This window comes from Dipteris shenzhenensis, chromosome 1 (assembly GCF_047967505.1).
Source record: "Dipteris shenzhenensis isolate YYH24624 ecotype China chromosome 1, Dip_SZ_1.0, whole genome shotgun sequence".
Taxonomy (NCBI): domain Eukaryota; kingdom Viridiplantae; phylum Streptophyta; class Polypodiopsida; order Gleicheniales; family Dipteridaceae; genus Dipteris; species Dipteris shenzhenensis.
Genome location: NC_141596.1, coordinates 20489743 through 20543908, shown reverse-complemented (window position 1 = coordinate 20543908; position 54166 = coordinate 20489743). Strand labels below are relative to the sequence as shown.

Sequence of the window (54166 nt, the reverse complement as noted above, 5' to 3'; positions counted from 1 at the left end):
ATTGATTCTTTATGTGGATGGCATGCTTATCACTGGGCCAAATACTCAACAAATTGCAGCCTTCAAGGCTGATTTGCAAAAATCTTTTGCAATGTCAGATATTGGCCAGTTGCATTACTATCTTGACAACCAATTTGCTCACTTTGAGGGAAGCATAATGATGAGCCAGTCTAAGTACATTGGACAGCTCTTACATCACTTTCAGTTCGAGGATTGTAAGCCGTTTTCCATACCATTGGAGCCTGGCTTCTGTTTCTCCTCAGAGGATGGTATGCCATACTATGCAAGGATGTTTGCTGCCACTTTAGCCCTGGTATGGCCTTGTAGGCTAGTTAGGACACTTGGTCCACCTAGGGCATCTAGGATTGGTACCGTTTGGACATTTAGTCCTAAGTTGGTTGGGCCATATATTGGCCACTATTCTACTTTCTCATCATCCATTTGCAAGTATACTCCTTTTCTTTCTTGCTCTCTTGCATTCTAGCTTCCTCCAACAAGTCATAGATTTAAGAGCTGCTCTATTTTAACAGCTCCTTGCCTTATTCATCTGCCTACTTCATTGCCATAATTCAGACTCCAGAGTAACTGCTAGCTAGCATCATCATGGATACATCTTATATCTTGAGTGTATCCTCATGCTCATGATAGTCATCGTAAAGTTTTAGTAATAATGAGCTTTGTTTTCTTATTATTTTGCACTGCCCACACATACCATTGTACCGAGGCTTATGACCCCAGTCCCATGGGTAGATTCCTCAATGTTTTGAGTATTCTGGGTCCTCACAACGGATGTAAACCCTGCTTTACCTCTTCTCACGACCTCCTGTACAGAGCTTCCAAAACTCATTCTTACATTCCTAAACCATGCATGTTTGATTCAAGGCATGGAATCCTGCAGATACCATTTCAGGATTATTGGGACACAAAATTCAATACCTTGATCTCCTTAGAATCTGCCTGAGTGTCCTGCCTGTCTGGGCAATCTTACACTTTTGTCCACCAAGTTTGGGCATAACTCTGTCATTGCATGCCTGCATACAACAGATTGCCATCTTTTGAGATCAAATTTATATATAATTCTCAAGCTTGGTGAGCTCATTCGGAATCTTGGGGTCCTGGTCTCCCATAAGCTTATCTGTGAAATCATTCTTGGGGTTTATTTTGAATGTCTTTTCGAACATCCATGTGCATCCACCAAACTAAGAACCATACACTACCCTGTCCCCCAAGAGGAAGTGAATCTGGTTAAAAGAAGAGGGAGCAGGTTGACAGAAGGTGTAGGCCTGAGAAAGGGCATTTATATCAATGTAAGAGGGGTGCGGGTTACATTTGGATAAGAAGGCGCAAAAAAAGGGGGGGGGGGGGGGGGGGGGGGAGGGAGAGAGAGCACCGTTGTGGGAGGAGAGTGCATGTAGATCAAGAATTGAATCAAAACATACTAAGAAAGGAAATTAGCCCTCAAAACCCAACACTTCTCGGCATAGTAATCCTAACTACTGTTACCTTAGGTAACTTTCTCCTTGGTCACACAGGTCAAGAGAAAATTAGTTGCATTTAAGGTAGCACTTGGAAAGCTTTCATCATCTGCACATGGTGTACAGGTGCAGGAAGTCATCCACTTTTGGTGAAAAAGTGCTAAGAAGAAAGCATGGATAGAGGAGTGAAGAAGGGAAAGAGGGGAAGCGTGAAAGTGAGGCAGTATCAATGTTCAAATGAGAGGGTTAGCTTATTTGCTGGCTTCAACTATGACAAATTTAGCTACTTTTTGTCATTAATAGTTAACAACTTGTTTAAGTAGTCCTTTGGAGGCATTTCCCACAATTAACTCATTACCTCCTCGTATTCCTCTCTTCAAAAATCAATCATACAAAGATCAAACTCAATGCACCAGGGTTATAGCACTAGGTGAAAGTTCGGGGAGGACCTCAATGGTACCTTCTAGCATCTTCACTACAGTGCTCATCTTAGGCCTTAATGCAGCAACCTCTTGAGTGCAACACAAAGATACTTGAACAAGCCTGTATACCTCCTGCCCAGGGGTGACTGCAGCGAGTCTACCATCCAAGAAATCTACAATACAGTTATTTATAACTGCACTGGATGCCTGGCTTGGCAGATCAACAAAGCTTTCATCGCCCGCATTGAGGTCCAAAATTTTCCTGCCACTTACTAGCTCCAGCAGCACCATCCCATAACTGTATACATCACTTTTCTCGGTTATGGGCAAGTTCAAAAGCCATTCGGGAGCAAGGTAGCCCCTTGTACCTCTCATGTTAGTCATTGTGTAACTTTGCATGTCCCTGTGCATTATTTTACAGAGGCCTAAGTCTGAAATTTTGGCAACCAAGCTCGAGTCTAGAAGAATGTTTGCAGGCTTGATGTCACAGTGAATGATTTTCCTGGAAGTTCCCTCATGGAGGTATGCCAAGCCCCTTGCTACTTCCAGTGCAATTTTATAGCGCGCTTGCCAATCTAGTATGGGTAAAGATGGAGTCACCCTGTCTCTACAAATATACATATCCAGAGAGCCTCCTTCCATGAATTCATATACCAATAACCGATGTTCACCCTCCATGCAAAATCCTCGGAGGCGCACCAAGTTCATATGGTCAATGCTTCCAATAGAAGCAACTTCTGCCTCAAATTGTTTCTCTCCCTGTGTTCCACCTTCTAAACGCTTCACAGCTATTCTAGACTTACTACCAAGGACACCTTCATAGACGCAACCAAATCCTCCTCTACCAACCTGCTGACTGAAACCATTTGTCGCAATCTGCAAATCCTTGTATGAAAATCTGGGAGGTAGACCTGGCAACTTGTTCAGAAAGGTTTCTCCTTTCTTATGTTGAGCCTTTTTTCTTCCCCATATCATTATTAAAACCACCATGATACTGAGGAACAAAACTGCACCTGCAGAGCCTAGCCCTACCGCTATTGTCAACACTCCTTTCTTATGGCTTGTGGGTGCACTTGCTGTAGTGCTTTGGCCGATAGAGTTGGCATCAACTTTCAGAAACATGAGCTGGTTCGCGTCAGAAGTTGCCATGATTGTCAGTATATCATTCTGAATGGAAAAGCATGCACTTGGAGTCTCCAGATTGATGAACACAGCAAGGCATGAACAGTTTTGTAGACAACTTTGTTTACATTGATCCAAGGGCATATTAACAGAGGATGAGACATAACTGGAGAAGTAAGAGTATCCATTTCCATCGAGTTGCAAAAGCTCCACATCACCTCCACAATGAGGAACTTGTAGGGGTGTGCAGCCTTGAGTGAGGTCAGATGAGTTTAAAGGATTAAAACGAGCTGGGCAAGTGCAATTTACGGTGTTCTGTGAGCTGTTGATGGCACAAAGGCCATAATTGCCACATGCCTTGGGATTTTGGCAATTTGTGTCAAGAGCTGCATAATTTGTGGACCACGCTTCACCTTCGACTAACAGATAAACAACGAAACTGGCATCCGCATTCAAGCGACCGAATAAGGTGGAATAAGAGCTTTGAGATGATTGACTTGACGTGAAGGCCACAACAGAAGAATCTGCTGCAAACAGGCCAATGCCTCCTTGGAAAAGTGCTGCATATTCAACTTGGCTGAGGTCTGAGTGAACCTGGCTCCCAATACTTTTGTTAAGGCTCCAGTAGAGGGCTCTGTTTCCATCATTACCTATAACTGCATACAGACATAGGTCTCCATCTTCCAGTTCCATTAAATAAGCACCTCCTGAATGATATCCTGTGGCATCTGGAGCCACGAGCTTCATTCCTTTTGTCAAGTTCTGGCCCTCTAGCAGCACATTGGTTGGATAGTCAAAGCTCTGCCACACAGTACCATTTCTGGAATCAACTAAAACCAAATTTCCTGAATCCTGGATCTCCAAGCTTTGTACGCCTTTCCCTTTTGTGCCAGTACTCCATACAAGAACTTGACTGTTCTGCTCTGTTGTATTGAGTAAAAGTTGCAGATCTCCATCTCGTCGAAGTTCCAAAGAACAAGTAACATTCTCTGAACCCATAACAGTGTAATTACTGTCAAAATAATTGGCCACCCACACTAGCACTGGGCTATCTAATTCAGCCATTATATTCTTTACTACTATAGTTGCATTCCCACAGTCCAATAACATAGCATATCCACCTGATCCTGATTCAAGCACCACCACAGCTTGGGATCCCATAAAATAATTGGCACTGGTGCTTGTTCCCAGTCCCATAATTGATTTACAATCACTATATTGAATGACGATGCTCAGAAGCAACACGTATAGGATGTGACGATGCCATTGGTCCACAGTCCATTTGCAGACAAAACAGGGGAGGATGACTAATGAAGCAGGAGCTTTGATGACCATATCCACCAGCTCCAAGAAGGTTTAAAACATTTGCAGAGCCCAAGTCCACAAGATCTGAAATAAAGAAAAATTTCGTCAAAAAGTTACTAATGATATTCTCTAGATTATCTTCTTTTAAGACTGCTTCAAACTGTTTTGGGTGTAACCCCTTGCATGGCTCAATTTCAGGAACTATTCTTTTAAGATTCCAGCAGGAACATGAACTTATGCCATTTTATTATCTCCATACTCTTGCTATCATATTCAATTCAAGCAGCCTTGTGTATCTCAAATTCAAGGTGCATGCCCTCCAAATGATCGTCCATATGAATCATTCCATACACATACATGATTCATCAAATAACATTTGTCATCGTAGACAGTGTTACATCGCAATCTCACCAAAAAAAAAATCTGGGAAATATGCTGGCGTCCATTTTTAAAGTTTCTCCTGATGACCAAGGTGCTCAAAGATTTGTCTCTAAATCCAGTTGGATTTTGGAAAAGGCTTTCTAGCAAGTACATTACTGGCAATAAGGAAGCTCATTACAGGCATCTGTCCATGAGCACCAACTCATGTGCTATTATAGTATAAACACTGGTTCTCATATTGATTAATTGGCATGTTATAACAGTTTAGAACAGCCTATTGTATATGAAAGGCATTCTTCAGATATCCTATTTTGTGTATGGTAATATATGGAAAAAACAGCGGTGAAGGGGGAGGAGTGGACCCACGTTCCAATATAAAAGAGATTGACAATGAGGGTGATGTCCTGCTAGGTGGGAACTGAAGCATCACTAGGAAATGCGGCACATGGTGCATCAAATCCATATCATCAATTGTGAAACCATGGTACCACAATATGAAGAACACTAGATGCGGGCCGAGGAAAATTGGACTTTACTCCACAAGGAGCTAGGTGGCATCAGACACTCAACTGAATAAGAAAAATGCCTTTCCCATAGATGGTGACCTCCTGGATGTAGTCACCCTCGAAAGCCAAACTCGCATGTATCCAATCATGAACCTAGCTTCGCGTGGGCATGAGGCCAACAATGCAGCCCACCAGTGCTATGCCTTGAAGGGAAGTGAAGTGCAGTGGTCCATGTAAGCATAGATGCAAGGTGGTTCATGTAAGCATAGATGCAAGGACGAAGAGCAGGATGGCCTGACAAAGGAGTGCGGGGATGCAGGTTTCTGTAGCTATGGCCACCATTAAATGCTCATGGCTTCAAAAGCTGGTCGGCCTCTTATAGCCTGTTCTCAGTCCGCGCCCACACAGCACCTAAAGATAGACCTGCAAATGTTGAAACCGCAGAAACAACAAACTTTGTTGTCAGGAAGCCCCAAAATGACCGGCGAGCAAGAGCTTTTTTGTGTCTCCAACAGGGCATGGCAACGCGTGGTTTTGGCTCCGAAAATGTCGGGAAGTTGAGTGGGAACTATACCAGCGGTTGTATTTTGAGGCATTTCTACTTGGATGGGCGAGGAGTGGGAACGCCTTCTTAGGCTTGCCACCTTGCCCTCATCAGTGGACTGATGCCACCTACAATGGATTGGCAACAACAATCAAGTCGGAGCTGCTGGTAGAAGCCTTGTAAATGCAAACAGCCAGCCAGGGGGGGGGGGGGGTATTAACAGAGGAATAATCAGGCGGCTGAGTATACGGCATGTATGGTATCGGTAAGTGATTACTAACGACTCATCCTGAATGAAGCCATCTACGGCTTGCTGATCGATGCAATGTTGAATAGAAAAAGTAGTAACGCATGCAATTAGGCAAGCTAGAGAGATTCTATGTTCTTGCAGCCAATCTATACAATCCCGCGAGAAAACAAAGTGAACCAAAAAAGCGAGAAAGCATATGATGCGGGGGGTACCTGAGGGGGAGTGGAGGAGATTGCAATGTTTGTTAATGCAGAGGTTCAAAGCAGGTATGTGAGAAATGGGAAAGTTGCGGGGGCATGAAAGACGTGTTGTGCTGAGCTTGAAGACGCGTTTTTGGATCGATGGGTGGCGTTGACATTGTCAAATCATAGACACTACAGTGATGATTGAGCGTGGTTCGCGCCATTCTGCGTTGAAAAGCAATAGCAAGATTGAGCTTTCGTTCATGCAGAGATCACTACTTTTGGATCCTCTTGAGGATTTGAGCTCTCCTGTATCCGCACCATCAAGCTTCTCGCCATGGATCGGTATCCATTTCTTGCTTTTGCCTTCGTTTTTCTGCTTCTCTCCTTGCATCGATCCATCCCTGCTCGCGCACTCGTCAACTCCACCGCAGCCTTAGGCACACACTGGCAAAATGAAGCGCTGCAAGACAACCTCACCGTCCTTACTAATGGCAATTTCTCGCTTATCTTAGGCCGAGCTTCTCCCAATGCGCCTTGTATTCTTGCAGTGCATCACGTCCCCTCCTCCCTGCAAGTCTGGGTGGCCAATTTCTACAACGCTACCAGCAGCAACAGCTCTCCAAACTGCAGCCTCGCCCTGCAGAAGGATGGAGATCTGCAGCTGAGGGACAATGGAAGCTTGGCATGGAACAGTGGCACAGCGGCAAGCGGTGTGAAATCCATGCAGCTGCTGCGGAACGGCAATCTGATGCTCGTCAAGGGAAGAAACTCGAATGTGAGCAAGGAGACGGTATGGCAGAGCTTCGATCAACCATCAGACACTCTGATCATTGGCCAGCGATTGAATCTGCATGTGACGATGTTCGCTGCAGCTGCCGATGCTCCCTACAAATCGGGAGGCATCTACTCCATGGCAGTTTCCAATTACTCCAACGATTTGCTTCTGTACGCTTCCTTCGATCAACCATCCGGTCCAGAAATCTACTGGAGCATGGAAGCAACGTTCAGCCTCCCCCAAAACGCCTGGGTGTGCTGCTTGGGTTCTTACGTCGCCGTGAGCAACGGCCTCACCGTCTACGACAGCTCCTCGGAGAGCATCGTGAGCACGTCCAGCAATAACCTCAATCCGAATTCCGAATTCTTCGAGTATGTAAGATTGGAATCGGACGGGAACTTGCGCGATTTCGTGTTCAAGGAAGGGATCTGGCAGCTCAACTATCGAGCTCTCACGACGGCGTGCCAGCATCCGGATGCCTGCGGCCAATACGGAGTTTGCAGCTCCTCCTCATCTTCTTGCAGCAGCGTATGCCTTCGTGGTTTCCGCCTCGCAAATGCTTCGGATCCAACACAGGGTTGCACATCCCCTGCTCTACCCTTGCAGAATCAATGCACTCGGGGCGCGAATTCCACTGCCGTGACGATGTTGAATGTCACCGGATACACTTACTTCTCCGCGCAAGACTTCTACAATGGAGAAAGCCAGTCCAATTATTCCAGCTTGGATGATTGCAAGCTATCGTGCTTGCAGAACTGCTCCTGTCAATCCGTCTTCTTCAAGAACGATTCGGGATCATCATTCGGAAGCTGCTATCTCATGGAGTATCCCATCAGGACTCTTCAATTCTCCAATGATCCGAATGAGTTGGTTTTCATCAAGCTGCGTAATGATTCGAGCTCGTTAGCTCCTGTACCTGCTCCTGCTCCTGCACCCTCTCCTCAACAATACAATTCTACTTCTGCTGGCGGGGCGTCTACTTCTCCCATAGCTTCCTCCTCTCACCGTAAAACACTTGCGATTGCAGTAACTATAGGTGCCGTCGCCGCCTTCATTGGTCTCATAGGCCTCGTAACATGCTTCGTCAGGAGGCGAAAACGGAGAGGCCAAGCCATTGCAGAGGATGAGATGTATCTTGACACCTTGCCCGGGCTACCCCCCCGATTCTCCTATAAGGATTTGCATGAAGCCACCGATGGTTTTGCAAACAAATTGGGAGCTGGTGGCTTTGGCGCCGTGTATGAAGGAGTGCTTACGCAGCCGCATCGTATCAGAGTTGCCGTGAAGGAGCTCAAAGACATCCACCGCGCAGCTGGCACAAAGCAGTTCCGCGCAGAGGTGGCCACTCTAGGCAGCGTCTCCCACAGGAATCTAGTGCGTCTCTGCGGGTACTGTATGGAGGGATCGCACCGGCTTTTGGTCTATGAATTCATGGGGAACGGATCCTTGGATCGGGTCCTCTTCAACAAAGAAGCAGATGTCATATTGGATTGGCCAAAGCGTTGTGCGATCGCGTTAGGCACAGCACAGGGCCTGGCTTACCTTCACGAAGAGTGCACCAGCCGCATCATCCACTGCGATATAAAGCCCGAGAACATATTGCTGGACAAGCAATGGAATGCCAAAGTATCCGACTTTGGTCTGGCAAAGCCCATGAAGCGAGATGAGAGCTATGCGGTGACGACAATGCGAGGGACTCGAGGGTACCTTGCTCCAGAATGGCTCAAGAATGCAGCCATAACAGAGAGGAGCGATGTGTTCAGCTATGGGGTAATGCTGCTGGAACTGGTGGGAGGGAGGAGGAGCTTCGATGGGAGTCAGAAGGAATGCTATCTTCCTGCCTGGGCATTTGAATTGTTGGAGAAAGGGGAAGATCTGATAGAGCTTGCAGATCCGAGGCTACAGAGAGAGATCCTGGAGGAGAAGCAGCAGGAAAGAGTTCAGAGGATGGTGAAGGTGGCTCTGTGGTGCCTCCAGGAAGACCCTGCTTCCAGGCCTGCAATGAGCTGGGTTGTCAAGGTGCTGGAAGCAGCTCATGGAACAGAAGCATTGGCATCCCCCCCTCCCTGTAGCTTCTTTGCCAGAGCAAAACCATATTTTCCAGAAGACGACCATGATGATGATGCTTCAAAGACACAGAGTGAAGGAGATGTAGCTCTCTCCCATACAGCACAGTCTCAGCTTTCCTGGCAAATGTCTACACTCGTCTCTGGAAGATAGCTGCTCTCCTGCTGCCAGCTTCATGTGATGAAGATGAACATGCGTGGGAGATCTCTAATTCCGTCTCTCGGAGATAAGACACTGCTCAGTATGTGTGGATGTGTGGATTTGTATGTGTGAGAGCATATGTTTATACTATGATCTACACCCACCGTTGGAAGCTGATGATGTCGGTGGGGATGCCATAGCAGCTAGTCCCTTTTGTGCATGATGAAGTTTATGGCTTTCAACCTTATGAGTGACTATCATGAGATTGAAACTGAACTATGTGTCATGCTTTTAGAGGATGAGTTTGCGCACGTTCCTGCATTTATATATGCTACTACAAAATCAAAAGATGATACGATGAAGAAGACGGCATCTGTGGCAAATTGCCAATGCTCGTCTCTTCCTGCTAAATGCCATAAGATGAAGAATATGATAAAGGAGGTGCTACTGTGGCAGATTTCTGCACTAGTCTTTTGGAGATAGATAATGATGCTACAAAGTGAACAGATGGAGATGCTGAAGAAGACGCAATGGTGGCAGAGATGGTCTCATCCAGAAACAAATGAATATGTGCTTTGTTATTGGAAATATAATCTAAGTTTTGTTGCAAAATAGTGGTTGTCTATCAAGTATGAAGAAGACAGCATATGTGGAAAATTGCCAATGCTCCTCTCTTCCTGCTACAACCCAAAAGATGAAGAAATGATGGAGATGGAGTAACTTTGTCAGATAGTCTTTTGGAGATAAATAATGGTGCTACAAATACAATTGATTATCTTCTAATTTTTGCTTCAAAAAAGTGAACATCTATGAAGTATGAAGTATATGATAGCATCTGTGGCAAACTGCCAATGCTCATCTCTTCCTGCTACAAAACCAAAGATGAAGAATATGATGGAGGTGCAGCTTTGGCAGATTTTTGCACTAGTCTTTTGGAGATAGATAATGATGCTCCAACTGAACAGATGAAGATGCTGACCAAGATGCAATTGTGGCAAATTTCTTTGGGAGATGGTCTCATTTTTAAAAAAAAGAATGTATGATTGCTTGGCTTTTGGAAGGACAATCTATGACAATCTTCTACTTATTTTTGCAAAACGGTGAATGTCTATTAATTAGAACGATTATGGTATGGGACTAATGTAATTGGTCTATTAATTAGTGTAGGTTTAGAGAAGAGTTATGATGTGACCACTTAGGCTATCCCCCAAACCTAGCTAACTAATGTAATTTATTTTTTTCGATAGCATCTGTGGCAAATTGCCAATGCTCATCTTTTACTGCTACAAAACCAAAAATGAAGAATATTATGGAGGAGGTGCAGCTTTGGCAGATTTTTGCACTAGTCTTTTGGTGAGAGCTAATGATGCTCCAATTGAATAGATGACGATGTTGAACAAGATACAATTGTGGCAAATTTCTTTGGGGGATGGTCTCATCAAAAAACAAAAGAATGTATGATTGCTTGGTTTTTGGAAGGACAATCTATGACAATCTTATACTTATTTTTGCAAAAGAGAGAATGTCTATTAATTAGAACGATTATGGTACGTGACTAATGTAATTGGTCTATTAATTAGTGTGGGTATAGGGAAGAGTTATGATGTAACCACTAAGGCTATCCCCAAACCTAGCTAACTAGTGTGATTGTTTTTTTATTTGGTCGATCGTGTTTCATTGACAATTCACAATGCGCATGTTGTATGTATGCTTGATTGCACTCTCCGCAATTGCAGATCATCCATACTTGCCCAAATCACATTCTCCCTACTTGCAAATCCTTGTTCTTAGTATTCTACTTGGCCACTATCTTGTTCAAGTTTGTCTCATTGTTGTCAACCCAAGGTACGTGTATCTCCTTGCCAAGCAAATAAATCAAATACACATTGATCACTCCATATTCTCATGACATTCATTAATACATGGATTTTTTAATTTAAAATTTGATTCATCCACTCTTATTCATACACTGTTGAATAAGTCTTTTTATTGCGAGTGAATTTTCTCCATAATTCTCTCTTCATTGGAATAAATCCTTCTTAAATCTATGTTCTACAGGTTGACTCATAAACTTTCAAAGACCTAAGACCCATTTAGGTAACGCCAATTGAAAAGAATTCAAAAATATATGAATTAGTGGAAAAGGGAGTGGAAGGATCAAAAGGCAATGGGGAGGGGTAAAGAGAAAGTGATTATTAAGAAAATACCTCTTTTTATGAGGAGAAATAGGGGCCCTCCCCTGTGCTCCCCCTGTGCTCCCCTCTTATTTATAATGATACAATTCAAAGCTCTTGTATTCTTTGCTTCTTTCACAACATCTTCATGTAGCTTTGTGATGTAAGTAATGGATGTCTTGAGTTTAAGTCTCCCCTTTGTATGAAATTAGTTATCCCTTTGGCCTTAGCTAGATTGCATACTCCAATGTTATACCTTGAAAATTTAAGGCCTTCTCAATTATCTTTCTCCTTGGGTTAATCTATATGTACATAATAATTTGTTGAGATTAAGGGCCTTTAGAATACATAAATGGAAAGTATAGATGACCAAACTAATGGAGGAATTAAGTGAGAGTCCTCCTTTGTTAAGCTATATGTAGGGAATAATTTGTTGAGATTAAAGACTTTTAGAATAAGTAGACACAAAGAATGGATGAGTAAACTAATGGAGAATTTAGGTGGGACAATCATTAATGAGGAAGTCCCTGTATTTATGAAGGGAGGGGCCCCCACTTATCATATCTATACTATGCTTTTTTCACAAGGTGTGTGTGTGTGTGTGTGTGTGTGTGTGTGTGTGTGTGAACACCACTTGCTATATATGTATGTATATATGTGTGCATATATGTTTGTGAATCATACATATGCACACGTGCTCAAGTGGATGTGTATTATGAGAGAGAAAGAAAGAATGCAGTCCTCATTGCAATGATGCCAAGAAGAACACAATGATAAGAAATAAAATGTTGAAGCCTCCAACCCAACTTGCAAATGAGAATGTTACAAATAAGTCCAAATTCATAGAGCTCCTCTAATGAAAGGACTACATAGATCTCCCATCTGCAATGTGTACATGAAGCTTCACTAATCAAAAAGATGTCATGTAGGTACTATCCTAAGAGTACGTAGATGCGCATTTAGCCAAGTTGCAAGTTCTTGAGAGTGCATAGTGGATGTCTTGAGTTCAAGTCCCCCTTTGCATGAAGTTTTGAAGCTAGCCCTTTGACCTGAGCTTAATTGGGGTACTCTACCTAAGAAATCAATAGAATTCATCTATTGAAAAATAAATCCCTTTTCAATTACCTTTCTCCTTATGTGACATTACATGTATCAAACAATTTGTTGAGATTAAGATTTAGAATAGGTAGATGGAAAATAGAGATGAGGAAACTAGTGGAAGAATTAGGTCAGAGCCATTAGGGGGGTATGAAGACAATGAATGTAATTATTTGACATTATATGAAACCATAATGGAGGAAACACGTTCAATGAAAATAATTACTTGACATTGTATGAAAAAATAAGGGGGTATGAATACAATGCAAACAATTATTTGACATTGTATGGAACATACAATGTCAAACAGTTGTTTGAATGGAACATATGACGTCAAATAATTGTTTTATTGTCTCATAGAATGTCCAGTAGTTGTTTTCATTGACTTCATATCCCCCTATGTTTTCACACAATTTCAAAACATGTTTTCTCCAATAGGTCACTCCAAGAATTCAAAGATATACTAAATAAAATGAGGAGGGGAGGGAGGGAAAGGAAAGGGAATTGGTAAAGAGAAGAGTGATTAATGATCAAGTCCCTCTATTTATGAGGGGAGGGGGAACACGTGAGAAAGATGTGGATCGTGCTAAGCCTAGTGCAACAATGATCAATGTACTAGCTATGGTGGATGCAAAAAGGCACCAAGTATATCCCATAACAAGAGGAGGGTGGGATTTATGTACCATTTTCCATTGCTCAAGCTAACAAGCCTAATCATTTGGACAATAGGCTTCCTAGTCAAGTTCGGCTTTTTCAATCTATTAAGTCTAACCCTCCTTAGCTCATAAAGAATTGTTTTGCTTTTTCAATCTACTGATTCTAACCCTCCTCAGCTCATAAATAATTTCTTTTCTTCTCTAGTCCCAAAGAAGACAAATAATCACTAAACGAACACTTGTGTGGGAGAAAATGATGAACTTGTAAATTTGGAACTTGTATAGGAGAGTACGCCCAGACTGATAATCATGCCTACCCTCCATTTGATCACTCCCCCTACAAGCAGCCAAGGAGGACAACTGGATCAGTCTATAAAGTGCATCTATGAGTGCCCTACACATATTGACTGATGATGTTCCACTCAATGCTAGCTATCTATTGTCGACATTGTCCCCTATCCCATCCCCAATACTATATGTAGTCTGAATAGCCTAGTGGCCATTCTAAATCCTCAAAACATACTTGTTCCACATAATTGATTGTCTATCCCTCTTAACTTGAGCATGAGGGGAAATCCATGAAAGTAATCCTCAAATTTGATGCCAAGCTTTGATAACCACTGCCAAGAGGGGAGAACATGGAAACTAGTATCTACATGTGTGAAAACACATATTGTACTTGAAAGCCAATCACCACTTGTGTGGGGAGTGTAGAATTGCATCTATTAAGTAAATAAATCCATTCAAGGCTTATTTCCGAGGAGTCCTCTAATCACCAACTTACCTAGAAACAAGTCCCTATACTATAATGTTAGGATCAATAATGTTGAGGCCTCTATTCTGTGTAGATAGGTTGGTGATGCTTTCGGCCACCCTCGCCCTAGTGTCAATTGGTGCTGTTAAATTTGGACCATAGATAGTTCTATATCTATCTCTTGAGTTGACCATTGGCATGAGCATAAGAAGAACCAATACGAAGCAATGTACCATGTAGATGCTAATTATAGCTAGTTCACCATGAGGGGCCATAAAGGCCAATTTTAGGATAATGGAACTCTAATATAGCAGCTTCTTCTTGATGTTCTATAAAACTAAAGCAAACTATTGGATGGAGTTCACATTGAATCCTGAATATCTAGCAATGGTACCCCTCTTCATTCCATCTAAATCCAAGCTCAATAACCCCTCCTAGTACATCCACATCATTGACACAAAATCATATCGATTTGTGCCATTTTGATAAGTGCACCTACCACAAGGCAAAAATCCTACAAAGCATCTGTGAGGCTTTGTATATTCTTGAGAGATGCCTCTAAGAATATGGCTATGTTTCTAACAAGCTAACATTGGAAAATATCCTTATCATTTTTTATGGGAATATGAAGTCCACTGACCTATTCAATGGGAATATAAAGTCCCATGGTCTATTTTTGTCAAATGAAGGAAATGACTCATCACCTTAGCTACAAGGTGGGAAATGGGGCAACTATAGTGGATAGATCTGGATATTTGAAATCTACCTCCTATGCCATATATTGGCAAAGAGATAGACCATTTACCAGGCACAACTTTATGAGCAAAACTATTCTTTGAGGAAAACTTGGCAGTCTTCTAAGATATGACCAAGGAAAGAAAGGGCCCCCAAAAGGTGATGTATGGCATTGTGTCCTAGGACAAATCACCAAAATAATTTGTCAAATATGCTTCCCATTCAAGTTTCTTTCTCTATGAATGCTATGACTCTTTTTTTGCACTATATTCCTCAAGCTAAGCCTTGTTTCTTATGGAATTGCTTCAAACCCTAGCTTTAAACCCAACAATATTGAGTACTTTATAAGATATGGATGGTTCATAGACTTGTTTCGGTATCTTATGAGTTTGTCAAATAGACTTCCCCATTCAAGTGTCTTTCTTGATGAATGCTATGACTCTTTTTTTGCACTATACTCCTCAAGCTAAGCCTCGTTTTCTTCTGGAATTTCTCCAAACCCTAGCCTTAAACCCAAGAACAAATTAATATGGAGTACTTTATGAGATATGAGATATGGATGGTTTATAGACTTGTTTTGGTACGCTACCTCTCAAGGGTCTCCTTGACCTTTAATTGCCACCACTAATGGCTCAAAGTGGGCCCTTTGATATTAATCTCCGTGCATATCTCCCTATATTGTGATACCACACAAGGAAAAAAAACCATCATACTAGGTCCATTATTAGTGGAGTTCAATTCTAACATTTTATGTATCGCTTATGTTGGGGAGACATTAGAAATGGCTCAAGCACTTCTAAATGACCTCTGGGTCATTATCATTTCGTCCCTTTTGTATCATTCGTGTTGGGGGGGACATTCCAAATGGCTCCACCTTTCTCAATGATCTTTGAGTCATTATATGTTTGTGAGCATAGCCCTAGTAAGCATGATACACAAGAGGATGCAAATTGAATGCTCAATAAATCGCTTGAACAAAAAATAGAATGTGCCACAATCCACTCTGTTCTCTTAGACTTCAACTCATATAAGAAAGCTCTTCTTAGAATTAAAACTCCTCATAGAATGATTTAATGACTCAACATGAAAATGGAACAAAACCTCCAACTTCCTCTTCAACTACAATATAAAAATGATTTAGACAGGGCAATCATGGCAACTCCTCCCACTCATTATTCAGTGCAATACTTTTGCTTATGCATATATGCAACCTGAGAACTCTTCAAGCTGCTAGCTTGTGATGATGTATGGAAGCTAAATGTATTAGGGATGTGCGAGTTTATCCCATATTTGTGTACTATTGTGATGGTGTTGATTGTAATGCACAATTTTTGCATGAAGGTGATGGCACTAATAAATATACTGTTGCAACACATAGGAGACTTTTAATAGAGTTTGCCATGCTCTGTGGGAAATCCCAAATTCTTTAAAATAGTCATAGAACAAAGATGAAGAAGAAATCTCCCACTAGTCAAGCTTTTGGATGAGCTAATTCAGCATAGACACTAGAGATGGTAGTTGATTCACCTTCAACCAAGATGGCTAAGAAGAATTTTCTTTCACCATGCATTCACATGTTTTCAAGAGGTGATCAAATTTCCCATCTTGGTAGGATGAGAGAGCTGATATGTGGAAGATGAGAGCCCGATAAGAGAGATCTCCCAAGCTGAATAAATTTCCTACCAAGTATTCGGTCTTGGATAGCCTCTCATTGTATGTGTCTAGCACCCTTTCTAGCTTCCCTATATTGGCCTTTAAAGTTGCCCCATCCACTTTCTTAAGGATGGCAGATATAGGGGCATTAAATTTCTAGGTCTCAACCTCCATCCGTTGCTCTATCTTTTTCTTATATTCTAATATCGTCCCATACTACAAGGGCATGTCTTGTTTACCATATTTCAGAGCAATGTATTTGGCTATGTCCTAGGATTTGGCCCATGTAACTAATTAATAGGATTTTCCTATTTTTCAACATGAGGGGGCACATACTGAGACGATGCAAGAAATCATAAGACCAATTGATATAAAAAATGGTAACTAGTTGGATATCAAAGTACACTCTGCCATCGTGTGCTATCCATTTCACCTTCCTCCTTCTCTTCTCTTTTTGCACTATCTGCTCTCTCATGGATGATAACTTTACCATCTCTAAATGTAGCCCATTTCCCTTCCTGTCCTACCACCATCACTTTCAGCATTCCCTCCCTTCGATGTTCCTATTGTAGGAGGGTGAGATGATCATCGAAGAAGGTCCTGGTGCCCTTCAATGTTGCCTTCATACTCATAAGAGTAGATCTATCCTCTTTTTTTCCATAGTCTCACCACTAATGGTCTTACCGGTGTGTCTACCTTACCCACCCTCCAAGATGCCTCACAAGTGAAGTTGATTCCCATCTTGGTGAGCAGAACTTTGCCATCTGCCATGGGGATATCCCTTACCAGTAATCCTCTGACAAGTACATTTAAATATTTGTTGTCCTGCCTTTTGTCCTCTTCAAGGTCATCCGATACAATAGGGGTTAATGTGCCTTTTTTAACCACGTCCTTCCATTACAATATTTTGGCTTCTCCCTTGCTGATTTGTTGTAAGTTTAGTGTGCTTTCCTTGCATCATGTCCTGCATAGCTATAATATCTTTCCTAAGGTTGGCATGCTCTGCTTTGAGCTCTTCCATTGCCTTGTATCTCCCTTTTTGGGTCACCTTCATGTCTTTGATTTGTTGTAATTCGATTTCAAGTGCATGCTTTTTTGTCCTGGAGGTTGGTCTTGATAGTTTCCCATTCTAGTTTTTCTTTCTCCCACTCCTCCCTCTTGGCTTTCTCTTTCCTTCATCTTTCCTGTAGTGCGTCTTTCTCCCTTACTTCTAATGCCTTATCCAGAAGTGTTTTCTTAGCTAGCAAGGCCACATTTGTGGCTTCCAAATGAACTACCTTCTCAATGAGGGCTATGAAAATTTTAATGAGGTTGGTGAGGACATTTTTGGCAACCCTATTAGATGTCCCTGCTTAGTGGCTGCCATGGAATTATCCAAAGCTTGTTTTCCCCATTTGCTTCTAATGCCTTATCCAGAAGTGTTTTCTTAGCTAGCAAGGCCACATTTGTGGCTTCCAAATTAACTACCTTCTCAATGAGGGCTATGAAAATTTTAATGAGGTTGGTGAGGACATTTTTTGTAACCCTATTAGGTGTCCCTGCTTAGTGGCTGCCATGGCATTATCCAAAGCTTGTTTTCCCCATTTGAATTCTTGCATAGGTATTTCAAATATTCTCACCAGACACTCCTGTCTATTTTTCAAAAGTCCAGAGTTTCAGAAAAGGATAATTTCCTTGCATGTGTGTTCATGTTTGGCAGCTAGGGGTGGTCTTCAAATGATATTCAATTGAACTGGTACTCCTCTTCCCCTTTTCAGTAGTACATTGTGCATTTTGCTTGATTTGAATCCTAATTTTAATGGCCCTTGCTGGTATCTTGCAGGTGCAAAAGCTGGAGTATGTGTAGGGGTAGGCAGGGGGTTGTAGAGGTTGGATGGCAAACTATGGCAAGGCCAAAGGGCTAATGGGCTATTGTGGGGTTTGAGAATGGGCCCCCGACCTATCTTTACAGGTGCCGAGCTCCTCTTAAGAGCTAGGATCCTATGTAGGGGCTGAGAGCTGCCCCACAATGTCAACAAGATAGAGGGCAATCCCACAAAGACCCACGATGGTGCAGGAGATGTGCAAGGGTAGTGGTGGAGAGCCATCCTACAGGGCTTGGCAGTGGTGGAGAGGCATCCTACAAGTGTTTCCTTGAATCGTAACAGGCCAAGAAGGTCTTGAGACTAGGCGAGGGAGTTGAAAGGCTTGTGAGGGTTGACAAGGGGTTGGTGAGAGGGCTGAGGGGCTAGCAGGGCAGCTGAGAGGGGGGTAGGGGGGAGAGAGAGAGAGAGAGAGAAGGGGGGGGGGAATGGTGACATTGGGAAAAATTTTGAGGGGGCACTGCATTAAAACCCCTTATAGCACGTGCAATCAAGGGGTATTTAAAAAACCCCCTACCTATGGATTTCTATAACCTATATACACCCCTTTGTAAATTTTGATATGATTAAAGTATCCCTTATGTATGAAAATTTTCACTTTTTGAATTAAAGAACCCCTTGTGTATGTAAATTTTATGTAACTTCATACGAATATAAAACCCCTTCCATTGATCACACGTGATATCTTACATATTTCTTAGTGACCCCCCCTGTTCGGGGGAGAATTTCATCACAACTCCCCTCTCAAAAATGGTCATAGAGGGAATTTAAGATGAAAAGCCTCCCACTGTCACCATTCCATTGTCACTTGGGCATATAATAATTGAATGTTTTCTAATGTGGTTGAAGGTTGTCTAGTACATCTTTGCCTCATATTCATGGCATTTCTCTTTAGATTGGCACTTGTTCATTAAATGTTTCAAAACATGTATCAGCAACAAAACTCAAAACCCTCCTATCACGATTCTATTGATTAAATGGAGGCAGGAGAGGTATGAAAAAAAAATGGGAATCATGGAACAACTAGTAATTGAAGGGCTCTCCACGCCCTCCCTCTTATGTTGTTATATGTCGTGTCCTTTTCCTCTTAAGGTGGATTGAATTGATATGGCCAAGTCATTGTTATAGTTGATTAAACTTGGATGCCATATAGAGTTCAAATCCCAATTCAAAGATTGAGTACTCCCTTTGTCTAAGGGCACATATCCATTGCTTAACACATCATTGATGGAGATAAGTCATAGTAATGGGGAGGTAAATGAATTACCAAGGCCTTAGGCTAAATGGTGTTAAAAGATGTTGAATAGTGTTAAGTGGATAAAAGTTAGCTAAGTTAATTGAGCCATTTGCATTTACAAGATGAACGATTACCTAGACTATGAGTGAGGATTATGTGAGTCAAAATTAATTAATTAAAATGTGAGCAACATTTTCTAAGTGAAAAGTCCACTACATACGCAACTCTCTAGGTCATTTTGCAAGCTAAGACAATATCATCATTAAGGTTCAATACCACATCAAACTAAGATCATCATGCAAAGTCAATACTATCACAAGCTATGATGGTCCAGTATCATCTACACATCATTTATGCATATGGTGTGAACTTTATGTGTGATGGTCCATTGTATGGATTGTGTACATTATGGTGCATATTCTATCATCCTTGTCATACCCTCTTGAGTTTGCCAAGTCTACAAGTTGCTCTTGTTTGCAACAAGTCATACTCCTTACATTTCCATGTATTCATTTTATAATGTGTTTGGTCAAAAGGTCAACAGGTTTCTATGACCATAACTTTTGCAATGTCAAGCACACTAAAATTGGCAAAATTTTCTTAAAGAATTATTTTGCTCACAAAATTTTTCTCAAAGCGTTAACATCCCCATTGGTAGACAATTCCTTTCAAGAAGTCCTAGTCCCCCACCTTGCCATCATAAGCCTTATGAAATGCAAGATAAAGAAGTTCCAAGGGCTAATACCTCCCTCTAAAATGAGAAGATGTTACTAAATATGCTACAAAGTTGTTGGAGGTTTTGGGGGAGAGAGAGAACAGTGCACAAGACATGACTAATTGTACACTATGTTGCATTAAACATGATAATTCATATATAGTTCTCTACCCCTTTGGATTAGGGTTAGGGATAGTCCTTATGCCCTTATAGTCATCTCTACAATATTGTAATTTACATTATCCTTAATACCTCCTCTTAAATTCACTACACAAGAAGAGGGTGCATGTACAAGATCTCTTTTTGGATTTTCTAGTGCATATGATGCAACCAAGACTAAAAAAGAAAAACTAAAAATATCATAGTAACATGTGCATGTGTGAGCGTAATGATTATACAATGGAAGTCTTTGCATTGTATATATCTTGTACAACTTAACCTTCAATTCCCCCTCTTAAGTTGTATGTCATCCTTCCTATTTGGGAATAATACCCATAAAATGTCCAAAGAAAGGGGAAAGAATACCAAAAAGAAAGAAGTTCTCTTGGATCAAAGACTATTTGATCAATCAATGATTGTGTGAAGGATTGCATGTTGCAGATGGTTGAGCTAAGGCTAAACATGTCCTAAGTCACTATGGAGTGTGAAGATGATCTACATAAAATGGAGAGGATGTTATCTAGAATGTTGTGAGAAACAAGGATGTCACCATCCCAAAAGAACTAATAGCACTACCTAAGGTATGCTATAGTAGAGTAATATTTGTCATAGGATGAAGGATCATAAAAGATCACATAGTCACTGTGGACAAAGTGATCAAAGAGTTGCATAAAAGAAGGGGCCATAGGTTACTATGCTTTAATGAAGGGGCCAAAAAAATTAACGAGGCATCGTAGCCTACCAAACTTGTATGTTAACTATCATGGAAGCTTATTAAACCTATATATATATGTAATTTTCTATTGCGTACATGGTTGAACATCATCGGCATCAACTGTAACATTTCCCATAGGATTATCAAAAGGAGCTAACAGCAAGAAGGCTTAGAAACTTGATATACAATTAAAAAGGTATAAGGTATCCCCGAGGAATGTGAGCTGAATGGTGCTATTGAGATAGATCTAAAGTCTTGCATCCAGCACTAATCTACATCAAGCATGGACTATGTACAGCAACCATAAGTGCATAGTGATACTAAGGCTCGCTAAGTTGCTCTATGGCCAAACCTGATAATATATGTTGCACTAGGACATGACTCTATTGACGCATAAACATTTTCATGCTGAGGAATGATTTGGACATCTAAAGAAGTGGTGCTAAACTGAATCCAAGTGTGATACAGTGTGGCATAACTAATTCAATGCTAAGATGTCCTAATGAGTGTTCTGTTGATCTGGGTTATTAGAACCTAAGCCCAAGACACGATCTGCTCCATGGTGAAAGTCATGGATGCTAGAATAAAATTTCTTGAGGATTTGCATGCACTAAGGCATGTATTCTTTCATGCTCCTAGAGATGTATCCTCATATTGAGGGCTTCTCTGCAAATCTACATCATCATTGTTGAACTCCTATAATGTATTTGCATCATCTATTGTGATAGTAAATGGAATCAAAATCCATGCATACATGTAATGGTTGTACATCACTAAAGTCAGACTAGGCTAGCATAGATGGAAAAGTTTCATGCAAAGGGCTTAACTGGAAATCTTTGTGATCACAAAGTTGAGGCTAATATTCTAGTATTTTTTCCCTTCTTCTCAAAGCTAATAACGTCTACATTGGCAATGATGTGCCTATTTTTGGAGACCAAGAAATCATTGTAAATATCACACACTTTGTATATTTCACACGTAAAAGCACTAGTATGTAGGTGTTATTAGCACTATTAGGTACATGTAGGCTAGGTTGGGTTAGCTACATGTGATCCTGCAGTTTAGTTGGAGACATCTTCAGCCAAAATCAAAAAAGCAAAGGTTGCATGGGTGTAGGTCAACTAAAAATACATCTAAGGTCGTTTTTTTGCATGGAGGGCTGATTTTGAAGCCATTGGGAGCACCCAAAAGGAAGGATAGTTGTGTTATTTTGGAAGGAGGCTATTTGTGAGGTCTCAAGGCTATTTTGAATCACTTCTTGGCAAAAGAGAGTTGTGGGATGTTGTTTTTTAGACAGGCGAGTGTTGTAAAGACTATATATGAAGCTAGATGTCAAATTTTTTTATTCTTTCTTTTAAAAATTTGTATATCATATTGAGAGCTACAATTTGTGTTTTTACAAAGCATCAATCCGACTTTTATATCAAAAGTTATCTCCTTTGCAAAGACTGGAAAGGGGTTGATAGTTATTGCATCTGTTATTGGCACAGGGTTCTAGGTGTTGTTATATGACTTGATGAATATATTATCTTCTTGCTTCAGAGTTCTTGAATTTTTGTAGCTTATAAGGAGTCGATGATGCATATGCTTGCATTACTCATGTGCACCTATACTCCAAGGGGCCATCCATGGAAGCAACTCCTTGGATATTGTTGTTAATACTACTCTCCTTGCTTCTTGGCAAATGGTGTCTTGGTTTTTGATGGATTTACTCATACCTTCACTCGCTACCCTTTATGCCTATTGTTCTTTAAGTTCAAGGTCAACTTCTATTAGAACTTTCATGCACACTTTCATATACACAAGATGAGAACAATCACTAAAGTAGTTCTATTTTAATAGCTTATGTCAAAATTTTAATAGGTCATGTACACTTTCATATATACAAGATGAGATCAATCACTAAGTATAACTTGGTCATAAGGCTTGTGGTTAATTGATAGTGGTCTTGGAACATCTCTTAGCACCTAGAGATAGGCTACTTTCTTATCTTACTAGTTTTACACATGCAATTGATTGTCATGGAGTAGAGATTGACCAAGTAATGTCTAGTATAATTGTGAGTTACATAACATTGCTATACATTGAGTAGAGATTGACCAAGTAATGTCTACTATAATTTTGAGTTACATACCATTGCTATACATTTGGTTGGTGTGGTAAGTTGTCGCTTCTTGATGTATGTTCCTTTCTAGTTTTCTTTTCTCATGAAACCCAATCTTGATGACATAGTAGACTTTTCATGGATTTCCAAGATACTCCATTTCCTTTTATTTTTCCTTCAAGAAAAAGTTTGGTAACCTTCATTGACAACTAATCACTTATCAAGACTTAAGATGATGTTGGACACCTTTCTTGTGACCCAAGACTTCAACAAGGTCATTAATCTTGAAAGAGCCTAGTGAGTTGATGTTGCGTAATTGCACTTCCTCTCCTCTCCTTGTTCATGATAACCAAGATACATCGACCAAAAAGACACTTAAAATGGCATCCTATAGATTAGATCTTGTCCATCGAGTTCGGGACATTTGAATGCTATTGGTCATTAGTTTGGCATCATTTTCCTCAAAATCGTCCCAACAAAGATGCATCCCTATTTGAAGTTGCATATTCATGGAGTCATGTGGGTACTTGAAAAGCATTAAATGCTTCTCCTAACTCACCATGATGCCAATTGCAATCACAAATCTCAAAAGTCCTATGTTTGGCTTATTCAAGATGACCCTTCACGTCATCATGATTTGCTTCCATGCATGCTTGGTACATTCATTCTAATGCTTTAATTATGCTCTCGAAGGGTTTCCTTTTCTCACCTTACCGTTTGCTCCCACCCTACGACAATGTTTGGGACCTTATCAAGAGTTAAGCAACCTAGACAATGTTTGGGATTTTATCAAGAGTTTAGCAACCTAGAACATTGCAAGGAACATTGTTCTCACAATCACCCACCATTATCACGTGCCTCTTCAAAATTTTGGTTGTCGGTTGGTTAAATTTGATATGTGCTTCAAGGCATATGATACCTTTACAAGATAATACTTGATCTATATACTCAAGATCATATATATACTTGATACCTTTACAAGATTATACTTGATCTATATATACTCAAGATCATTGTAGGATTTTCCTCTAGACTTCATGGCAAATTTTTATTTTTCGTTAGATGTTCTGTTCATATTTTCAGCATTGAAATCCATGTTTCGGATTATTGGAGGCGTGTTTGATATCCCATAGGTTGCATAAGCTCCCCTTGGCAAATGGTCTTGTGGATGGTGTTCCCCTTATTGTACTTACCTTAGTTGGCTTCTTGAACAAACATGATCATTGCTCATTTTCTGGAGCAAAACATGATCATTGCTCGAGAAAGACCATACAAGTGACAGTGCCAGTGACAATAAGACATTTTGTGGTACCAAGTAATTTCTTACTTCTCTTCAAAACGAGGACATAATCTACAAGTTGTTTAAGCATATATTTCATAGAGCCTCCAATGATATGAAAATCTTTGGGAGTTCAACTACACCAACACATTGAAAATTCTAGAGTAGGTCAAACACAATTAGTCCTTTTGCTTTGCTCCTAGATTTCAGCGATGGCAAAACATTCAATACCATCAGATGCTAGAGGATTGGGCATTTCCCCTCCTCACAAATTTTCGTGCAACCTCTTCATTGACTTGGGCTAGTCACATTAATTTTCTCAGCTTTGGTCTTCTCATTCATTTTCTTAAACTGCACTCAAGTTTTCCTACTTCCACCCTCAAAAAGAGATCAAGTATAAAGTGCAGATGTTTCCTTACAGAGGTATCTTACACACACTGCTACAGTTGCCAATTCGTCCTGGTCACTCTCTCTCACACACACACACACATAATTGAGACGTAAGTAGTCACTCTTTCTAGCATTTGAATAAGGGACCCACAGAACATTGCCAACTAGGTTTAAGAAGAATAGAATTGTTTCCAAAATGGCAGAAAGAATCTACGAGCACTGCTTCAGGACAGAAACATAAATATATATATCTGCATGCCTGCTGCGAAAACACCATGTCTAACCCCACAGTTCATTAAAGCAACAGATCTGTATAATTTTAAGGCTTGACAAAACCCTTTATGTTTCTTAATTCTTGATAAATATCTAAAAAATTAAAGAGATCTATTTGCATGCAAACATAACAAATGCAATGACGAGAGTTGAAGAGATGGTGGTATTTATTGTTAGGAATAGCATAAGACGTCATTGCAGAGATGAAGCTAAAGCAGGGCAGGAAACAATTGTTGCTGCTTCATTTGACTCGCTCTTCTGCTACAGCTATTATTTACAACAGATGATTTGAATATAACTGGACGCACAATTGTTCTTAACCAATTTCTCTAGTACAACCACGTCCAGTGTTTGATAAGGCTGGACCAAACACCATTCTGTATCCATGTGGAGCACATTATAAGGGCAATGTTTAAGACAGCCTATTGAATTTCTAAACTTACATACCTCGGATAAATCAAGCAGCTAGATGAGCCTAGCTTTTGCAATCATCGAAGCCTCTCAACATCATGTAGTCTATGAACAAATGTTGGGGAAGAAACCTGACCATTAATATGCCACAAAGAACCGGTCAGACACCTCTAGCAGCCATGAGAGAGAGGAATTTCTCAGACATGGCTTCCACTGGCAAAACTCCTCGCATGGAATCTTACTTAAATGACCTTTAGAATAATAATCACTTCCTATGTCATTTTTATGCCAAGACTGCCTCCTCACTATTCTTCACAGAGAGCTTAGATCCACTATCTATTTGGTCTCTTTTTGAATTGGCAACGGTAGAAGTAGAACTTTTGGTGCGCTCCCTTCTCTGTGTGACTTCCACTTTTCTTTTTCCCCCTGGTTCTCCATTTTGCTGATGCAGATCCTTCTTTGGTCTAGCTGTTGCGACATGATTGCCAGACTGCATTGCAGCTGCATCTTCATTCCCTTTCCTTTTGCTAGGTATGTTGCTTGATGAATCTTGCAGTTTATCCTGGAGTCCTTTCAAAGAAGTTTCTTTGTTTGGAGATTGGGCAGCCCTTTTTGAATCAATGGATTTGATATCAGCTGCAGAGCTTTCAGCCAAGTGATCCCCGTTTGCTTGCACTGTACCATTTGCAGCAGACTCAATAGCAGCTCTATTTGAACTGTCATCAGGGACATCAAGAGAGGCAGATTCTGACAAGCTGCATGTCTTTTCCCTGTGGTTATCACAAGGGCAAGAAACAGGGCTGCTTGAATGGTTCTCTGCATCTAGTCTAGCACCAACAGGCTTTGGGTTCTCGGCCTGCAACGTTGTTTTACATGACTTTTTAGTGGTCTTCTTTGCTGTAACCGATGCAATTCTGGACGGAAGAGCATCATTAGGTCTCTCTGCCAACTTTGCAGAATTCTGTTGGGAGGGAGTGCTACCCTTGACCTGCTTTAGTATAGACACTGGACTTGGTACAGCTGAAATTGAATCATTTTCGCCTGCAATACCACTGCTTTTTCTTCCCAGCTTTGGGGACTTTGCACGAGTTGTGGGTATCTGCATATAATATGCACAGTTAATATCATAGTGAAGTCAAACCAGCAACACATTCACTAACAATAAACCAGATGGTAGCCATACAATCAAAGCGGAATAAGCAATACCCCGATTTTCTTGGCATCCGACTTTGGCTGTGTGGATTCCTGATAGAAGTTAGGCATTGGCGTGGCTTTAAATTTTAGGCTCTTCCGAAGCTGTTTGATCTCTTCCTCTGCCTCCTCCTGGGTAAATTTCCACAATGAAATTTGCATTTATTACATAAGAACTGTTGGAATTTAAATGTCTGGCCATCTCAAGGCAATTTCCTGGAGCAGCTTAAACAGGGAACGGCATGCCGTTGGTCTACAAGTGTCTACAAGTTATCCAGCGACCAGCCACAGTGATAAGGATTGGTCATTTGGACACTTCTTGAGAAGGCCTTAAAAAACCCCAAAGCCATCCTTCAATTGGTCATCCGTTGCAATGAATTCAGCAATCAATATGGTCCATCCACAATTTTGTTTATTTATCTTATTACTCATTTTCATGAAGAGGTGGCATACCTCCTTGTTCCACATCCTTTGTATCTTTTTGGAACAAATAATATTATTGACTTAGTAAGATATGAGACATGCCTTTGTTCAAGTGACAGGTCTGTGTAAGGAGTACCTGTGTTTTTGCTTCAGCTTGACTTTTTTCAGCTTCCTTGGCACTCAACCTTGCCTCAATCTTTGAGTTGAACTGAAATAAATAAGATAACAAAATTAGTGAAGTAGCAGACATTTGAGGCCTTACTAGTACCAACCCAACATAATCGAACATGTTTACTCTCACAAGCAGTTACAGACTGTGAGCTTTAGAATTGCTTTCGTAAGAATCATATGGGATTTTATGAATTGATGTTTCCCATACAACCGATGTGATCTGCAGTATAAATTTATAATAGCAAAAGAGCCAGCTTCTGGCTAGTAAGTCCACATATCACACACTTCCTGTCTATCTACTATTTACCTGTTTCTACGGGAGCCTACTCTGGTTTGGAATATCTGTCTCATAAGTTTTGAGATACAGTAGTGCCAAATCTATTGTTCCTTGTGATAAATCCACATACAAGGGTCCATTTTCTTGGAAAATCACATACCAAGCAAGTAGGGACATGTCCCTACCCTGTAAAGAACGGAGCTACAACACACACACTCTGGAAGGGCCAAAATGGAAAATCTGGAAGGGCCAAAATAGGAAAACAGAGGGTCCCTATGATCTACATCTGTAAAAAGAAATGAGAAGGTGTGTAATGCCACTTCATATTATTCTCTGAAAGAAACTGAAAGAAAAAGAAATGCTAACAATCACCATCTAAAGAGCCTCACTGCTTTATCTCTGGGGAAAAGAGCTGCATAAGCAGCTCCTTTGGCTAACAAGGTGTGCATCTCTGAACAAATTTGTCACATGACTTAGGGTGTCCTCAATTTGATTCCCTGCAATCATCTCTGACCTATTTGCAACATGCACATTATATCAATCTTGAAGCCGACACATTGCTACAGAGGTTGACAAATCTACTTCAAACAATTTGAATGCTTTAGCATATCTAGAGACTATTTTGATGACTTCAACCCCCCCCCCCCCCCCCAATCTCTGTGTGTGTGTGTGTGTGGGGGGGTAGGTGGGGAGGGGGGGGGCACAATGGAAAAACATAGGAGGGTCCCTCTCATTATCTCTACTGCATCAGGGAGGATGGCCCTTGCATTGCAAGATGACACAAGCTACCATGGTTCGCCCTATCCTCATCCATGGCACTAGTAGCCGAGGGTGACCAAAGGTACTGAGATGCACATACATGCAAGTGGATTAGATTACCCCCTCCCCCCCTTGTAGTACAGTATAGGCCCCCTCCGTCCCGCTCACATATCAAGAGGTGAACCATCTAGTACACACAGTTAGGACCTGGTTGGCACCCCGTGAGCTCCTTGTGAAGCCCAGTTTTCATAGAGACCATTGCTTGCTGATTTCACCAGAGGGCTTCATTGATCCACCAGGATACACAGAGATCCACTTCCCCTACTCCCTGAGGATATCGATCTGGCAGTTCCACGTCTCATTTAAACCAACATCATATTGAGAGTGGACGGGCAGAGGGCATTCCTAGAGAGGGTCGCATCTGCACACTATGTGATCATCAGGAGATCAAGTCGGAGAAGCATTTCGCTTTCAAATGCCCCTATGAGATCAAACGTTGCAATCAATACCTCTTCAAGGATGGTTTCAGATGCCTATTTGGTTTCCTATCCTACCCACATTAGAAATGCCTAGCAGCTTTCATCCATGAGGCCGTCCAACACAAGCAGCATTTGCTCAAGACCCGTAGGTGAGATCAAGATGCACAGCCAGATCCCACTCAAAGCATGATCCCTGAGTTTTTCTAGTCAGCCATCACCAACCAACAGGGCTCAGATCAGAGTGATCCAAGGACCAGAGTGAGAGACACGTCAAACTCACAAGCAAATCGAGGCACATATCCGATTGGGAGAGCTTCCCTCCATGCTCACCAGATCGTAGGCAGAACCAACCAGAGTAACAGTGGCACTGGTCACAGGGCCATAGCTAGGAGACCACAACGGACCACACAGGCTGACAGCCGTTAGCGCTACATCACAGGTGTTATGCCGCAACAGCAGCCTCGCACATCGTCCATCCCATCCTAGGCTTGACATCTCCGTCAACTTCCCAGATGACCACCACGGTGCCACCAATCCTCCATCCTCACAATGAGCTCAGTGATCCCTCTCTATGTATTAGTATCTTTATGATTGTGGGTTTTGTTTGTATTCATCATGGGTGTTGATACTTGCTTAGAGGCTCCACCCTTGAGCTCATTGTATCAAATTTCCTTTAGTCTCGACTCTCATAGACCCTTTCATCTTTAGCCTCATAGACCCTTTCGTCTCATAGCTCATTGTATCAAATTTCCTTTCGTTTTCATAGACCCTTTAGTCTCATAAACCCTTCAGTCTCATAGACTCTCTCTCTCTCCCTCTCTCTCTCTCTCTCTCTCAAACCCTTTAGTCTCATAGACTCTCTCTCTCTCTCTCTCTCTCTCTCTCTCTCATGTAGAGTGGGCTTGGGTGGAGCGTCTCCAAGTTCTCATGTTCTCATGTTGTCACAGATGATTCAAAGTAAGCCGTCTGTGTGAGCAACGCAACGGAAATAAACGGAAGATAGAGTGAGCGAGCTAAGGGAGTACCTAGGGAGAGGCACATATGCACTTTGTGTGAGCTACAAAAGATTGAGTTAGAGGAGCAATTCATCTTCAGATGTCCAGTATACTACAAGATCCGAGGCCGCTTTTGCAGTCTCTTTAGAGACAGCTGCAAGCTACTTTTCCGCTTCCTCGACTTCCCAAACCAAAGATGTTTGGCTGCGTTCATCCATGAGGCAATTAGACATCGAGAGTGGTTACTCACATCACAGAGACAAGGACAAGACAAACTGGCAGACTCTTCTCAGAGCATGATCACATAGTTTTTCCAACTGGACCGCACAAGTTATCACCCCACAAGCCTCTAACACAAACAAGACCCGAAAACAGCGACAATATATATTTGGCACAGGACGGACACTCATATTACACTTGGAGGCATCCCCTCTATGTTCAAGGTCGAGGCCCGACTGACAGGGGACACTCGAGGCCCGACTGACAGGGGACACTGTAGCCTTGGTCCGACGCAGAGCCTCTGCCACAAGATCATGCCAAGCAACGCCCACAGTTAGTCGACAGTACCCTATCTCTTATTTTATTCTACCATTGTCCCACCAATCGTTGGGTCCTCCATGATATTAGACCAGATTTTGTTTTGTACTTTGATGATATATGATGACAAAGGTGATGGGGAGGGCCATATTCACATCATATTATGACTCTATATTGATGTTCTTATGACTATGTAGCATATAGCATGTAGCATGGGTGGTGATGCTTGCTTAGTAGCTCCACCCCCTTTTAGCTTGTTTGTATTACGTTTCTCACAGTCTCATAGACCCATCGGTCTTTCGAAGACTTTAATAAAAACTCTCTCTCTCTCTCTCTCTCTCTCTCTCTCTCTCTCTAGCCTGTCACTCAGCCTAGCCCTCCATTGCTCACCCTAGCCTATCCCATCGCCTTGCCCTCCGTTCAGCCCGTCAATCAACCTTCCTAGATTCCCATTTCAAGTCGGTACAAGCGTTGTAGGAGAGAATTACCAGAGCGGGAGTTCGCTCCAAGACACACCTAGCTCCAGGGTTTGGGTTGAGCAACCCTAGGGTTGAGACACAACGAGGGTGGTCCTTTTTTTAGCGAAAACCTCTGAGCATCCAAGCGAGGACAAAAAAGTCACATTTCTATTTCAAAAAAAGGCATATTAGGGTATGTCACTAATACCCTGTTTCTCAAATAAACTATATCCATAAATCTTGGCACAAAGATAGAGAACCTGATAGAACAATGACAATGATGTTAGGCAAGGTGGATATTGGGATAGAAAGAATTTTTAAAAAACACACGTGTAGAGTGGGTTTTCTCATAGGAAAGCCGCTATAACTCCTATTTGATAGGGGAGTATACTTGAAGAAAACATCTCATAGCCCCTCTTTATGGGGGGTTTCTCCAAAGAAACTCATTTGAAGGAAGCAGTTTCATAGTGAAACTACTTTGGACTTTGAAGAAACACTCTCATCACCCCTCTTCATGGGGGTTTCTTGAAAGAAAGCCATTTATAGGAAGCCTTTGAAGGCAGTTTCGTCGATGAAACTATCTTGGACAACATTTTTTTAAATGTCATAACTTTCGTATTCAAAGTCATTTAGCCACTCAAAACGAATGAAAAAGATCATTTGAGCACATCTATAAGGTTATAAGTTATAAACTATATCATTTAGAGTCTTAAATTCTAAATTTAAATTTTAAGATTATAAAAATAGTCATAATGTATATTTAGTCTTAGTAGCTTTTTCACTTTTTAGTGAAATAATCATTGATCTCATTGATGAAGCCTCTGATGAGAGCACAAAAAGTGATAAGAAACCCCTATGGAGAGGAGATATAATATGCTATGGTTTGATGGAAGTGTGGTATTTAATTATTAGGTCATTGATTTTGCCTTGGTTTTTCATGCTTTCTAATTACACTTACTGGATAGTATAGACAATATATAAAGTTTGTTCTACTAAACACTCCTAAATGATCTAGAAATAGCTGACAAATTGCAATTTTCTAAACACTCCAAAATGAAATGAAGAGATAGAATGGATTTCCAAGGTAGTTTCTCTACTAAACACTCCTTGTGTGTATTGCTAATCTTGAATCGCTCATAAAACCTCGCTCATACAATTTTGCTCAAAGGAAGTGCAACTCCAATCACATCTGAGGGGGTGCCAAAATACACGCAGGCCACCATGGATGGGGATGCCAAAACACCGATGGCTTTCCACAAGGTCAAGCGTTTACCTCGACACCAACCAAAGCTTCATACTCCTCCATCTCGCAGCCCTCCCTTTGCACCCCTCCCCCCACCTACATGTTTGCAAAGGCACCCTCCCCATATGCAAAGAATTATCTACAGCATAAGAGAATGTTGAGCATGATAGATCCACATGAGCATATTCTTTATTTACAGCAGGAAATCCGTGAGCACAAGCTTAGACTTGCAGCTCTAGAGAGGAAAACAAATGCTTGGGAAGGACAAGGAAAGCAAAAAAATATTTATGAAGTATTGCAGATACACAATACAGCAGCACCCACACGACAGATGGTGGCTACAGTCTAGGACTTGGTTACAACTCAGCTCCAGTCAGTGAAGCAAGAAATTACAGCAGCAACATTGGACACTAAAATCAACAAATCGGATGTGTATGAAGAAGTACAAGAACAGGAAAAAAAGGTGGCAAGTGCAAGAATCATACGTATTAGGGGGCTACCGGAGGGCTGATTTGAAGGAAGTCACAAGGATATTATCATGGAAAGAATCCCACAGATTGAGTGGGATATACAAAGGTCAAAGCAAAAAAATATTTATGAAGTATTGCAGATACACAATACAGCAGCACCCACACGACAGATGGTGGCTACAGTCTAGGACTTGGTTACAACTCAGCTCCAGTCAGTGAAGCAAGAAATTACAGCAGCAACATTGGACACTAAAATCAACACATCGGATGTGTATGAAGAAGTACAAGAACAGGAAAAAAAGGTGGCAAGTGCAAGAATCATACACATTAGGGGGCTACCGGAGGGCTGATTTGAAGGAAGTCACAAGGAAAAGCTGGATATTATCATGGAAAGAATCCCACAGATTGAGTAAGTTTCTGTCAACACTTCGGAGGTGAAGGGTAGACTCAGTCGTGACAAGGGCTAGCACCAAAGGAGAAGGCTAATCAAAAAGTAGTCCCACGTTCTCTTCATTCAAGCTACAATACATATACAAGGGTCTTCGTACTGGGTTCCTATCGACACAGACATGAAGGGCAGACACTGCTTCCATTATTTCCCTTACCTTACGAAATAGGGGTAAGGCGCATTGCCGTGCATAGATTTGTTGCCGATATTGGCATGTACGCTAGATGGTGAAATTTTTGAGACACTCCAGAATAAGCGAGAAGGAATCTTCCACAGCATAGTAAGATACTGTGAGGCAAGCAACGAAGGCATGGTGATGTGGGTTCAACTAAGACACAAAAAAATTGGTCAGAAACTCTCATAGATTTAGTTGCGTGAGCTTAGTCCAAATTTGTCTGATTGGTCATCCCATCTGTTAATGTGCTGGCTTTGTTACTGCTTAGAGTCTAATAAAAATTGGGCACTTGAAATCTGAAGAGCAACCATGGTCAGTCTGATGAACAGGCTTCAAATGAATCAGGAAATACGTGTACCTCTTTCCTCTTCTCTGCTCTTTCATTGCTTTTGAAGTTGAATGTAATTGTATTAAGCTTCACTTGACTCTGTTCAGCTTTTCCAGCATTTTCGGGTTGGGCAGGTCTGGCTTGCTGTCAAGGAAATAGTCTTGATCAAGTCGAACAGTGCACAACTATTCATGTTGATGTTACAGACACAGCATGTACTAGGAAAACTTCATTTCACCCTTGCAGTGATACAAACAACAGCCAGTCCAATCTGTATCAGCCAGTCCATAGATAGCACCTGACTTATAAGTTTTCATTTTTCCTGTGTTATTTCCTCTTGCAGTGATACAACAGCCATCCAACTTGTAAGTTTGTAATTTTCTGTGTTACCTTCAAGTCCATATTTCATAATTGCAGCCTACAAATTTAGTGTAAGGTGCTCTTTGTAAATTTATTGGTAGGATACGAAGCTTCTGGCTGGGCTGAGGAATCATCTTGCTTCAACTCCTTTTGAGTTTTTGACACCTGTTCAGGTTCCTGCTGTTGCCTGCAAAAAAAGAAGTCAAAAGGCAACTTATAAAATCAAGTGGAAACACCCCTCCCCCCCCCCCAAAAAAACGATTTAATAACTTGAATCCACAATTAAATAGGTAAAGCCACATTATTATCCAGGCATTGATAACCTATCTTGCAGTTAATTTTGAAAAGCACTGCAAATTTAACTTTTTTCAAATTTTCTCAAGGACGTTGTTCTCACATTTTAAAGTTTCCTTGGAGCACAGACAGGTTTTCTAATACTCTTGTACAAATCTTTCAGACAGTTAACTCTATGAGTGAAACATAGAGTGTCACCTCAACACGTCACAACAAGCAGAACCATGTGAGACGATTAAAATGGAAATTCTAGGCTAACAATGGGAGTTTTAAAGTGAACAAAGAAGCTTGATAAGTAAAATTGAAATCTGTGAAAGGCATTTTCCCCTGCACACTGAATTCTAGGAGCTCTTTGTACTGGAACAAGATCAGAATTACAGTCACTTAGGCACCCAGCCTCTACAATACTATGACCTGGAAACACATCAATGGCAATTGCTTAGAGGCAATGCTTTATACTTGCATTCGAGGTAGCAAATGTATGTCACACTTTGGACACTGGTGACATCAATGGGGATGTCATAGTAGCTAGTTCCTATCACACATGGAGTTCATGGTTTTCAACCTTGTGATATTAGCAGACATGCAATTTCACATTGTAAACTTTTCATCCAAGCTAATACTTGCATTTGTGGTGGTGTATTGTCCTATCAGCTATCTTTTTCTAAGTTTTTTTGCATTAGAAATCCAAATATGGGAGAGACTAAAATGAAATACTTGTTTCACTCGTAGTTGTAGCTAGGATGTGAGCCTGTCCTTCACTCCAGAAACATCTTGTTTGTAAGCTTGTGGGTGGCTGTCGTGAGTTTAAAACTGCACTATTTACTTTGTTTTTAGAGGATCAGTTTGGGCATGTTCCTGGATATATGTCATGCTTGAGAATGTATGTATGTGCATGCTACCTCGAACTCAACTATGAGTGTGTGCGAGCCTGTAAAATAGAAAGTGCTCCTGGAAAGTCATAGAATCCACAAGAGGTATATTTCCTTCCATAACCGGACACAAGACAAGAGAGATGCAGAGTCCCACCAAACCATGCTCCTCTGATCTTACCAAAAGCTCTCCTACTATCTGCTTGGCACTCCTTGATCCCTGAGCCCGCGTGCTCCTCTCTGACCTTATGTAGACTCTTCGTCCATGATCCCTACACCCTACTGCCTGACAGCCTAGGGTCAGCCCCTTGCTGAAAGAAAGAAAGAAAGAAAGTTTATTAAAGTCTTCGGAAGACTAATGGGTCTATGAGACTGTGAAAATCCTGATACAACGAGCTGTGGTAGTGGAGCTACTAAACGAGCGTCCATACCAATGCAAAATGCAAAATGCCAAAAATGCAGAATGGCAGTACTGAGTCCTAAGTACAACATAGTGATGTCGGTGGTCGACTATATATCAATCTCAGCATCATCATCAATATCATCATCATCCCCAACAACAGCAAGATATCAGGATGGATGAGGCAGTGGAGGCATGAAGTCGGCAATAGAGTGTTGTCGGCCACTCAGAGGTGTGGTCCTAGCACGTCTCTTGGTCGTAGCTCTACATCTAACCAGGGCTACTGTGACCCCCGTCAGTCGGGCTCCAACTCTAAACAAGGAGGGGATGTCTCCAAGTGTGATCTGTGTGTCGACCCTCTGTCTGAGCTATCGGGTCACTGGTTCCAAGTCACGGTCATGTCGAGGCCTCGTCTCGTTGGGATCCATGTGATCTAGCTGAAAGAACTCCGTGATAGAGCTCTGAGAGGGATCAACCGAGGAAGAAGTCTGCTCCTGTCTCCGTGCTCGGAGTATCCTCTCGCGGTGTCTAAGTACCTCATGAATGAAACTTGCCAAACACCGCTGGTCTGGGTAGGAGAGAAAATGGGCTAAAATCCCATAACTATCTCTGAAGAGGCAGTGGAAACGTCCTCGGATCTCATAGTACACAGGACACCTGAAGATGAAATGCTCCTCTGTCTCAACCTCCTGTATGTCACATAGTGTGCATATGCGCCGCTCCCTGGGTAGTCGCTCTGCTCTACCGCTCTCGATGCGAAGTCTGTGTGAAGAGACCCGGAACTGCCCAAGAGAGATCCTCATCGAGTGGGGTAGGTGAATCTGTGTGTATCCTGGTGGATCAAGGAAACCCTCCGCTGTGATATGTAAGAAGTGATCTCTGTAGAAGCTAAGCTTCACTGGGATTCACTCAGTTCCAACCAGGTCCGAAAAGTGTATAGCTGTAGTAGATCCTCACGGATAACCTGGTTGACCTCGTGTGATAAGAGGGGAGAGAACGGAGCATCCATGCTATACTGGAAGGGAGGTAGTCTATCCATGTGGAGCCCCAGTCGCTCAAACCATCTCTCTGTACGTGCATACCAACACCTCTGATCTCCTCCTGCTGCAAGTACCAAGAAGAGGATAAAGCTATCCATGGTACCCTGCTACGTCCCGAGGTATAATCCCCATATTCCCTAACTCGGTACAGATATGTGATGACCTGAAATGCAGCATCTAGCTGTAAAGGAGGTGACCCAAACTCAGCCTGAATGATCTGGTGAGGAACGGATGACTTACCACGAATCATCCGTGATAGCATGAGAACCTGTCGCCGCTCCACACAGGCCCACTCTGTATCCGACAAGTCTGGCCCCCAACAAGGACTGCCGTACATTCCCGCTGGGCGAGCCAAGGGATCAAAAAGCAACCCCTTGGTGCATGGATCCTGAAAGTGTGAGCGGAAGCACTGCCTCTCTAGCTTGGCCAATGAGGCATACCCTCTACTCAAGCGTGCCTGCATCGCGGGTCTCATAGTGAAGCTCGGTCCGAAGAAGATAGCCCCAAGATAAGTATATGATGAAACTATCTCAACAAATGACCCCGCAAATGTGAACTGCTCCTGACGCATGATGGCTCGAGATGTATGTATTGAAGATCATGACCTTGGTTTTATCCAGGTTGACCTTCAAATCATGAGACTCACAAAAGGACTGTAGTGCATCTAGGTGTCTCTGAAGCCCCTCTGCTGAGGAAGATAAGAGAGCCATGTCATTTGCATAGAGCAAAATCTGGATCAGCGTGCCTGTAAGAGAGCACCCTACACCCCCCTGTGTCTGCATCATTGTCTCAAGCTCGTCAATGTAGAGGCCAAACAAGGTAGGCGACAAAGGACACCCTTGTTCGACCCCGATGGTACTCATGATCTCGTCTGTCCACCCAGATCCTACCCGAACTCTGCCAGAAACTCTCTCGTAAAGTGCCATGACAGCCCAAATGATCTCCTGTTCATAACCCAAGTCCTGTAGGTGCCGTATGAGGTGGGTTCTCGGGACCGTGTCAAATGCCTTGCGAAAATCCACAAAGCAACAATAAACCCTCTGCTTCCGTGATCTCGCCTCCTCGATGATACATCTAAGCGTCAGAATGTGGTCCATGGTTCCATGATCATGCCGGAATCCGGCCTGTCCTGCTGCTCTGAGTCCTCGACACTCTGCAAGTCTGCTAACCTCGGAGTCAAGTACTGATGCATAAATCTTGGACATGACATGATGGTCCTGTAGTTCTCCGGGCTCATGGGATCCCTTGCCTTGTGGATGGGTGAGATAGTGTTAATGGTCCAAGTGTGTGGAAATCCCAAACAAACCGCTTCATTAAAAAGCTTTGCTAAGATCGGGGCTAGGAGGTTAATCCCTCTGAGCTAAGTCTACAGCTCCTCTGTCCCTCCTTCATTGATCTAGGCCCAAGGCCGGGTCTTCTGCTGCTCCTTTCTGCTCCCTGAAGTGCTGAACCAGGGCCAAATGCCCCTCCTACTGACTGATCTGGCAGGTCAACTTGAACAACCCAATAAGACCTAGCAGCCAACCCAGTAGTCTGCACGTTTCCCCCTGGTGAGGGCACACTATTGGAGGGCTGGCTGGCCCAGCCTGGCCACGTGGCATGCTGTCACTGCCCCAGGGCTATGCAGCCCAAACCCAACCTCCTCTGGGATCCTTTTGGCCCCCCAAACCTGTTGCAATCAGTACACAATTATGCCCTGCTGGTTGCGTCCTATGTCAGGCCTATTCCAGCCTGTGGATTACCTGCAATTACCTATGTACTGTCCCGTACAATTGATGAGGCCATTGCTGATGTGGACACCTTGTTCTCTGCTAAATACCCTGCACAATCATGCTGGCTCCAGTCGCAGGCAGACACGTGGAAAATCCATACCAATCCTGCCCACCATCATGGCCTCCCATTGCCAGGTACTTTAGTCTTTGTGCTGCCTCCATGGCAGCCTGTTGCTGTCCCTGTGGCAGCCCCAAATCTCTCTCTTTTGTCCTATGGTACCCCCACCCTATGCACTCCTCATTTGGGGGCTCACAGATGGGGAGGTGATCTCTACTATTCCAACAGAAGTGACATCTACATCTCTATCATCATCTTCTACTACACCCTAGTAGCATGTTTCCACTGGTAGGTTGCAATCCTCCTCCTCTGATGTCTTCAGCAGCTCTGCAGCATACTTAGCCTATGAGATACATATTCTATCTTCTTTTTTCCATACCTCTAAACCCAGGGAAAATCAGTCATTTCAACATTAAGCACCACTATAACAAAGCTGCCTTGATTTCTGAGTACATACAATTTTATATGTGATTAAATTTTATTAAGATTTATGCTCACAAATTATCAAACTCTTATGATATCAAAACCTTCAAGCCTGCATGAGCTGATATAATGGCTTCATCAGCCTGCATACTTTCTTTTCTTGACCTTTCTTCACAAAAGATCTGGCTATTCCTATAAACCCCCTTACACCCGTCTACTGAAGCTTCCATTCATGCTGCATTGTATGTTGTGCTTTGCCACAGCTGCAAGGTATCAAAATAATCAATTCCATGTCCTTGGGTACCAAAGTATCGCTTTAAACTTGTCTAAGCTACAGTCTGTCTTGAGTTTGATCGTGTAAAACAACATATAACCAGCATGGTAGTACATCTGCAAGTTCCATCATACTTGGCCAGTATATTTTTCCTGATTTTCAGCATCCTTGAAAGTGTTAGGCTCTCCCTCACTCAAGATCCCACACAATAGGACTTTGTTCATACAACTCGACAGTAGTTTTACTCCTCCTTATTCTCCACAATATGTACTGTGGAGAGAAAAGGAGAACCTTGCATGATACTGAAAGATGCATGTTAAAAGAAACGAACATACCCAAGATTTTCACACTGAGGCTGTAAATACATCTGCATATGCCCTAAACGAAGTCCTGCAAAGGCTCTGAAATATAGGAGGCCAGAGGAACCATGGAGTGGCTATAATGCCAGTGAATTGTTTATGAGCGTTTTGGTTGTGTAGGAGTGTACGTTCATTGGAGTGTACGTTCATTTGGTTGTGTAGGAGTGTACGTTCATTGTGTAGGAGTTGTTTGGGTTGAATATTTTGAACAAGACATGTGGTGTCTTCTGAAAATAACAGCTCTTTTGGTGGAGTATGCAATGGGGTAGTCCTTAATATTATCAGGACCATTTGCACAACAGCTTTGTGACTCCCAGAGCACAGCCACTTTAATGATGATGTGAAAATGATATCAACATCCGAGTGAGTGATTTAAAGGACATCATACCAGGCAAGCTTGGACAGATTAGTCTTGACGATGAAAATGTGTCTGAAAATAACTTACAGTGCTGAGATGGTACTTGGAGACACTAGAAAACTCAAAGGTGAAACTTATGCTTGAAAGGAGCTCAAAGAGATACAGAGCATCAAAAAGGAGGAATTTCAAAGACTTTCGAAATGCAAAATTTCCTGATATTATTTTACCAAATACACCTTAAGACTGATTAAAGTTTGCACAAGAGGCCATACATGGTCACTGTATACAAGCTCAAGTAGTCTTCTTGCTCTAATGAGTACTCTGTCCAAAAGGGCATATGCCCAAGATCCATGCTCTGCAATAATGTTGATTTTCATGGATGTTAGCCAATTCTATTAGGAATCAACCAACAAAGGGTATGCACAACGGAAGACTGATAGAATAGCCCAGGAGCTCAAACTGTGTGTGTGTGTGGAATCACAAACTTCTTTACTTAATGTGCATTAGATAGATGCGCAGACTCATCAATAGACAATGAACCAGCCAGATATAGAAACCACCGAAATAATATATTTCCGTCCAAAGCTATGGACGCAATACAAAAGAGAGAGATCCAGAGTCCCACCAATGGTGTGGTCCTCTGATCTTACCACAAGGTACTTCTCCTATTTGTCGGCTATCTCTAGACTCGAGCCCACGTGCTCCACCTCAAGCGTAAGTAGACTTTTCGTCTGGATCCCTTCCACCTTGCTGTCTTTACCTTGCTGTCTTTGCACAAGCCTAGGTGGGCAGCACTCTGAGCTAGGCCTGCAGCTCTACAGCCCACTTGTCTCCTTCTAGATAGAGGCCCAAAGGGGGCTGATCTGCTGCTGCTCCTGCTCCTTGACCTGCTGCTCCAAGTGATGGTGAATGAGGGCCTGGAGGCCCTCCTTTTATAGGCCCCCAAGGGGCTGTAATAGAACCGATCAGCCTGGCCAAATCTGGCCAACCTGGTCTGTAAAAGACCGACTGGGTTGGCTGGTCCAACCAGCCCTAAAAAGGGCCCTAGCCAGTCCCTTTTAGGCTGCTGCTAGGCTGCCCTTTGCTGCAGCTGTTCCAGCATCCACAGGCCCTTGTGCAGGCCCCAATCGTGCCCCCCCCTCCTGCAGATCAACCAGGTACCCTCCTCTCTTCTTTTGATGTGACGTGCTGCCCATTTGACAGCCCCCTCTCTTTCTTTTCTCTTTCTCTTATCTCTGCCCCAATGGCAGCGATAGTGCTGCCCATGTGGCCTTCTCTCAGACACTAGGTTCACCCCCCCCATGCTCTCCTCATATGGGGCTTACAGATGGGGAGGTGACCTTTCCAACAAATTCACTTGACCATTTACAGCTTCCTTGAAGCTTAAAAGCTTTATAATTGAGATGTCCAAACTGCTTCTGCTAAAACTCACGAATCCACAGATATGTATGCATGATATTTGCGACACTCCCTTCTGGCCTGCAAAGTCCTGAACTCAGCCATCTTTTGCAATCTCTTTCATATCCTTTCTTTGTCTTTCATAAGACATACAACATCTTCAAACCGAACCTTGTAAGACTCAGGCACATAAAGCACATCTGCAATTGGCTGTGCATGAGAACTTACACACATTTATTACCCCAAGGTCTGCAATATCCCATTTCCCTAATATTGGCTCCACATGGACTCTGATGCAGCTTTGCAAGCTAGTCATTTTTCCCAATCATGTGGGTAGAATCAATATACCACACATTCCTGGATGGGACATCATATCCTGCTGCATTTTTCTTCTCACTAGCTACACATATGTTCTCTTTTGTGCTTGGTGTAGTTTTCACTGTGGCGTCTAACATTCCACAGTATACCACTATCTTCCATAGGCTTAGGATCAATCAAGTCTAATTTTTCTTCAACAGATTTGTGCATCTCTCAATCAGCCAGTGAACAAAGAGCGGCCTTTTGTAATGAGAAATGGTATCTTACCTTCATGGTAGTCCTAGACTTAGCTTGACATTAATCAATGGGAGTCACAAGGGCTGTTTCAAGACCCCATTGAGAGCAGTATTACAAGCCTGAGATGCATATACCTATTGTATCATATGTGAGGTGGGGGCATTTATTATTGTCGCCACTTGAATTATATGATGCTGCTAGACCCCGCGGTGGAATGTTCACGCTTTGTAGTTGAGAATCTCAAACCTGCTCTAGTACCAAGTGGCAAGGGCCTTTATTATCTTCGCCACCTATTGTATCATATGTGAGGTGGGGGCATTTATTATTGTAGCCACTTGAATTATATGATGCTGCTAGTCCCAGCGGTGGAATGTTCACACTTTGTAGTAGAGAATCTCAAATCTGCTCTAGTACCAGGTGGCAAGGGCCTTTACTATGTTCGCCTAGGGGGCCATTTTATGGCTTGCAATGCTCCACCCAGCTCAGACTCTAAGCAGAAACCGTGTGTGACTTTTAGCAGAACCCACTCAGTAGAACCTGCATGACTCTCAGTAGACTCCAGAAAGGGCAGCAGCTCTCTAGACCTCTGTTACAGTTCACATATTGCTCTGGGCACTATGGTTGGCAAGAACGTGAAGTCATTTGCTCAGGTGGTTGCTCAAAGGTTCTAACTCTGCAACAGCAGATTGGGGATATTGAACAGGAAAACCCGCAGCTCAAAGAATTCATGGAAGAGCTACAAAAGTGTCTATCTACTCTAGAGAACCAAGTCAACAAGCAGCTTGACTCTACATGAGTAACCCCCCTCGGACTGTTATGGCCATGCTCGACTCTCTGATCTCACATGAAGTCAAGACCAAGCAGAGAAACAGGTCAATTCAGCTATAAAAGGTGAATGAAAATCAGGGTAGGGGGAATACCTGTGGATTGGCATCACTTTTACTCAGAGCTTTGAACAGATAAAGACAGCAACACCAAGCATTGAGTGGAACTTGGTTAAAATCCATTTAGATGGTGCATATGCAGTATACACCCCTTGCAACAAGAACTAGAGTTCACATTCTCAGGCAATCAAACAAACTGAAGGGTACTCAAAAAGTATGGAGAGCAGAGTAACTCACTAGATTCCAACTTAGGCAAAAACCCACTAAGTTGACTACGGTAAGGTCAGCCAGAAAGGAGGGTGTAATCTATAAGTACATCACATGACGGCTGGTGATAAATATGCTGAAATTGCATGTCTAGCTGTTGAAAGTGAGAGGATTTATTCTGCATCCTTGATCTGTTCTTCACTGGCTGCAAGCCACTCCCACAATGTCTTTTACCTTTGTGAGGTGACTCTCAACAGACTATTTATGCTCTCACCCGTTGTTTGGGTATTTCAGTGAGTCAGTTGACACTTGTGGAAGTCTGGGGAGTTGTGTGACCCTGTTTGGGCTGCTAGCAACAACTCTAAGGTTTATACAGATGTTTGCACTGAGATGGATGCTATTGCCAGGTCCAGGAAGGTTAATGCTTGGGACATTGATGTCGAAAAATAGCTGATAGTTGCAATCACTTGTTTAGACAAGGCAGGTCATTTTATATCATACCTAGTAACTGTGTAGCTAACTATTTAAATGTCAAGGACAAGGAAACTCAGCATAGCTGGGAAAGTTCTAAATACAATAAAAGACTATCCGATGCACAAGCTCATGTTTCACCCCAAAGGCTGCACAATCCATATTTTTGGCCCCCCAAACATTTGTAAACATCTGTAAAAGCAAGTTAAAAAACAACCAGAATACCAAACTTGGAAACCCCCCCCCCCCCTTTTTCCCAAAAAGGAACACCTCAAACCCTGATCACATTTTCTAGCCTTAACATGCAAACCAAACAAAATTTGTGGATTGAAATGCAGAGATGTGTTCTTCTTACACTCACTATCTTACAATTGGAATCTACAGTCTGGCCAATTTTTACGAGCCTGCAAAACGCAAGGCAAATTTGACACCCTTGCTGAACACAATTAATCGAGATGTGTGGAAACTCATCTAACCCTTTGCACTTGTACATCATAGCCACATCAGAAACCTTATAAAGGCTAAGCTTGCTGTGGCCTCTTAATTCTCATAATATGCAAGACAGTTGAAGGAGCTTACTTCGTGCTCTCCCCAGCCAAAGATTTGGATCCAGAATGCTTCTTTTCAACCTTCACTGAAACCTGAAGAAAAACATGAAGTCCAACATGACAAGTCATACAAAGCTAAAGCATGTGGGTATGGTTTTGTATCTGCAAGCTTTAGAAAATTGCAGATCAATGAAAAGACAAAATGTTATGTTCTGGAAGAGTCAATCGACAACGTGGAGACTGCACAGCAGATAGTGAAACATGTATTCTTAAACAAACGTAATTCAACCCCACAATTTTGACAGTTTACCACCCTCATGCTACAAGATCATTTACCTGAGTCTTTTTTGGAGCCGGGGAATACAGAACAGAACCATTGCGCGCAGGCTTCCCTGCAAGCTTTGTCCCATCTTGTTCGACAACGTATCCTGTCAGAGACGCTCTTTTGTCTGTTGCAAGTGCAAAGGGCTGTGGCACGGTTATATTAGAATGTGAATTTCCAGTATTCACAGGTCGTGGATGACCTTTCATCTCTGCCACACCTCCGGGCCCCTGCTGTCTTGAAACATTTCCTCTGCGCAGTTTAGCTACAGAATTTGAGGCACTGATCACAGTTGCAGTAGAGGACTTTGCACTTGACTTGCGTGCAGGAGATTGAGAAAGCTTTTGATTGGACGCCTTTTTTGATCTATTTGCTTTCAGATCCACATGCTCATCCGGGGACTCCTGGATTTTAAGTGTACAGGAATGAATTGCCATCAAGGTGTTAGGTAACGTATAGAGTCACATAATCGACCTACACAAGAAAATTTGATATTGCACCAGCTATGCCATACAAAAACAAATTCATCAGACGCAAAGAAAACCCAAAACAAAACAAACCATCAGCACTACTAAATTAATAGTGATTAAAATATACAAGGGGGCTTTTGTAGGAGACTTTTATGAAACAGAAAAAGCAGGAAAAGAACGAATTTACTCAGGTAATACCTAAGCACACACACCCTGAGTCCTTTTACCAATACTATCCCTAAAACAGTTGTAAGCATGTCTCTGTATGTACAAGACCTGTAAGCATGTACCTGTACAAGAGTGTGTGTGCGCGCATGTCTGTAGAGAGAAAGATAGATTGACAAACGAAGGGCTCTCTCTCTCTCTCTCTCTCTCTCTCTCTCTCTCTAGGCTTGAACTTGGCTTGTACTACTGGATAATGAGAACTATATCTTTCAATAAAATTGAGACAAAAATGAGAAACAGAGCGACTGTGTAAGGTACATGACAAGCTTGAATTTTACTGGATAATGGGAACTACGTCTTTCAATAAGTTGATATCTAAATGAGAAACAGAGCGACTGTGTATGTTACATGAACTACAGCAACATCTACCTCAAAAGACACCTCTAGTAAAAAAGAGCAACAAATCTCTTCAAAGCCATGAATATCTCCCCAAGGCAAGGAAAAGAATACACAGATCTCTTTTACGACAAGTTACAACGATTTGACGTGACCATTGAAGTCAAATGCTTCTCAAGAGATTAGGAGCAGACCCGGGGGGAGGGGGGCAAACAATTTAAAAGAACTTGAGCAAACAAAGAAACCTTATTGCCCACAACAACCAATAAGAGACAATTGATAGCTGAACTAAATGTACACAGCAGGAGAAGAAATTGAGAAAGAAATAGCCAGGCAAGGTTTCCCTTCCCACCAGCAAATATGAGATACATGCTAGCTCAAACAACAGAATAAAATCCTGGAAGGAAGATTCCACCCCTTCCCTACCACCCCAGAAAAAGTATAGACAATTTGTGACCATGCATTGAACAGGGATGCCTGAGTTTTTCAACAAAAGCAAGCTCTGAAAGACGAATTACAGTAGCTCACCTTCAAATCAGAGGGGTGGCAAATGTCGTGCACTGGGATTCCTTTTGTTTCAAACTTATCGACAATTTCAGCTTCCTTTGTTCCATCACTATTGTCCATATATGTGCTACTAAGAAACTGAGGTACAAGATCCTGTGTTTCAACTTGTAAGGATTGGATGTCCTGTTCTCTAAATTCATCGACACCCAAAACTGGAACAGCAACTTCTTCATTATCTCCCTCTGTGATAATCTGTGCAAGCTGTGCTTCAGCTTCAGACATTTCCGAAAAATTGTTGTCAGGGGTTGCTTGAGCTTCTCCGTCATTTGATACTTGAGGAGCTCCTTGAACGTTGTACTCTTCTTCTTCAGCATTTGATCCTTCAGGCGCTTCCATATTTGATTCTCCAGAATTTTCAGCATTTTGTGTGAAGCCACATCCATTACTCTCATCCTGTCTCGGTGACCCCACTGACCGATTTTCGAGCCAATCCCCAGCATCAGCAGTGCTACATGCACTTGTAGTAGCTGCATCTAAAATATCAGTGGTAGTCGTAGATAAATGCTCTTGCCCTTTCTCATCATCATAAGACCCATTACCCACATCTTCGAAACTCTGCTCATCCAGGTTCCCTTCGGCAAGTGCTTTCTCCATAGCCTTCCTTTTTGCGATAGCCTTATAGTAAGCTTCAAAATAAGCTTTCTTCTGGCGTACTGAACCAGGAGTCGAGCAGCTCCCAATTTCTTCAAGATACTGATTGTGGTTAAAAGAAGACCTCTTCACCCAGGAGAGGGAATCACTTGAGAATCTTCCAAAGGATACAGACTCTCCAAGCCCTCCATGAGAAGAATTCTGCATCTGCAATTAATATGATTAAAAAGAAATCAAGATCTGGAAAAGTTACTTTACACAAACTCAAAACTTGTCGACAAAGATTCCATGAAGCAGTTAGCAAACAGCCAAAACAAACATAAAGGAGGCACAAGAAATAGCATTTCTCTTGAAGATGAGAGATTATTAAAAGTCTACCAGTGACTTTTTATGCCACAAAAGTTTTGCAAATGCTGCATAGCTTCACAAAGCAAACATTAAAAGCATCATGACTTTCTAGTGTCCATACCTCATGTCAAATTCTGAACAACAGCTTTTTCTACAAATAAATAAAGTTATCCAGAAGGCACTTTTTTGGTAAACTTGTACCGAAAACATCATCAATGCATTAGAATCTCGACAGCCAGCACTATAGTGTATCAATTTAAAATTCGTCAGTTGCAGTGCAAAGCTAAACTAGAAGGTGGACTCGGACCAGATTGGCAGGGAGCTTCAGATTGTTGGCAAAGACATACAAACCCATATATGATGAGATTTCCACAATGCAGCCAGGACTCTCTAGAAATATAGTAAGCCATAGCACCAATCAATACGTCGGCTGACCAGAAAGACTTAGGCCACACGGCCCACATAATTCTCTCCTCAGACCTCATTGAGATTATGATTGCTTGATTCTTACCATGGGAGGGAGGTACTGTTATATCTGCAGATTAATATCTGTATTAGATTCAAATAGTGCTGTTACAGTATATATCTATATGAATCCAGACCATGCCCAAATTCACTAGTGTTTTAATAATGTTGTATGACTACGTCTGCTGAAATTTCGTGAGCTTTACATATTTACGTTATTCCACAGCTTCATGGAATCCCTTTCTCTTTGTAACAATGTTCATATCACTTAACTCTTGAAGTCAGCTTTAAATTTACATGATTGTGCTATTTTAATTCTGAGCCTCGACATTTTCTTTCTCTCTTTCCAAAGAGCATCCATAAGGATTCAGAAAACCCATACTGATGAAACTTGATTAAGAATGGGAGAAAGGTGAGGTATATAAGAGAAGTATATACCTCACCTTTATATAAGAGAAGAAGAAAGAGAGACAACTCAGACTTTATTCATCCACTGAAGTGGGAAAACAGATCACAAAAGAGCTCAAGGCTTCCAGCAAGGCTGGGCACAAAACAGCAATCCAAGAGATTTCACTGCTGAGAACTCTCCAAAAGATGACTCCACACTCTCCAGTCCACGCTGCCAGCAAGAAGACTTCACTGAATGTTCTTCTGAATGTGGAGAAGTGAGGGGTTTATATAGGCTGGAAACTCCCCTGGACAGCGGACTGGACCCGCTGCTATAACGAACTGGAACAGTGTTCCATGGACCAGATCTGTCCTAATCTCAGTCTGTGAAACCCACCTGTTTGTTGCAGACTGCCACTGCCTAGCGATAAAGTGGCCAATCCATGCTTTCCATCTGTCCAACTTCCACGCAGACAGCCCCTTCCATCATGGCAGTTCCTGGGTGTTCCCTCTATGCACCCACTGCTCCAAAACTAATCAGGCTACTGTGCAACCTATGTTCCAGGTAGCCCCTACAGTCTACTGACCCCTTGACTTCCTCAGTTGGGGGCTCACAGGGTGGTCAGTGACCTCTAACACCCCTCTCAATGACAACCGTGGCCCAATCCCATCCATCGAATGAGGCACTCCAGTTGATCCCTTGGGAGTGCCTTTGTGAAAAGATCCAAAAGGTTGGCAGTGGTTGGACAGTACATCGGCTCCACAATCTCATCGATGATGAGCTCCCAAACGAAATGGTAATGGGCCTCATTTTTCTTTGTCCATGCATGGAACACAGGGTTCTTTGCAATGGCAATGCAATTCTGATCGTCACTCATAATCACCTTTGCATCCTCCTGAAGCACGTCCATGTCTTCCAAAATCCATCTCAACCACCACGTCTCACTTGCTGCAATACAAGCAGCTTTGTACCGTGCCTCTATGGAAGAAAGGACTGTTGGCTATTTCTTGCTTAGCCATGAAATGACCCCTGAAGCAAGAAAGAAACAATAGCCAGAAGTCGAACGCCATGTACCTCAGTCACCTAACAAATCTGAGTCACAGAAACCACCGAACTCCATACCTATGCTATATGTAATGGTACCCTTCAAGTACCTCGGCACCAATAATCCTACCATTGATTCTCCCTGCATTTCGAAGAAAATTGACAAAGCACACCAATAAAATAAGAAATGTCTGACGTAATGTTGGTCAGATAGAGCAAACCTCTGATACCTTCTGGCATCTATAAGCTGAGATGTATCCTGAGCACTCAGCTTCAGCCCAACCTCCATTAGCCTCACTGCCTCCTTGCAGTCTTCCAACAGAAACTGCTTCAGAATCTCGCAGCAATACTTCTCGTGAGAGATAAAGATGCTGTGTTCTTTCTGATTGACTTCTATCCCGAGGAAGTAATTAAGAAGACGCAGATCCGTCATCTCGAACTCCTTCATCAGAAGTTGCTTTGACATGATGAGATGATCTTCTTGTGATCATTTGTAAGTAAAGTCATCCACATACAAGATTACCCCCAATCTTCTCTTCCCTCTGAGAAGAGATACAGGTTAGCATCTGATGGACTTTGACTCAACCTGATTTTGTTGAAGAAGTCATCAATGCGCTGGTACCATGCTCTAGGGGCCTGTTTCAGCCCATACATAGCCTTCTTTAATCTGCAAACTTGAGAAGCGGAACCCAGAACTTGAAAACCCTGAGGCTGATCCACATATACCGCCTCTTCCAGGTTTCCATTCCCAGCCAAGGCTATCATTGTCCGAATGGTCACCATCTGAGCTGTGCGAGCAAAGGTATAATCAAAGCCAAAAACCCACCAACCTGAGCATACCCTTTGACCACCCGCCTGGCTTTGTATTTGTCCAAACTCCCATCTGATTGAACTTAACCTTGTACACTTACTTAGTACCAACCACCTTCCTTTTGAAAGGTGTATCCACCAAGTCCCAAGTGTCATTCTTCAAAGTAGCATCCATCTCAGCCTTGATGGCTGCTTGCCATTATAGTATATCTTTCACCTCCTTGAAAGATCTTGGCTCATCAATCTGAGCCACCAATGCATAGTTCATAGTAGGATTTCTCGAAATGCATTGAGATCTCCTTACCCCAAAACTTGCCTCAAGTAATTCTGTCACCCAAGACTCCTACAGTGTCCTCATATAGCTTCTTCTCCATCGGTGGTGGCTTCTTAGGTGGTTCCTTTGCTTCTCGTGCCTCTTACTCCACACCTCTCTCCTCGGACTCTTCATCCTTTTTCTTCATTGCCAACCCGGGTACCAGTGGCGTTCTTCTGAAGCTTCTTGTATCACCTCCTTGGCAGAGATTTCGTCTCCTCGAAGACAATGTCCCCGTCGATAAGGATCTATTTCTTACCTGTGTCAGAGGGACAATATGCTTACTACTCTTCACTGTACCCGACAAATTTTCACTTCTGGCTCCTAGAATCGAGCTTCTTTCTTTCATCCTTAAGCACATGTACATAGGCGTTAGAACCATATAACTTTAAGCGTCAAATAGTAGGTTTCTTACCATAATAGACTTCATAAGGAGTCTTGTCTTCAACTACCTCTGTCTTTGATCGGTTCAAGATGTGCACGGCCATATTAACGGCTTCACCCCAATAGGCCTTGGGGAGATGCGTCCCCCTCACCATATACCTAGATGAATCTAGGGACATTCCCAAACTCATCCTCTAAAAACACAACATAGTGCAGTTTCAATCTCAAGAGAGTCACTCATAAGATTGAAAACCATAAACTCCATCACGCATAGCAAGGACTATGCTACTATGACATCCCCACTGATGTCATCAGCGCCCAACAGTGGGTGTAGACCATAGTATAAAAGTATGCTCTCACACATACAAATCCACACACCCACACATACTTGAGCATCCATTTATACAAAGTCTTCGTACTGAGTTTCTGTCGGCACTCCGAAGGTGAAGGGCAAACTCAGCCATGACGAAGGCTAGCACTTAAGGAGAAGGCTAATCAAAAAGTAGTCCAAATCTCTTCATTCAAGCTACAACTGCTTGTGAAGTCTAAACAATTTCATTTTAATCTCTCCCAAACGAGCATCTAAATCTAAATCTAGCTGATAGGGCAACGCACCATTTAAGATAGAAAGAATTATCGCAATACCAGCAGGCCGCAACTTGGTCAACCCATTTCCAGTATGACAAAGTTTGCTGGAAACTCCCTTGGAACAGCAGACTGGACCTGCTGCTATAACCGACTCGCGCAGTCTGTTCCGCCAACCAGATCTGCCCTAATCTCAGTCGGCAACAAGCCATTCTTAGCGGAGTTATAAGCAATTCTCCCCCATTGCTAGAAGTCAATTCAAAAGGTCCTAAATGTGTTGAGATGCATAATGATGGTCTCGCCTCCCTGTCACTGACCGTAAGCTTCTTCTTCCTAGTGTTAAGCTTTTTATTGCAAAGCTTTCAAAGTATACAACCAAATTGATCACCTAGCTTTATTAAGGTTAGAACTGAAATCCTTTCAACCAACAATAGACCCAACAAGTAAGCTTTCCATAGGTTTGCAATCTCGTTCATCTACAAAGATATTTGAAATGTTTCCTCCTTTTAGCAATCTCCCAAAAGATCCTTTTACTGCAGCTTGAGCTTTCGCATGTTGTTAACAGAGCCTCCAATTCAACTACTTCATTAGTTCAGAAAAGACTGCAATTGACCAAAACATCTTTTTGAAGGGCTAGCTAAGGATGCAACTTCAAGGCTTGGGTATCTGAGGCCAAATTCTGTATGAATCAATTTGTTCCCTTCCAGTCGGCCATTCATGCCTTAGTCAACTATCACTCTGCAATTGAGTTCTCTGGCCAAATTTTGCGTTGCTCTTTTCTTGCTGTGGTGTCCTAAGGTTGTTTGACCTTCATGATTCAGAACTCTGCAACTAGGAAAATGAAAGTTTTGTTTTTAACTCCTTATGTTGCTATCATTGGATTAACATTTGTGCAACCACGGCAGAAGTCATCTTCAGGACACCAGTAAACTTCCACACTATCAGAAAAAACACCCTGATTCTTTCTAATTGGTCAAACATTCTCAGAGTTCTAAAAGCGAATGGTGGAGACTAGTGGAAACTTCCTCAAAATTTCTGAAAACGAGCAGACTTGGGGACACTTCCAGATCCTTGATGTAGAATAATTTAGCGTGTCCGAATTTTGCAAATTATTTGAACCTTGAATATCACCTAACACCCCTCCTCTTCATTTATTGAAGAAAAATGTAAAGCTTCCATGGTTTGGAAAAGAAGGAATCTTCCAGATGCCCTCTTTCTGTGTAGCAAGTCAGTTTCCTCACAGAGCATATATATGGGACACACATTACTCTGGTCTGAGGGCGCCAATGCACTTTAGCCGACCAAACTCAAATCAGCCTAGCCACTTCAAATCAGAATCCCGCTGATTGGACCAATGCTCCGCTTCTATAGCTGAACTCACCTTGTAAGGAATCATCAAAGCCGTCATAGTCGAGGGAACGTGCTTAAAAGCGATCCCCACTTGAATGAAGTCTGTCGACTTCTATGTTTGTCTTCCTGGAACTCACCGTAATAAAGAGTCCTAGCCTGTAATGTGGAAACCCATGCCGCAGTGACCCTGCATGTCAACCCAAGAGCATACTAGCTAAAGATGCCAGTGAGCCATCTTAATACACCCAGGCCTGATGGACATGTCCAGTGCACGTGGCTACAACAAATCCAATATCTTCGAAGCCGAATGCAAAACCGACAAGCATTACCTCGATTATATACGACACCTCATGGAAATAACACTAGACATTGCAGCTAACATCACGCTTTGAAATGTGATAAGCAATAAGCGCCCTGCATTAGTGAGGAATGGAAGGGACTGCTTGGCCGCAAAAGTTCCTAGAGTCTCACGCTCTGGAGAGCAATACTTCGGTTGATGGATGGTCCAAGCAACAATCTTGCGAAAGCAAGCAACTTCTGTGCGCGGGCCTGCTTGTACTATTAAAAAACCGTACAATCGACGTTCAGAAGAATAACCATGCTCCTTTGCCGCCGCCACGGAGGGGGATATACTACGAGACGGGAGTCACCAAAGCCCGAACGACGCTAATGCAAAACAGGTAGATACCCAAGGGGGAACCCGTAAGCAAGAGCCCAAAAATGACGTTGATCTACACTGCAAAAGGCCCATCTTCAGAGTCAATTGCGCTACGACGGCTGACCTGCACCCACTCCCAAATACAGACCTCCAAACAAAGATATGTCGAAGAAGGTAAGCTTCTCCAAATCCTGCTCTGCCAAAAGACAACTCTCTCGATACGCGGACTCGAGCGGAGCTCTCGTGTAACAGCAGATTGTATGGATCACGAACCTCAAAAGGTATAGTATCTGCAACCTTCACGATGATTGAATAACAAATAGCGCTTTGTACACGCTTTCTGTACCTGAGAGACGAAAAGCGAGGCACGCACAACCTTTCTCTAATTTGAAGCGTCCACAAAACTCATTACCTTAGTTTATTGCCGTCTGAATCGCATGATCTACAAGTTGTAAGTAGACTAGAAAACAAGACAGGTAAATTCAAATGGCGGAAAAGTCGGAAGAAGTCGAGTGGTACTAAGGAGGGACAAATGCTGAAGCTGCAAACATAGAGCATTGCCTCGTGGGAAAGTTCATTAACGATTATACGATAAGTAAGAGCATGTACTTGGCTGCCATTGTGCTGATCGAAAGCATCATAAGCGAAATCGAGTCCTGGGGTGTCATTGTGCTGATCGTAAGCTTCATCGTCGTAAGCTCCGGCTACTTCTGTCTCCATGACACAAGCTGAGAGAGAGAGACGATGAATACGAAGCGGATCAAGCGTCAAGAGCGCAAGGCAAGCATGGTGTGGATGCGCCAGGGGCAGGCTTCATGTGAGGGCACAAAGGAGTGCAGCTGAAAAGAAGGAAAAGGCGATGAGGGGGCTGGGATAGGGGCAAGGTGTGAAGAAGAAGCAAGGGCAGGAGGATGGGGTGGATACAGGGAAGCAGAGGAAGTGAAGAGGCAAAGCTCTTCTTCCAAATCGCTTTACCAGCAGAGCAGAGCAGAGCACAGAAGCAGAAGCAAGTGCTCAAAATACAACACAGCAGAGGATACGAAAGGGAGCAGAGCAGAAGAGGCCGCAGCAGAGACACCTGCTGCTGCTGGCGTTGGAGGTGACGGCCAGCTCAGCCCCCTGGTTGGTAGCCTTAACCATCATCTTTCTCTTAAGCTTAGTCCCCCCCTTCGTCTTTTTCCCGCCGCCGCCTTTTATCGTTTCATTTATCTCCTCTCTTCATAAATGCCGGCTTCTATTACAAGAAAACTTGGCTCCTTCCTGAACTTCACAGCCCCAGAACCAACTTCTATCACAACCATTCAAAGAAGCACCCACGCTCTCGTGTGAGAGGGCATTCCCGTGTGCTGCATCCAGATAGGCAGAAAACAAAGGCTCTCGAGAGCATGAGAATAGTCAATCCATGGGAAATGGCAAAAGTTATGTGCTTTCATCAGATTGTCGAGTTGGTTTTCAGCTCCCATTGATCACCACTCCTATTTTTCAACTTAGCATCACCCGTTTCGTGATTTTAGGAGGGAGCTTCTACAACCCGTAGAGCAAGGCATGTTATACTATATTTTGGCTTGCCCTAAGTTTCAGCCGTTGCATTGGAGGATCCTCTTTATAGGACAGTATCTACAAAAGCACTCTCAAACACCAACTTATTCCTCATGCCCCACATAGCTAAAACTCCAATGGTCCTTATAAACAACA

General features: G+C 42.5%; 3 protein-coding genes across 3 annotated transcripts; 1 reads left to right on the top strand and 2 right to left on the bottom strand.

Annotated features, from left to right (window-relative positions):
* Nucleotides 1–1839: 1839 nt before the first annotated feature.
* Nucleotides 1840–6316, bottom strand: LOC147905523 (G-type lectin S-receptor-like serine/threonine-protein kinase SD2-5). The gene is made up of 2 exons (XM_087373137.1): nucleotides 6218–6316; nucleotides 1840–4408 (listed from the first exon to the last, which is right to left on the bottom strand). Exon 2 carries the CDS (start codon nucleotides 4352–4354, stop codon nucleotides 1880–1882), a length of 2475 nt encoding a protein of 824 aa, XP_087229263.1. The 5' UTR covers nucleotides 4355–4408; nucleotides 6218–6316; the 3' UTR covers nucleotides 1840–1879.
* On the top strand, nucleotides 6295–10228 carry LOC147905522 (G-type lectin S-receptor-like serine/threonine-protein kinase SD2-5). The gene is made up of 2 exons (XM_087373132.1): nucleotides 6295–6532; nucleotides 6703–10228. Exons 1-2 carry the CDS (start codon nucleotides 6388–6390, stop codon nucleotides 9183–9185), a joined length of 2628 nt encoding a protein of 875 aa, XP_087229258.1. The 5' UTR covers nucleotides 6295–6387; the 3' UTR covers nucleotides 9186–10228.
* Nucleotides 10229–25126: 14898 nt separating this feature from the next.
* On the bottom strand, nucleotides 25127–53455 carry LOC147905521 (uncharacterized). The gene is made up of 9 exons (XM_087373126.1): nucleotides 53081–53455; nucleotides 45497–46333; nucleotides 43952–44341; nucleotides 43647–43708; nucleotides 33809–33889; nucleotides 33373–33478; nucleotides 27139–27210; nucleotides 26595–26711; nucleotides 25127–26487 (listed from the first exon to the last, which is right to left on the bottom strand). The coding sequence occupies exons 1-9, from the start codon at nucleotides 53189–53191 to the stop codon at nucleotides 25672–25674; spliced, it is 2592 nt and encodes an 863-aa protein (XP_087229252.1). The 5' UTR covers nucleotides 53192–53455; the 3' UTR covers nucleotides 25127–25671.
* Between the last annotated feature and the right edge of the window lie 711 nt (nucleotides 53456–54166).

What these genes read in the sequence shown, in the direction of transcription:
- LOC147905523 (XM_087373137.1), bottom strand. Translation starts at nt 4,354, where the DNA reads ATGGTCATCAAAGCTCCTGCTTCATTAGTCATCCTCCCCTGTTTTGTC.
- LOC147905522 (XM_087373132.1), top strand. Translation starts at nt 6,388, where the DNA reads ATGATTGAGCGTGGTTCGCGCCATTCTGCGTTGAAAAGCAATAGCAAG. An exon ending in AAGCTTCTCGCCATGGATCG is followed by an intron (nt 6,533 to 6,702) that starts GTATCCATTTCT and finishes CGCTTATCTTAG; the next exon opens with GCCGAGCTTCTCCCAATGCG.
- LOC147905521 (XM_087373126.1), bottom strand. Translation starts at nt 53,191, where the DNA reads ATGGAGACAGAAGTAGCCGGAGCTTACGACGATGAAGCTTACGATCAG. An exon ending in GCCACCCCTCTGATTTGAAG is followed by an intron (nt 44,342 to 45,496) that starts GTGAGCTACTGT and finishes CTTAAAATCCAG; the next exon opens with GAGTCCCCGGATGAGCATGT. An exon ending in CGGATGCCAAGAAAATCGGG is followed by an intron (nt 26,488 to 26,594) that starts GTATTGCTTATT and finishes TATTATATGCAG; the next exon opens with ATACCCACAACTCGTGCAAA.